The sequence below is a fragment of the Phyllobates terribilis genome, unplaced genomic scaffold (assembly GCF_046119375.1).
Source record: "Phyllobates terribilis strain yellow unplaced genomic scaffold, ASM4611937v1 Scaffold_2__4_contigs__length_985480577, whole genome shotgun sequence".
Classification (NCBI taxonomy): Eukaryota; Metazoa; Chordata; class Amphibia; order Anura; family Dendrobatidae; genus Phyllobates; species Phyllobates terribilis.
The window spans coordinates 953334040-953406128 of record NW_027362762.1 but is presented as its reverse complement, the minus strand read 5'-3'; positions in this window follow the sequence as shown (position 1 = coordinate 953406128).

The window sequence follows — 72089 nt, the reverse complement described above, 5'->3', positions numbered from 1 at the left end:
CTGAACTGAGTCCTGTCTATGTCTCCTGCCTTGCGGTATCAGTTCCCGTGTCTGAACTGAGTCCTGTCTATGTCTCCTGCCTTGCGGTATCAGTTCCCGTGTCTGAACTGAGTCCTGTCTGTGTTCTCTTGTCTGCCTATCCTGGAGGCTGTATTTCCAGTCCTGTCTGAACACGCTCCTAGCCTGTTCCTCCCGCCTTCTAGGGGCCGATTACCTAGACCCGTTCCTGTATCTTGTCTGTCCTGTCTGAACACGCTCCTAGCCTGTTCCTCCCGCCTTCTAGGGGCTGATTACCTAGACCTGTTCCTGTATCTTGTCTGTCCTGTCTGAACACGCTCCTTGCCTGTTCGTCCCGCCTCTCTGGGGGCCGTATTCCCAGACCCGCTCCTGTATCCCGCTGCAGTGTCGTTCTCCTCTGTACACTCAGTTCCAGTCTGTACTCTTTCCTATCCTTTACCTGTTTTGCCTCTATGTCCGTTCCCTTCCTTTTTCTGCAGAGTCTGAACTCGTACCTAACTACTGCTTGTTGTCTCTGTACTCCCGTTTGTGAGTTTTTGGTCCACTCGCTACTTCACTGCAAGTATCCTGTGGGTATCTGGCTCTGCCTTTCTCTTCCTGTCTGTTCCGTGTGAACAGAGCCCTGTCCCCTCTGCTCTGCCTTGCTTACCGCTCCGGCGGTTCTTGCCTGCTCCTACTCCTTTGTTCACCGCTCCGGCGGTTCTAGCCTGCTCTGACTCCTTTGCTCACCGCTCCGGCGGTTCTAGCCTGCTCTGACTCCTTTGCTCACCGCTCCGGCGGTTCTAGCCTGCTCTGACTCCTTTGCTCACCGCTCCGGCGGTTCTAGCCTGCTCTGACTCCTTTGCTCACCGCTCCGGCGGTTCTAGCCTGCTCTGACTCCTTTTCTCGCTGCTCCAGCAGCCTTGCTCCGCTCTGACCTTTTTGCTCGCTGCTCCGGCAGTCTCGCTCCGCTCTTATCCTTTTGCTCACTGCTCCGGCAGTCTTGCTCCACTCTTGCTCACCGCTCCAGACGGCCTCGTCCTGCTTTACTCTTGCTCACTGCTTCGGCAGTCTCGCTCAGCTCTGACCCTTTGTTCACCGCTCCTGGCGGCCTTGTCCTGCTCTACTCTTGCTCACCGCTCCAGGCGGCCTTGTCCTGCCCTGTTCTCGCTCACCTCTCTGGGAGGTCTCACTCTGCTGTGTTTGTCCGCCACATCTGTGGTTCTGTTCCTGAGTCCCAGTGTGTACTGGGTCCTATCCCGCCTGTGTTCCTACCTGCTAGTGCCTCCCTGTCTGCACTCTAGCTGTGCTTGCCTGTACCCCCCTGCCTGCATACCCGCCTGCCTGCATACCAGTCGTGCCTGCCTATACCCACCAGTCTGTGTGCCAGCCTACCAGTCTGTTCCTGTATTCCCCTGTGTGGGTCAACAGCCGTGTCCGGGGTCTGTCCTGGAGTAGCACCTGGTCCCTCTGCTCGGTTCCTCCTTGGTGCACTGGCGTCGTATGCCGTCGTGCGACCCTGGTCGGATTGGGTGAATACCTAGTTACGCCCCTCCAGGCATTCACTCTCCGGCACGGTCCAGTGGAATCACTACAATCACACGCACATGCTGCTCAGCCCGGGCGTGTGCATTACAGCATGCTCAGGCCATGGTTCCCGTTGAGCCCCACGGCCTTCGCTCTCTGAGAAGTTTTCCAGCGAATACATGCATTAAAATAAATAAATAATTTTTTTTTTTTTCCTTAGCTGAGTTCCAGGCGAATTACGCACCGTCCAGATGGATTTATCAGCTCTCGTTCCTGCGGATCCGCCACGTTACTATGGGGATCCAAGACAGTGTCGTGCATTTGTGGAGCAATGCATGCTACACTTTAAGGCCTACCCTCTCTATTTTCCTTCCGATTGGGCTAAAGTGGCCTTTATGATTGACTACCTAGCGGGTGATGCCTTGAAATGGGTCACCCCCCTATGGGAAGCATGGGATCCTGTCGTCCTTGACCTACAGGCCTTCCTGGTGGCCTTTCGTATGGTCTTCGAGGACCCTAACCCTGAAGCCCCTGCTGAAGCTTCACTTCCCAATATCCCGGAGCAGCCCCGACAGGTAATGTGTGTGGGTAGCGCAATAGTCCTCCAGCCCAATGAGACTACTGCCCACCCAGAATCCTCACAGGGTGACTACGCTTTCCGGAATACTTCTCCCAACCTCAAGAGGCAGTCCAGACGTGCTAGACGTAGAGGCAAGCCGTCACGCCAGGGTCTGTCCTCCCTGAGACCTCCTGACCCCAACCTTGAAGTCCCTACTGAAGCTTCATCTCCCTGTATCCCGGAGAAGCCCCAACGGGTAATGTGCGTGGGTAGTGCACTAGTTCTCCTGCCCGAAGAGACTTCTGCCCATCCAGACTCCACACAGGAGAACTTCCTGCACCCGGCATCAGATGCTTCACCCACTTTAACCGGTGTGCATGTCCAAGGATGCTCCAAAGCTGTGGTTACCTCAGAGTCTGTGCACCTCTACTACCTGGTGGAGGACCCCCTGTTGCCTCCTGAATCCTCCGGGATACCACTCGATGACAAATGGAGAGAGACTTCTCTACACCCGGTACTCGATACTTTGTCCGCTTCGTCCTGTGAGCCTGACAATGGGTACCCCAAAGTGGTAGTTAACCCCGAGTCTCTACACCCCTCCGACCAGGCGGAGGACCTCCAGTTGTCTCCTGAACCCTTCGGGGTGCTACCTGGTAGCGAAAGGACAGAGACTCTCCTATACTCTGTACCTGATACCTCGCTCGCTTCGTCCAGTGAGTCCAACCTAGTGTACTCCGAAGCAGAGGTTACTCCCGAGTCTCTACACCCCTCCGACCAGGCGGAGGACCTCCAGTTGTCTCCAGAACCCTTCGGGGTGCTACCTGGTAGCGAAAGGACAGAGACTCTCCTATACTCTGTACCTGATACCTCGCTCGCTTCGTCCACTGAGTCCAACCTAGTGTACTCCGAAGCAGTGGTTAACCATGAGTCTCTACACCCCTCTGACCAGGCGGAGGACCTCCAGTTGTCTCCAGAACCCTTCGGGGTGCCACCTGGTGGTGAATGGACAGAGACTTTCCTATATCCTGGATCTGATACCTCGCTTGCTTCGTCCAGTGAGTCCGACCTAGTGTACTCTGAAGCAGAGGTTACCCGTGAGTCTCTACACCCCTCTGACCAGGCGGAGGACCGCCAGTTGTCTCCAGAACCCTTCGGGGTGCCACCTGATGGTGAATGGACAGAGACTTTCCTATACTCGGTACCCGATACCTCGCCTGCTTCGTCCAGTGAGTCCGACCTAGTGTTCTCTGAAGCAGATGTTTTCTCTGAGCCTCTGCACTCTTCTGACCCGGCGGAGGACCTCCAGTTGTTTCCTGAATCCTCCGGGGTACCACCAGATAACAAAGAGACAGTGACTTTTCCTCATTATGTACCTGATAACCCGTCTATTTCTTCCTGTGAGCTTGACAAGATGTACCTCGAAGCAGAGATTACCCCCAAGTCTCTGTCCCCCTCCAACCCGGTGGAGGACTTCCAGTTGTCTCCTGTACCCTCTGGGGTGCCACCTGAAAATATGTGGAGAGAGACTTGTGTGCTGTTCCTGGTACTCCACCCGTTTCGTCTGTTGCTAAGGGTGGCTGGATGGGAGGTAGCATCCTAGCTACCCAGAGGAGACCAGTTTATCCGGTGGACAGTGGAAGTGATCTCTTCGAAGTGAAGAATTGGCCCTCGAATTCCCTGCGGAAGATTCTGGCAGGCCTGAAGAAGAGGGGGCGTAAGGGGGGAGGTACTGTAACATACCTGGCGGCGTCGTTGCATAGTGGTCCATCTCCCACTGTGCAAGAGCGCGCACTTGATCTCCTGTCCAGAATGTCTCTCTGGCTTCCCTCCATGCTGTCTGTTTGTGTCTGTTTCTGCTGCTTAAGGGCGGCGCCCGATCACTTCCTGCTTTTTGTACCTGCTGTGGGTCACACCCCTTGTGCGTCCTCAGCCTACTGCTGTCTGTCACCTGGTATATAACCCAGCTGCGGCAATCAATCCCTGCCTGAGCATAGTGTTTCATTCAGTGTGTGCTTGCACTCTGTAGGTGCCAGGTCCCGTTCTTTGTCTCCTGCCTTGCGGTATCAGTTCCCGTGTCTGAACTGAGTCTTGTCTATGTCTCCTGCCTTGCGGTATCAGTTCCCGTGTCTGAACTGAGTCCTGTCTATGTCTCCTGCCTTGCGGTATCAGTTCCCGTGTCTGAACTGAGTCCTGTCTGTGTTCTCTTGTCTGCCTATCCTGGAGGCTGTATTTCCAGGCCTGTCTGAACACGCTCCTAGCCTGTTCCTCCCGCCTTCTAGGGGCCGATTACCTAGACCCGTTCCTGTATCTTGTCTGTCCTGTCTGAACACGCTCCTAGCCTGTTCCTCCCGCCTTCTAGGGGCCGATTACCTAGACCTGTTCCTGTATCTTGTCTGTCCTGTCTGAACACGCTCCTTGCCTGTTCGTCCCGCCTCTCTGGGGGCCGTATTCCCAGACCCGCTCCTGTATCCCGCTGCAGTGTCGGTCTCCTCTGTACACTCAGTTCCAGTCTGTACTCTTTCCTATCCTTTACCTGTTTTGCCTCTATGTCCGTTCCCTTCCTTTTTCTGCAGAGTCTGAACTCGTACCTAACTCCTGCTTGTTGTCTCTGTACTCCCGTTTGTGAGTTTTTGGTCCACTCGCTACTTCACTGCAAGTATCCTGTGGGTATCTGGCTCTGCCTTTCTCTTCCTGTCTGTTCCGTGTGAACAGAGCCCTGTCCCCTCTGCTCTGCCTTGCTTACCGCTCCGGCGGTTCTTGCCTGCTCCTACTCCTTTGTTCACCGCTCCGGCGGTTCTAGCCTGCTCTGACTCCTTTGCTCACCGCTCCGGCGGTTCTAGCCTGCTCTGACTCCTTTGCTCACCGCTCCGGCGGTTCTAGCCTGCTCTGACTCCTTTGCTCACCGCTCCGGCGGTTCTAGCCTGCTCTGACTCCTTTGCTCACCGCTCCGGCGGTTCTAGCCTGCTCTGACTCCTTTTCTCGCTGCTCCGGCAGCCTTGCTCCGCTCTGACCCTTTTGCTCGCTGCTCCGGCAGTCTCGCTCCGCTCTTATCCTTTTGCTCACTGCTCCGGCAGTCTTGCTCCACTCTTGCTCACCGCTCCAGATGGCCTCGTCCTGCTTTACTCTTGCTCACTGCTCCGGCAGTCTCGCTCAGCTCTGACCCTTTGTTCACCGCTCCTGGCGGCCTTGTCCTGCTCTACTCTTGCTCACCGCTCCAGGCGGCCTTGTCCTGCCCTGTTCTCGCTCACCTCTCTGGGAGGTCTCACTCTGCTGTGTTTGTCCGCCACATCTGTGGTTCTGTTCCTGAGTCCCAGTGTGTACTGGGTCCTATCCCGCCTGTGTTCCTACCTGCTAGTGCCTCCCTGTCTGCACTCTAGCTGTGCTTGCCTGTACCCCCCTGCCTGCATACCCGCCTGCCTGCATACCAGTCTGTGTGCCAGCCTACCAGTCTGTTCCTGTATTCCCCTGTGTGGGTCAACAGCCGTGTCCGGGGTATGTCCTGGAGTAGCACCTGGTCCCTCTGCTCGGTTCCTCCTTGGTGCACTGGCGTCGTATGCCGTCGTGCGACCCTGGTCGGATCGGGTGAATACCTAGTTACGCCCCTCCAGGCATTCACTCTCCGGCACGGTCCAGTGGAATCACTACAATCACACACACACGCCGCTCAGCCCGGGCGTGTGCATTACATGTACAAGAATATAACTACTATAATACTGCCCCTATGTACAAGAATATAACTACTATAATACTGCTCCTATGTACAAGAATATAACTACTATAATACTGCCCCTATGTACAAGAATATAACTACTATAATACTGCTCCTATGTACAATAATATAACTACTATAATACTGCTCCTATGTACAATAATATAACTACTATAATACTGCCCCTATGTACAAGAATATAACTACTATAATACTACTCCTATGTACAAGAATATAACTACTATAATACTGCCCCTATGTACAAGAATATAACTACTATAATACTGCTCCTATGTACAAGAATATATCTACTATAATACTGCCCCTATGTACAAGAATATAACTATTATAATACTGCTCCTATGTACAAGAATATAACTACTATAATACTGCCCACTATTTACAAGAAAATAACTACTATAATACTGCTCCCTATGTACAAGAATATAACTACTATAATACTGCCCCTATGTACAAGAATATAACTACTATAATACTGCTCCTATGTACAAGAATATATCTGCTATAATACTGCCCCTATGTACAAGAATATAACTACTATAATACTGCTCCTATATACAAGAATAGAACTACTATAATACTGCTCCTATGTACAAGAATATAACTACTATAACACTGCTCCTATGTACAAGAATATAACTACTATAATACTGCCCCTATGTACAAGAATATAACTACTATAATTCTGCTCCTATGTACAAGAATATATCTACTATAGTACTGCCCCTATGTACAAGAATATAACTACTATAATACTGCTCCTATGTACAAGAATATAACTTCTATAATACTGCCCCCTATTTACAAGAATATAACTACTATAATACTGCTCCCTATGTACAAGAATATAACTACTATAATACTGCCCCTATGTACAAGAATATAACTACTATAATATTGCTCCTATGTACAAGAATATAACTACTATAATACTGCTCCTATGTACAAGAATATAACTACTATAATACTGCTCCTATGTACAAGAATATAACTATTATAATACTGCCCCCTATGTACAATAATATAACTACTATAATACTGCCCATATGTACAAGAATATAACTACTATAATACTGCTCCTATGTACAAGAATATATCTACTATAATACTGCCCCTATGTACAAGAATATAACTACTATAATACTGCTCCTATGTACAAGAATATAACTACTATAATGCTGCCCCATATTTACAAGAATGTAGCTACTATAATACTGCTCCCTATGTACAAGAATATAACTACTATAATACTGCCCCCTATGTAAAATAATATAACTACTATAATACTGCTCCTATGTACAAGAATATAACAACTATAATACTCCTCCTATGTACAAGAATATAACTACTATAATACTGATCCTATGTACAAGAATATAACTACTATAATACTGCCCCTATGTACAAGAATATAACTACTATAATACTGCTCCTATGTACAAGAATATAACTACTTTAATACTGCCCCCTATGTGCAAGAATATAACTACTATAATACTGCTCCTATGTACAAGAATATAACTACTATAATACTGCCCCTATGTACAAGAATATAACTACTATAATACTGCTCCTATGTATAAGAATAGAACTACTATAATACTGCTCCTATGTACAAGAATATAACTACTATAACACTGCTCCTATGTACAAGAATATAACTACTATAATACTGCCCCTATGTACAAGAATATAACTACTATAATTCTGCTCCTATGTACAAGAATATATCTACTATAGTACTGGCCCTATGTACAAGAATATAACTACTATAATACTGCTGCTATGTACAAGAATATAACTTCTATAATACTGCCCCCTATTTACAAGAATATAACTACTATAATACTGCTCATTATGTACAAGAATATAACTACTATAATACTGCCCCTATGTACAAGAATATAACTACTATAATATTGCTCCCATGTACAAGAATATAACTACTATAATACTGCTCCTATGTACAAGAATATAACTACTATAATACTGCTCCTATGTACAAGAATATAACTATTATAATACTGCCCCCTATGTACAATAATATAACTACTATAATACTGCCCATATGTACAAGAATATAACTACTATAATACTGCTCCTATGTACAAGAATATATCTACTATAATACTGCCCCTATGTACAAGAATATAACTACTATAATACTGCTCCTATGTACAAGAATATAACTACTATAATGCTGCCCCCTATTTACAAGAATATAGCTACTATAATACTGCTCCCTATGTACAAGAATATAACTACTATAATACTGCCCCCTATGTAAAATAATATAACTACTATAATACTGCTCCTATGTACAAGAATATAACTATAATACTGCCCCTATGTACAAGAATATAACTACTATAATACTGCTCCTATGTACAAGAATATAACTACTATAATACTGCTCCTATGTACAAGAATATAACTACTTTAATACTGCCCCCTATGTGCAAGAATATAACTACTATAATTCTGCTCCTATGTACAAGAATATATCTACTATAGTACTGCCCCTATGTACAAGAATATAACTACTATAATACTGCTCCTATGTACAAGAATATAACTTCTATAATACTGCCCCCTATTTACAAGAATATAACTACTATAATACTGCTCCCTATCTACAAGAATATAACTACTATAATACTGCCCCTATGTACAAGAATATATCTACTATAATACTGCCCCTATGTACAAGAATATAACTACTATAATGCTGCCCCCTATTTACAAGAATATAGCTACTATAATACTGCTCCCTATGTACAAGAATGTAACTACTATAATACTGCCCCCTATGTAAAATAATATAACTACTATAATACTGCTCCTATGTACAAGAATATAACAACTATAATACTGCCCCTATGTACAAGAATATAACTACTATAATACTGCTCCTATGTACAAGAATATAACTACTATAATACTGCCCCTATGTACAAGAATATAACTACTATAATACTGCTCCTATGTACAAGAATATAACTACTTTAATACTGCCCCCTATGTGCAAGAATATAACTACTATAATTCTGCTCTTATGTACAAGAATATATCTACTATAGTATTGCCCCTATGTACAAGAATATAACTACTATAATACTGCTCCTATGTACAAGAATATAACTTCTATAATACTGCCCCCTATTTACAAGAATATAACTACTATAATACTGCCCCTATGTACAAGAATATATCTACTATAATACTGCCCCTATGTACAAGAATATAACTACTATAATACTGCTCCTATGTACAAGAATATAACTACTATAATGCTGCCCCCTATTTACAAGAATATAGCTCCTATAATACTGCTCCCTATGTACAAGAAAATAACTACTATAATACTGCCCCCTATGTAAAATAATATAACTACTATAATACTGCTCCTATGTACAAGAATATAACAACTATAATACTCCTCCTATGTACAAGAATATAACTACTATAATACTGATCCTATGTACAAGAATATAACTACTATAATACTGCTCCTATGTACAAGAATATAACTACTATAATACTGCTCCTATGTACAAGAATATAACTACTTTAATACTGCCCCCTATGTGCAAGAATATAACTACTATAATACTGCTCCTATGTACAAGAATATAACTACTATAATACTGCCCCTATGTACAAGAATATAACTACTATAATACTGCTCCTATGTACAAGAATATAACAACTATAATACTGCCCCTATGTACAAGAATATAACTACTATAATACTGCTCCTATGTACAAGAATATAACTACTATAATACTGCCCCTATGTACAAGAATATAACTACTATAATACTGCTCCTATGTATAAGAATAGAACTACTATAATACTGCTCCTATGTACAAGAATATAACTACTATAACACTGCTCCTATGTACAAGAATATAACTACTATAATACTGCCCCTATGTACAAGAATATAACTACTATAATTCTGCTCCTATGTACAAGAATATATCTACTATAGTACTGGCCCTATGTACAAGAATATAACTACTATAATACTGCTGCTATGTACAAGAATATAACTTCTATAATACTGCCCCCTATTTACAAGAATATAACTACTTTAATACTGCTCCCTATGTACAAGAATATAACTACTATAATACTGCCCCTATGTACAAGAATATAACTACTATAATATTGCTCCTATGTACAAGAATATAACTACTATAATACTGCTCCTATGTACAAGAATATAACTACTATAATACTGCTCCTATGTACAAGAATATAACTATTATAATACTGCCCCCTATGTACAATAATATAACTACTATAATACTGCCCATATGTACAAGAATATAACTACTATAATACTGCTCCTATGTACAAGAATATATCTACTATAATACTGCCCCTATGTACAAGAATATAACTACTATAATACTGCTCCTATGTACAAGAATATAACTACTATAATGCTGCCCCCTATTTACAAGAATATAGCTACTATAATACTGCTCCCTATGTACAAGAATATAACTACTATAATACTGCCCCCTATGTAAAATAATATAACTACTATAATACTGCTCCTATGTACAAGAATATAACTACTATAATACTGCCCCTATGTACAAGAATATAACTACTATAATTCTGCTCCTATGTACAAGAATATATCTACTATAGTACTGGCCCTATGTACAAGAATATAACCACTATAATACTGCTGCTATGTACAAGAATATAACTACTATAATACTGCCCCCTATTTACAAGAATATAACTACTATAATACTGCTCCCTATGTACAAGAATATAACTACTATAATACTGCCCCTATGTACAAGAATATAACTACTATAATATTGCTCCTATGTACAAGTATATAACTACTATAATACTGCTCCTATGTACAAGAATATAACTACTATAATACTGCTCCTATGTACAAGAATATAACTATTATAATACTGCCCCCTATGTACAATAATATAACTACTATAATACTGCCCATATGTACAAGAATATAACTACTATAATACTGCTCCTATGTACAAGAATATAACTACTATAATGCTGCCCCCTATTTACAAGAATATAGCTACTATAATACTGCTCCCTATGTACAAGAATATAACTACTATAATACTGCCCCCTATGTAAAATAATATAACTACTATAATACTGCTCCTATGTACAAGAATATAACAACTATAATACTGCTCCTATGTACAAGAATATAACTACTTTAATACTGCCCCCTATGTGCAAGAATATAACTACTATAATTCTGCTCCTATGTACAAGAATATATCTACTATAGTACTGCCCCTATGTACAAGAATATAACTACTATAATACTGCTCCTATGTACAAGAATATAACTTCTCTAATACTGCCCCCTATTTACAAGAATATAACTACTATAATACTGCTCACTATGTACAAGAATATAACTACTATAATACTGCCCCTATGTACAAGAATATAACTACTATAATATTGCTCCTATGTACAAGAATATAACTACTATAATACTGCTCCTATGTACAAGAATATAACTACTATAATACTGCTCCTATGTACAAGAATATAACTATTATAATACTGCTCCCTATGTACAATAATATAACTACTATAATACTGCCCCTATGCACAAGAATATAACTACTATAATACTGCTCCTATGTACAAGAATATAACTTCTATAATACTGCCCCCTATTTACAAGAATATAACTACTATAATACTGCTCCCTATCTACAAGAATATAACTACTATAATACTGCCCCTATGTACAAGAATATATCTACTATAATACTGCCCCTATGTACAAGAATATAACTACTATAATGCTGCCCCCTATTTACAAGAATATAGCTACTATAATACTGCTCCCTATGTACAAGAATATAACTACTATAATACTGCCCCCTATGTAAAATAATATAACTACTATAATACTGCTCCTATGTACAAGAATATAACAACTATAATACTGCCCCTATGTACAAGAATATAACTACTATAATACTGCTCCTATGTACAAGAATATAACTACTATAATACTGCCCCTATGTACAAGAATATAACTACTATAATACTGCTCCTATGTACAAGAATATAACTACTTTAATACTGCCCCCTATGTGCAAGAATATAACTACTATAATTCTGCTCCTATGTACAAGAATATATCTACTATAGTACTGCCCCTATGTACAAGAATATAACTACTATAATACTGCTCCTATGTACAAGAATATAACTTCTATAATACTGCCCCCTATTTACAAGAATATAACTACTATAATGCTGCTCCCTATCTACAAGAATATAACTACTATAATACTGCCCCTATGTACAAGAATATATCTACTATAATACTGCCCCTATGTACAAGAATATAACTACTATAATACTGCTCCTATGTACAAGAATATAACTACTATAATGCTGCCCCCTATTTACAAGAATGTAGCTCCTATAATACTGCTCCCTATGTACAAGAATATAACTACTATAATACTGCCCCCTATGTAAAATAATATAACTACTATAATACTGCTCCTATGTACAAGAATATAACAACTATTATACTCCTCCTATGTACAAGAATATAACTACTATAATACTGATCCTATGTACAAGAATATAACTACTATAATACTGCCCCTATGTACAAGAATATAACTACTATAATACTGCTCCTATGTACAAGAATATAACTACTTTAATACTGCCCCCTATGTGCAAGAATATAACTACTATAATACTGCTCCTATGTACAAGAATATAACTACTATAATACTGCCCCTATGTACAAGAATATAACTACTATAATACTGCTCCTATGTACAAGAATATAACAACTATAATACTGCCCCTATGTACAAGAATATAACTACTATAATACTGCTCCTATGTACAAGAATATAACTACTATAATACTGCCCCTATGTACAAGAATATTACTACTATAATACTGCTCCTATGTATAAGAATAGAACTACTATAATACTGCTCCTATGTACAAGAATATAACTACTATAACACTGCTCCTATGTACAAGAATATAACTACTATAATACTGCCCCTATGTACAAGAATATAACTACTATAATTCTGCTCCTATGTACAAGAATATATCTACTATAGTACTGGCCCTATGTACAAGAATATAACTACTATAATACTGCTGCTATGTACAAGAATATAACTTCTATAATACTGCCCCCTATTTACAAGAATATAACTACTATAATACTGCTCCCTATGTACAAGAATATAACTACTATAATACTGCCCCTATGTACAAGAATATAACTACTATAATACTGCTCCTATGTCCAAGAATATAACTACTATAATACTGCTCCTATGTACAAGAATATAACTATTATAATACTGCCCCCTATGTACAATAATATAACTACTATAATACTGCCCATATGTACAAGAATATAACTACTATAATACTGCTCCTATGTACAAGAATATATCTACTATAATACTGCCCCTATGTACAAGAATATAACTACTATAATACTGCTCCTATGTACAAGAATATAACTACTACAATGCTGCCCCCTATTTACAAGAATATAGCTACTATAATACTGCTCCCTATGTACAAGAATATAACTACTATAATACTGCCCCCTATGTAAAATAATATAACTACTATAATACTGCTCCTATGTACAAGAATATAACTACTATAATACTGCCCCTATGTACAAGAATATAACTACTATAATTCTGCTCCTATGTACAAGAATATATCTACTATAGTACTGGCCCTATGTACAAGAATATAACCACTATAATACTGCTGCTATGTACAAGAATATAACTTCTATAATACTGCCCCCTATTTACAAGAATATAACTACTATAATACTGCTCCCTATGTACAAGAATATAACTACTATAATACTGCCCCTATGTACAAGAATATAACTACTATAATATTGCTCCTATGTACAAGAATATAACTACTATAATACTGCTCCTATGTACAAGAATATAACTACTATAATACTGCTCCTATGTACAAGAATATAACTATTATAATACTGCCCCCTATGTACAATAATATAACTACTATAATACTGCCCATATGTACAAGAATATAACTACTATAATACTGCTCCTATGTACAAGAATATATCTACTATAATACTGCCCCTATGTACAAGAATATAACTACTATAATACTGCTCCTATGTACAAGAATATAACTACTATAATGCTGCCCCCTATTTACAAGAATATAGCTACTATAATACTGCTCCCTATGTACAAGAATATAACTACTATAATAGTGCCCCCTATGTAAAATAATATAACTACTATAATACTGCTCCTATGTACAAGAATATAACAACTATAATACTGCCCCTATGTACAAGAATATAACTATTATAATACTGCTCCCTATGTACAATAATATAACTACTATAATACTGCCCCTATGCACAAGAATATAACTACTATAATACTGCTCCTATGTACAAGAATATAACAACTATAATACTGCCCCTATGTACAAGAATATAACTACTATAATACTGCTCCTATGTACAAGAATATAACTACTATAATACTGCCCCTATGTACAAGAATATAACTACTATAATACTGCTCCCTATGTACAAGAATATAACTACTATAATACTGCCCCTATGTACAAGAATATAACTACTATAATACTGCTCCTATGTACAAGAATATAACTACTATAATACTGCCCCTATGTACAAGAATATAACTACTATAATACTGCTCCTATGTACAAGAATATAACTACTATAATACTGCCCCTATGTACAAGAATATAACTACTATAATACTGCTCCTATGTACAAGAATATAACTACTATAATACTGCCCCCTACGTACAAGAATATAACTACTATAATACTGCTCCTATGTACAAGAATATAAATACTATAATACTGTTCCTATTTACAAGAATATAACTACTACAATACTGCCCCTATGTACAAGAATATAGCTACTATAATACTGCTCCTATGTACAAGAATATATCTACTATAATACTGCCCCTATGTACAAGAATATATCTACTATAATACTGCTCCTATGTACAAGAATATAACTACTATAATACTGCTCCTATGTACAAGAATATAACTATTATAATACTGCCCCCTATGTACAATAATATAACTACTATAATACTGCCCCTATGCACAAGAATATAACTACTATAATACTGTTCCTATGTACAAGAATATAACTACTATAATACTGCTCCTATGTACAAGAATATAACTACTATAATACTGCCCCTATGTACATGAATGTAACTACTATAATACTGCCCCTATGTACAAGAATGTAACTACTATAATACTGCCCCTATGTTCAAGAATATAACTACTATAATACTGCCCCTATGTACAAGAATATAACTACTATAATACTGCTCCTATGTACAAGAATATAACTACTTTAATACTGCCCCCTATGTGCAAGAATATAACTACTATAATACTGCTCCTATGTACAAGAATATAACTACTATAATACTGCCCCTATGCACAAGAATATAACTACTATAATACTGCTCCCTATGTACAAGAATATAACTACTACAATACTGCCCCTATGTACAAGAATATAACTACTATAATACTGCTCCTATGTACAAGAATATAACTACTATAATACTGCCCCTATGTACAAGAATATAACTACTATAATACTGCTCCTATGTACAAGAATATAACTACTATAATACTGCCCCTATGTACAAGAATATAACTACTATAATACTGCTCCTATGTACAAGAATATAACTACTATAATACTGCCCCCTACGTACAAGAATATAACTACTATAATACTGCTCCTATGTACAAGAATATAACTACTATAATACTGCCCCTATGTACAAGAATATAACTACTATAATACTGCTCCTATTTACAAGAATATAACTACTACAATACTGCCCCTATGTACAAGAATATAGCTACTATAATACTGCCCCTATGTACAAGAATATATCTACTATAATACTGCTCCTATGTACAAGAATATAACTACTATAATACTGCTCCTATGTACAAGAATATAACTATTATAATACTGCCCCTATGTACAAGAATATAACTACTATAATACTGCCCCTATGTACAAGAATATATCTACTATAGTACTGCCCCTATGTACAAGAATATAACTACTATAATACTGCTCATATGTACAAGAATATAACTTCTATAATACTGCCCCCTATTTACAAGAATATAACTACTATAATACTGGTCCCTATCTACAAGAATATAACTACTATAATACTGCCCCTATGTACAAGAATATATCTACTATAGTACTGCCCCTATGTACAAGAATATAACTACTATAATACTGCTCCTATGTACAAGAATATAACTTCTATAATACTGCCCCCTATTTACAAGAATATAACTACTATAATACTGGTCCCTATCTACAAGAATGTAACTACTATAATACTGCCCCTATGTACAAGAATATATCTACTATAATACTGCCCCTATGTACAAGAATATAACTACTATAATGCTGCCCCCTATTTACAAGAATATAGCTACTATAATACTGCTCCCTATGTACAAGAATATAACTACTATAATACTGCCCCCTATGTAAAATAATATAACTACTATAATACTGCCCCTATGTACAAGAATATAACTACTATAATACTGCTCCTATTTACAAGAATATAACTACTACAATACTGCCCCTATGTACAAGAATATAGCTACTATAATACTGCTCCTATGTACAAGAATATATCTACTATAATTCTGCCCCTATGTACAAGAATATATCTACTATAATACTGCTCATATGTACAAGAATATAACTACTATAATACTGCTCCTATGTACAAGAATATAACTATTATAATACTGCCCCTATGTACAATAATATAACTACTATAATACTGCCCCTATGTACAAGAATATATCTACTATAGTACTGCCCCTATGTACAAGAATATAACTACTATAATACTGCTCCTATGTACAAGAATATAACTTCTATAATACTGCCCCCTATTTACAAGAATATAACTACTATAATACTGGTCCCTATCTACAAGAATATAACTACTATAATACTGCCCATATGTACAAGAATATAACTACTATAATACTGCTCCTATGTACAAGAATATATCTACTATAATACTGCCCCTATGTACAAGAATATAACTACTATAATACTGCTCCTATGTACAAGAATATAACTACTATAATGCTGCCCCCTATTTACAAGAATATAGCTACTATAATACTGCTCCCTATGTACAAGAATATAACTACTATAATACTGCCCCCTATGTAAAATAATATAACTACTATAATACTGCTCCTATGTACAAGAATATAACAACTATAATACTGCCCCTATGTACAAGAATATAACTATTATAATACTGCTCCCTATGTACAATAATATAACTACTATAATACTGCCCCTATGCACAAGAATATAACTACTATAATACTGCTCCTATGTACAAGAATATAACAACTATAATACTGCCCCTATGTACAAGAATATAACTACTATAATACTGCTCCTATGTACAAGAATATAACTACTATAATACTGCCCCTATGTACAAGAATATAACTACTATAATACTGCTCCCTATGTACAAGAATATAACTACTATAATACTGCCCCTATGTACAAGAATATAACTACTATAATACTGCTCCTATGTACAAGAATATAACTACTATAATACTGCCCCTATGTACAAGAATATAACTACTATAATACTGCTCCTATGTACAAGAATATAACTACTATAATACTGCCCCTATGTACAAGAATATAACTACTATAATACTGCTCCTATGTACAAGAATATAACTACTATAATACTGCCCCCTACGTACAAGAATATAACTACTATAATACTGCTCCTATGTACAAGAATATAAATACTATAATACTGTTCCTATTTACAAGAATATAACTACTACAATACTGCCCCTATGTACAAGAATATAGCTACTATAATACTGCTCCTATGTACAAGAATATATCTACTATAATACTGCCCCTATGTACAAGAATATATCTACTATAATACTGCTCCTATGTACAAGAATATAACTACTATAATACTGCTCCTATGTACAAGAATATAACTATTATAATACTGCCCCCTATGTACAATAATATAACTACTATAATACTGCCCCTATGTACAAGAATATAACTACTATAATACTGTTCCTATGTACAAGAATATAACTACTATAATACTGCTCCTATGTACAAGAATATAACTACTATAATACTGCCCCTATGTACATGAATGTAACTACTATAATACTGCCCCTATGTACAAGAATGTAACTACTATAATACTGCCCCTATGTTCAAGAATATAACTACTATAATACTGCCCCTATGTACAAGAATATAACTACTATAATACTGCTCCTATGTACAAGAATATAACTACTTTAATACTGCCCCCTATGTGCAAGAATATAACTACTATAATACTGCTCCTATGTACAAGAATATAACTACTATAATACTGCCCCTATGCACAAGAATATAACTACTATAATACTGCTCCCTATGTACAAGAATATAACTACTACAATACTGCCCCTATGTACAAGAATATAACTACTATAATACTGCTCCCATGTACAAGAATATAACTACTATAATACTGCCCCTATGTACAAGAATATAACTACTATAATACTGCTCCTATGTACAAGAATATAACTACTATAATACTGCCCCTATGTACAAGAATATAACTACTATAATACTGCTCCTATGTACAAGAATATAACTACTATAATACTGCCCCCTACGTACAAGAATATAACTACTATAATACTGCTCCTATGTACAAGAATATAACTACTATAATACTGCCCCTATGTACAAGAATATAACTACTATAATACTGCTCCTATTTACAAGAATATAACTACTACAATACTGCCCCTATGTACAAGAATATAGCTACTATAATACTGCCCCTATGTACAAGAATATATCTACTATAATACTGCTCCTATGTACAAGAATATAACTACTATAATACTGCTCCTATGTACAAGAATATAACTATTATAATACTGCCCCTATGTACAAGAATATAACTACTATAATACTGCCCCTATGTACAAGAATATATCTACTATAGTACTGCCCCTATGTACAAGAATATAACTACTATAATACTGCTCCTATGTACAAGAATATAACTTCTATAATACTGCCCCCTATTTACAAGAATATAACTACTAAAATACTGGTCCCTATCTACAAGAATATAACTACTATAATACTGCCCCTATGTACAAGAATATATCTACTATAGTACTGCCCCTATGTACAAGAATATAACTACTATAATACTGCTCCTATGTACAAGAATATAACTTCTATAATACTGCCCCCTATTTACAAGAATATAACTACTATAATACTGGTCCCTATCTACAAGAATATAACTACTATAATACTGCCCCTATGTACAAGAATATATCTACTATAATACTGCCCCTATGTACAAGAATATAACTACTATAATGCTGCCCCCTATTTACAAGAATATAGCTACTATAATACTGCTCCCTATGTACAAGAATATAACTACTATAATACTGCCCCCTATGTAAAATAATATAACTACTATAATACTGCCCCTATGTACAAGAATATAACTACTATAATACTGCTCCTATTTACAAGTATATAACTACTACAATACTGCCCCTATGTACAAGAATATAGCTACTATAATACTGCTCCTATGTACAAGAATATATCTACTATAATTCTGCCCCTATGTACAAGAATATATCTACTATAATACTGCTCATATGTACAAGAATATAACTACTATAATACTGTTCCTATGTACAAGAATATAACTATTATAATACTGCCCCTATGTACAATAATATAACTACTATAATACTGCCCCTATGTACAAGAATATATCTACTATAGTACTGCCCTTATGTACAAGAATATAACTACTATAATACTGCTCCTATGTACAAGAATATAACTTCTATAATACTGCCCCCTATTTACAAGAATATAACTACTATAATACTGGTCCCTATCTACAAGAATATAACTACTATAATACTGCCCCTATGTACAAGAATATATCTACTATAATACTGCCCCTATGTACAAGAATATAACTACTATAATGCTGCCCCCTATTTACAAGAATATAGCTACTATAATACTGCTCCCTATGTACAAGAATATAACTACTATAATACTGCCCCCTATGTAAAATAATATAACTACTATAATACTGCTCCTATGTACAAGAATATAACAACTATAATACTGCCCCTATGTACAAGAATATAACTACTATAATACTGCTCCTATGTAGAAGAATATAACTACTATAATACTGCCCCTATGTACAAGAATATAACTACTATAATACTGCTCCTATGTACAAGAATATAACTACTTTAATACTGCCCCCTATGTGCAAGAATATAACTACTATAATTCTGCTCCTATGTACAAGAATATATCTACTGTAGTACTGCCCCTATGTACAAGAATATAACTACTATAATACTGCTCCTATGTACAAGAATATAACTTCTATAATACTGCCCCCTATTTACAAGGATATAACTACTATAATACTGCTCCCTATCTACAAGAATATAACTACTATAATACTGCCCCTATGTACAAGAATATATCTACTATAATACTGCCCCTATGTACAAGAATATAACTACTATAATACTGCTCCTATGTACAAGAATATAACTACTATAATGCTGCCCCCTATTTACAAGAATATAGCTCCTATAATACTGCTCCCTATGTACAAGAATATAACTACTATAATACTGCCCCCTATGTAAAATAATATAACTACTATAATACTGCTCCTATGTACAAGAATATAACAACTATAATACTCCTCCTATGTACAAGAATATAACTACTATAATACTGATCCTATGTACAAGAATATAACTACTATAATACTGCCCCTATGTACAAGAATATAACTACTATAATACTGCTCCTATGTACAAGAATATAACTACTTTAATACTGCCCCCTATGTGCAAGAATATAACTACTATAATACTGCTCCTATGTACAAGAATATAACTACTATAATACTGCCCCTATGTACAAGAATATAACTACTATAATACTGCTCCTATGTACAAGAATATAACAACTATAATACTGCCCCTATGTACAAGAATATAACTACTATAATACTGCTCCTATGTACAAGAATATAACTACTATAATACTGCCCCTATGTACAAGAATATAACTACTATAATACTGCTCCTATGTATAAGAATAGAACTACTATAATACTGCTCCTATGTACAAGAATATAACTACTATAACACTGCTCCTATGTACAAGAATATAACTACTATAATACTGCCCCTATGTACAAGAATATAACTACTATAATTCTGCTCCTATGTACAAGAATAGATCTACTATAGTACTGGCCCTATGTACAAGAATATAACTACTATAATACTGCTGCTATGTACAAGAATATAACTTCTATAATACTGCCCCCTATTTACAAGAATATAACTACTATAATACTGCTCCCTATGTACAAGAATATAACTACTATAATACTGCCGCTATGTACAAGAATATAACTACTATAATATTGCTCCTATGTACAAGAATATATCTACTATAATACTGCCCCTATGTACAAGAATATAACTACTATAATACTGCTCCTATGTACAAGAATATAACTACTATAATACTGCCCCTATGTACAAGAATATATCTACTATAATACTGCCCCTATGTACAAGAATATAACTACTATAATACTGCTCCTATGTACAAGAATATAACTACTATAATGCTGCCCCCTATTTACAAGAATATAGCTCCTATAATACTGCTCCTATGTACAAGAATATAACTACTATAATACTGCTCCTATGTACAAGAATATAACTATTATAATACTGCCCCCTATGTACAATAATATAACTACTATAATACTGCCCATATGTACAAGAATATAACTACTATAATACTGCTCCTATGTACAAGAATATATCTACTATAATACTGCCCCTATGTACAAGAATATAACTACTATAATACTGCTCCTATGTACAAGAATATAACTACTATAATGCTGCCCCCTATTTACAAGAATATAGCTACTATAATACTGCTCCCTATGTACAAGAATATAACTACTATAATACTGCCCCCTATGTAAAATAATATAACTACTATAATACTGCTCCTATGTACAAGAATATAACAACTATAATACTGCCCCTATGTACAAGAATATAACTACTATAATACTGCTCCTATGTACAAGAATATAACTACTATAATACTGCCCCGATGTACAAGAATATAACTACTATAATACTGCTCCTATGTACAAGAATATAACTACTTTAATACTGCCCCCTATTGTGCAAGAATATAACTACTATAATTCTGCTCCTATGTACAAGAATATATCTACTATAGTACTGCCCCTATGTACAAGAATATAACTACTATAATACTGCTCCTATGTACAAGAATATAACTTCTATAATACTGCCCCCTATTTACAAGAATATAACTACTATAATACTGCTCCCTATGTACAAGAATATAACTACTATAATACTGCCCCTATGTACAAGAATATAACTACTATAATATTGCTCCTATGTACAAGAATATAACTACTATAATACTGCTCCTATGTACAAGAATATAACTACTATAATACTGCTCCTATGTACAAGAATATAACTATTATAATACTGCTCCCTATGTACAATAATATAACTACTATAATACTGCCCCTATGTACAAGAATATAAGTACTATAATACTGCTCCTATGTACAAGAATATAACTACTATAATACTGCTCCTATGTACAAGGATATAACTATTATAATACTGCCCGCTATGTACAATAATATAACTACTATAATACTGCCCCTATGTACAAGAATATAACTACTATAATACTGTTCCTATGTACAAGAATATAACTACTATAATACTGCTCCTATGTACAAGAATATAACTACTATAATACTGCCCCTATGTACAAGAATATAACTACTATAATACTGCTCCTATGTACAAGAATATAACTACTTTAATACTGCCCCCTATGTGCAAAAATATAACTACTATAATACTGCTCCTATGTACAAGAATATAACTACTATAATACTGCCCCCTATTTACAAGAATATAACTACTATAATACTGCTCCCTATGTACAAGAATATAACTACTATAATACTGCCCCTATGTACAAGAATATAACTACTATAATATTGCTCCTATGTACAAGAATATAACTACTATAATACTGCTCCTATGTACAAGAATATAACTACTATAATACTGCTCCTATGTACAAGAATATAACTATTATAATACTGCTCCCTATGTACAATAATATAACTACTATAATACTGCTCCTATGTACAAGAATATAAGTACTATAATACTGCTCCTATGTACAAGAATATAACTACTATAATACTGCTCCTATGTACAAGGATATAACTATTATAATACTGCCCGCTATGTACAATAATATAACTACTATAATACTGCCCCTATGTACAAGAATATAACTACTATAATACTGTTCCTATGTACAAGAATATAACTACTATAATACTGCTCCTATGTACAAGAATATAACTACTATAATACTGCCCCTATGTACAAGAATATAACTACTATAATACTGCTCCTATGTACAAGAATATAACTACTTTAATACTGCCCCCTATGTGCAAAAATATAACTACTATAATACTGCTCCTATGTACAAGAATATAACTACTATAATACTGCCCCTATGTACAGGAATATAACTACTATAATACTGCTCCTATGTACAAGAATATAACTACTATAATACTGCCCCTATGTTCAAGAATATAACTACTATAATACTGCTCCTATGTACAAGAATATAACTACTATAATACTGCCCCCTTTTTACAAGAATATAACTACTATAATACTGCCCCCATGTTCAAGAATTTAACTACTATAATACTGCTCCTATGTACAAGAATATATCTACTATAATACTGCCCCTATGTACAAGAATATAACTACTATAATACTGCTCCTATGTACAAGAATATAACTACTATAATACTGCCCCCTTTTTACAAGAATATAACTACTATAATACTGCCCCCATGTTCAAGAATTTAACTACTATAATACTGCTCCTATGTACAAGAATATAACTACTATAATACTGCTCCTATGTACAAGAATATAACTACTATAATACTGCTCCTATGTACAAGGATATAACTATTATAATACTGCCCGCTATGTACAAGAATATAACTACTATAATACTGCCCCTATGTACAAGAATATAACTACTATAATACTGCTCCTATGTACAAGAATATAACTACTATAATACTGCCCCTATGTTCAAGAATATAACTACTATAATGCTGCTCCTATGTACAAGAATATAACTACTATAATACTGCCCCCTTTTTACAAGAATATAACTACTATAATACTGCCCCCATGTTCAAGAATTTAACTACTATAATACTGCTCCTATGTACAAGAATATATCTACTATAATACTGCCCCTATGTACAAGAATATAACTACTATAATACTGCTCCTATGTACAAGAATATAACTACTATAATACTGCCCCCTTTTTACAAGAATATAACTACTATAATACTGCCCCCATGTTCAAGAATTTAACTACTATAATACTGCTCCTATGTACAAGAATATAAGTACTATAATACTGCTCCTATGTACAAGAATATAACTACTATAATACTGCTCCTATGTACAAGGATATAACTATTATAATACTGCCCGCTATGTACAATAATATAACTACTATAATACTGCCCCTATGTACAAGAATATAACTACTGTAATACTGTTCCTATGTACAAGAATATAACTACTATAATACTGCTCCTATGTACAAGAATATAACTACTATAATACTGCCCCTATGTACAAGAATATAACTACTATAATACTGCTCCTATGTACAAGAATATAACTACTTTAATACTGCCCCCTATGTGCAAAAATATAACTACTATAATACTGCTCCTATGTACAAGAATATAACTACTATAATACTGCCCCTATGTACAGGAATATAACTACTATAATACTGCTCCTATGTACAAGAATATAACTACTATAATACTGCCCCCTTTTTACAAGAATATAACTACTATAATACTGCCCCCATGTTCAAGAATTTAACTACTATAATACTGCTCCTATGTACAAGAATATATCTACTATAATACTGCCCCTATGTACAAGAATATAACTACTATAATACTGCTCCTATGTACAAGAATATAACTACTATAATACTGCCCCCTTTTTACAAGAATATAACTACTATAATACTGCCCCCATGTTCAAGAATTTAACTACTATAATACTGCTCCTATGTACAAGAATATAACTACTATAATACTGCTCCTATGTACAAGAATATAACTACTATAATACTGCTCCTATGTACAAGGATATAACTATTATAATACTGCCCGCTATGTACAATAATATAACTACTATAATACTGCCCCTATGTACAAGAATATAACTACTATAATACTGTTCCTATGTACAAGAATATAACTACTATAATACTGCTCCTATGTACAAGAATATAACTACTATAATACTGCCCCTATGTACAAGAATATAACTACTATAATACTGCCCCCTATGTACAATAATATAACTACTATAATACTGCCCCTATGTACAAGAATATAACTACTATAATACTGTTCCTATGTACAAGAATATAACTACTATAATACTGCTCCTATGTACAAGAATATAACTATTATAATACTGCCCTATATACAAGAATATAACTACTATAATACTGTCCCCTATGTACAAGAATATAACTACTATAATACTGCCCCTATGTACAAGAATATATCTACTATAATACCGTTCCTATGTACAAGAATATAACTACTATAATACTGCTCCTATGTACAAGAATATAACTATTATAATACTGCTCCTATGTATAATAATATAACTACTATAATACTGCTCCTATGTACAAGAATTTAACTACTATAATACTGTCTCCTATGTACAAGAATATAACTACTATAATACTTCCCTATGTACAAGAATATAACTACTATAATACTGTCCCCTATGTACAAGAATATAACTACTATAATACTGCTCCTATGTACAAGAATATAACTACTATAATACTGCCCCTATGTACAAGAATATAACTACTATAATACTGCCCCCTATGTACAAGAATATAACTACTATAATACTGCTCCTGTATACAAGAATATGTAATTTTTAAAATATAAAAGATGAATATATATATATTATTGTTTTGCCTAAAATACCAAGGAAATGTGTCATCTATAACTTTAAGCCTTTTAGAGATCATTTCATCTTCAACTTGCTTAACTGTTCACAATAACACATAACAAAAGGGGAGAACCCCCACTAAATAATCTTCGCCAGCAGGACCTAAAACTTAGCTTTTATTAAATATACTAGATGGTGGCCCGATTCGAACGCATCGGGTATTCTAGAATAGGTATTCGGCCGACGGGGCGCAATTAGCAGAGCGGCATTTAAATTTGGCGCCCAAATCACTGATTGGTCGCGTTAGGCAACCGCCACCAATCAGCAAAGCGGTGTTTAAATTTGGCGGCAATATCGGTGATTGGTCGCGGGCGCCGGCCGCGACCAATCTGCGAACAGTGTTAGTGAGGACTGGAGAGCGTGTTTAAATTTGGCACCAAAATCGCTGATTAGTCGCGACCAATCAGCAGAGCGGTGTTTAAATTTGGCGCCAATACTGCTGATTGGTCGCGGCCGCCGACCGCGACCAATCAGCAGAGCGATACAGATCGGGGTTTAAATTTGGCGCCAAATTTTAAACAACGCTCTGCTGATTGGTCGCGGCCATCAGACGCAACTAATCAGTGACTTTGGGGCCAAATTTAAACCCCGCTCCGCATCGCTCTGCTGATTGGTCGCGGTCGCCGGCCTCGACCAATCAGCAGAGCATTGTTTAAATTTGGCGCCAATCTCGCTGATTGGTCGCGGATGGCGGCCGCGACCAATCAGCAGAGCGGTGTTTAAATTTGGCGCCAAAATTGCTGATTGGTCGCGGGCGGCGGCCACGACCAATCAGCGAACCGTGTTAGTGAGGAATGGAGAGCGTGTTTAAATTTGGCACCAAAATCTCTGATTAGTCGCGACCGCGACCAATCAGCAAAGAGGTGTTTAAATTTGGCGACAATACTGCTGATTGGTCGCGGCCGGTGACCGCGACCAATCAGCAGAGCGGTGTTTAAATTTGGCGCCAAAATCTCTGATTGGTCGCCGGACGCGACGTATCAGCAGAGCGTTGTTTAAATTTGGCGCCAATCTTGCTGATTGGACGCGTCTGGCGTCCGCGACCAATCAGCAGAGCGTTGTTTAAATTTGGCGCCAAGCTCGCTGATTGGTCGCGGCTGGCGTCCGCGACCAATTAGCACAACAGTTTTAAATGTGGCTGCAAGATCGGTGATTGGTCGCGGCCGCTATTTAAATGTGGCGCCCAAATTGGTGATTGGTCGCGGGAAGCGGCCGCGACCAATCAGCAGAGCGGTGTTTAACTTTAGCGCCAAGATCACTGATTGGTCGCGTGCGGAGAGCGCGACCAATCAGCGAATCGTATTGGTGAGGAGCGGGGAGCGGAATTGTATTAGTGAGGACCGGGGAGCGCCGCTGCCTGTGCGACTACTTCCGCTGCGAGAACCCGGGAGATGAGCGACTGCTCGCAGCAGAAGTATCCGACCCGCAGCGCCGTTCCCCGGTCCTCCCTTCACACCCTAGCCGCTGATGTCCCCACAGTATCCGCATGGTGTTACAAAGGTCCGGACATTTGTGTTAAAAATCGCTGATTGGTCGCTGGCGCTGCCCGCGACCAATCACCGATTTGGGCGCCAAATTTAAATATCGGCCGCGACCAATCACCGATCTTGGCTCCATATTTAAACACTGCTGTGCTGATTGGTCGCCGACGCTGGGCGCGACCAATCACCGATTTTGGCGCCACATTTAAATAGCGTCCGCGACCAAACAGTACAGCGGTGTTTAAATGTGGAGCCAAGATCGGTGATTGGTCGCGGCCGATATTTAAATTTGGCGCTCAAATCGGTGATTGGTCGCGGGCAGCACCAGCGACCAATCAGCGATTTTTAACACAAATGTCCGGATCTTTGTAACACCATGCGGATACTGTGGGGACATCAGCGGCTAGCGTGTCGAGGGAGGACCGGGGAGCGGCGCTGCGGGTCGGGATACGTCTGCTGCGAGCAGTCGCTCATCTCCAGGCTTCTTGCAGCGGAAGTATCCGCACAGGCAGCAGCGCTCCCCGGTCCTCACTAATAAGATTCAGCTCCCCGCTCCTCACCAATACGATTCGCTGATTGGTCGCGCTCTCCGCACGCGACCAATCAGTGATGTTGGCGCTAAAGTTAAACACCGCTCTGCTGATTGGTCGCGGCCGCTGCCCGCGACCAATCACCGATTTGGGCGCCACATTTAAATAGCGGCCGCGACCAATCAGTAGAGCGGTGTTTAAATGTGGAACCAAGATCGGTGATTGGTCGCGGCCGATATTTAAATTTGGCGCCCAAATCGGTGATTGGTCGCGGGCAGCGCCAGCGACCAATCAGCGATTTTTAACACAAATGTCCGGACCTTTGTAACACCATGCGGATACTGTGGGGACATCAGCGGCTAGGGTGTGAAGGGAGGACCGGGGAGCAGCGCTGCGGGTCGGATACTTCTGCTGCGAGCGCCCGCTCATGTCCCGGGTTCTCGCAGCGGAAGTATCCGCACAGGCAGCGCCGCTGACATCCATGCGGCTAGGGTGTGAAGGGAGGACCGGGGAGCGGCGCTGACATCCAATTGGTCGCGGCCGCTATTTAAATGTGCCGCACAAATCGGTGATTGGTCGCGGTCTTGGCCCGCGACCAATCACTGATCTTGCGGCTAAAGTTAACCACTACTGTGCTGATTGGTCGCGAACGCTGCCCGCGACCAATCACCGATTTCGGCGCCAAATTTAAATATCAGCCGCGACCAATCACCGATCTTGGCTCCAGATTCAAACACCGCTGTGCTGATTGGTCGCGGCCGATATTTAAATGTGGCGCCCAAATCGGTGATTGGTCGCGGGCAGCGTCGGCGACCAATCAGCACAGCGGTGTTTAACTTTTGCGCTAAGATCAGTGATTGGTCGGGTCCGAAGACCGCGACCAATCATCGAATCGTCTTGGTGAGGACCGGGGAGCGCCGCTGCCTGTGCTGGTACTTCCGCTGCGAGAACCCGGGACATGAGCGGGCGCTCGCAGGAGAAGTATCCCGACCTGCAGCGCCGCTCCCCATTCCTCTCTTCCGCATGGAAGTCAGCGACGCCGGCGGTCCATCCGCTGCTACCGGCCGGGAGATGAGCGCCTCGCGCCGCTCATCTCCCGGCTGCATCTCCGTCCCGCAGATGGGTCCGGCGGTCGGGTTCCTTCTGCTGTTGCCGGCCGGGAGATGAGAGCCTCGCGGCGCTCATCTCCCGGCTGCATCGCCGCTCAGCTCCTTCCCGCAGATGAGCCGCTAACGGCCGCCATCTTTTTTCAGATATCCCGCGGCGCTGATTGGCTGCTGCCGGACCAATGAGCGACGCGGGATTTCCTGGACAGACAGACACACAGACAGACAGACGGGATAAGACGATTATATATATAGATATATAAACGCATTAGTGATTGTGTCTCTTCCCTTGATGACGCCATGTAAATGGTGAAACATATAGGGGGAACTTATTTTAATAGTTTGTCCGGTTTTGCTTATAAACTATGGCACCCGGGATGCCATTGATTTAGGAATAGCAGCAAATTTTGCTCAATATAAAGTGTGAAATTAGCAAACTGGGGGCAAAGCAATTTCAATTTTTTATTGAGGGTTATTTAGTGGGGGGTTTCCTATTTTGGTATGTATCGTAGAATCCCACCCATGACTGTTTGTACCCCACTGTTTTTTCTGTTCACAATAGCATCATTTTGACCTGGGGTGCCCAAACTTTTACATGCCACTATATATAGGAGGCTATGTGGTGGCACTTAATGTACATATAGAGGCTATGTGGGGTCTCAAGCTGTATATAAAGAGGTTGTATTGGGTCTCCTACTGTATACAGGAGGCTATATGGGGTCTAATACTATATATAGGAGGCTATGTGTGGGATATTACAGTATATAGAGAGGCTATTTGGGGTTCATACTCTATATAGGAGTCTATGTCTGAGATCTTACTGTATATAGGAGGTTATGTGGGGGTTCTTACTGTATATAGGAGGTTATGTGGAGGCTGATATTGTATAGAGAGGCTATGTGGGGGCTCATACTGTATATAGGGGGACTGTGTGATGGCTCATATTATATAAAGGAGGCTATGTGAGGGATCATATTGTATAGAGAGGCTATGTGATGGTTAATACTTTATATAAGAGGCTATGTGTTGGCTCTTATTGTATATAGAGAGGCTAAGTGAGAGCTCATACTGTATATAGGGGGACTGTGTGAGGGCTCATATTATATATAGGAGGCCATGTGAGGGCTCATTTTGTATAGAGAGGCTATGTGATGGTTAATACTTTATATAAGAGGCTATGTGTGGGCTCTTATTGTATATAGAGAGGCTAAGTGAGGGCTCGTACTGTATATAGGGGGACTGTGTGAGGGCTCATATTATATATAGGAGGCTATGTGAGGGCTCATTTTGTATAGAGAGGTTATGTGGTGGTTAATACTGTATATAGGAGGCTAAGTGGGGGCTCATACGGTATATAGGGGGATTTCAGCATTCTGCTCAATATTAAGTGATTGAATTAACATTAATATAAAATGATAATTATAATTAATATTGAGAAAAATTTATTTCAGCCTATTGGTTCGGTCTCCACATCAGTCACAGTCTCTCATGTGGCCCCTCAGGTGAATTAATTGCCCACCCCTGCTCTGTTTTGTATAGCGCTATACAGAAGGGCAACACATCTGCATGGTGCTCACATTGCACCGCTTTCTCTCTTGTTTTGCATCTACAGATGTGCACCAGAGCACCTGTGTGATAATTCTGTGACTTATCACATGATCCATCAAGGTGGGACATGTCACGTGATATATTGAGTGTGGGGGGGGGGTCCATATCTTTTAAACTGATACTCTTAATCCGCCCTTGACAATGGGGGATCGGGGAATGCTGTTAAATTATGCTCCAATTAAAGGGAAAGTGTCCGGACATCGACTTTTATTATTTAGCTATTTGCAGCACTAAGATCCAGAATAATTGACGTCTGGTGGCTTTGGTTTGCCGAGTCCTGATCATCAATAGGTAGACAGAATGGTCAAAAAAAAAAAGCGATGGCATCTTTATGTTGTGGGAGGGCCCCCGTAGGACTCATTACGCTTTACTCAGCTCAGATGTGCTTGAGTAAGGATATTTCACCTGATAAGAACATTTTGCCGCAGATTAATGGCGTCCACCGGGAAACATTTATTGCTGTAACCTAATAAGAGGTGTTTGTAGCAGAGGAGTAGAAACGGCTGATTACACAAGTTACTTCTGAAGATCTTTACCTGACATCACAAGTTATAAAGGATCAATGCAAGGGGAAGACGGAAAAATAAATGTGAATAGAGGCTTCTGATCGTTCTGGGGTGTGAGGACATTAACACTGCTGGCACTACTCTACGGCACTGTTATGTGGCCAGTCCGATTGTTCAGAAATTGCCATATGGCTGGCATTGCTGTGTAGGCTTATCTGGTTGACACTATAGACAATACTATAGGGTTGGCAGTGGCACTACTATGTTGGCACTGTTGTATAGGCACTGCTATGTGGCTATCAAAATTTTATAGCCCCTGATGTTGTGGTTACAATTGTTTAGGTACTGTAATGTTGTGGTTCTAATATGTGGACACTACAAGAGGCAGACATTGCAGCTATACTACTGGCACTATTGTATGGGGCTGTTCTGAGTATTTCCATGTGGGTGGATCTCCTGTGGCGGCACTGTCAAAAAATTTAAAACATTATATGGGCACTGCTGTATAGCTGGTCCTACGATATGGGACTATCATGGCTCTGTTAATAATGTATGGTCAATACTCTACGCATAGACGTCTTGGAGAAACACTGTCATATGGCAAAATGAAATAAACACTGTTATATAGCTGGCACTATTATGAGACTGATAATGTCATTACTCTAAAGATAGGCACTGTCATATAGCTGGCAAAATGAAATGGACACTGCTATATAGCTAGCACTATTAAAATAACATTCTGAAGTGCTTTGCTATAAAGTGGCAATGTTATATCGCTAGTTCTATTATTGATGGGCACTGATATGTGATTGGCACTGTTGTGGGGTCAAGAGTATTAAACTGCGACTACTTACAAGGCATCGTTATCAGATGGTTCTTTTATGTGGACATTTCATGACACAAACCACAGATATACATCTGGCACTATTATAAAAGCACTGTTGTATCTACTATTGTATGGGCATTGTTTTCTGGCTAACACTATTGGAATAACTGGACAATTCTATTGTGTTTTGTATGAGCACTATTATGAAGAAAAATCAATGCTCCATAGGTTGATATACTGTGCGGATAATTCTATAAAAAAGCCATCGTAAAGTGACCGGTAAAATAGCATTCACTATTGTCAAGATGTAACAGTGTGTACCCTCCTCAGTGATTACCCATCAGTCTGTACCCTCCTCAGTGATTACCCATCAGTCTGTACCCTCCTCAGTGAGTACCCATCAGTCTGTACACTCCTCAGTGAGTACCCATCAGTCTGTACCCTCCTCAGTGATTACCCATCAGTCTGTACACTCCTCAGTGAGGACCCATCAGTCTGTACCCTCCTCAGTGATTACCCATCAATCAGTACCCTCCTCAGTGATTACCCATCAGTGTATACCCTCCTCAGTGATTACCCATCAGTGTATACCCTCCTCAGAGATTACCCATCAGTCTGTATACTCCTCAGTGATTACCCATCAGTCTGTACACTCCTCAGTGAGTACCCATCAGTCTGTACCCTCCTCAGTGATTACCCATCAGTCTGTACCCTCCTCAGTGATTATCCATCAGTGTGTACCCTCCTCAGTGATTACCCATCAGTGTGTACCCTCCTCAGTGATTACCCATCAGTGTGTATCCTCCTCAGTGATTACCCATCAGTGTGTATCCTCCTCAGAGATTACCCATCAGTGTGTACCCTCCTCAGTGATTACCCAACAGTGTGTATCCTCCTCAGAGATTACCCATCAGTGTGTACCCTCCACAGTGATTACTCAACAGTGTGTATCCTCCTCAGTGATTACCCAACAGTGTGTATCCTCCTCAGTGATAACCCATCAGTATGTACTCTCCTCAATGATTACCCATCGGTTTCTACCCTCCTCAATGATTACCCATCAGTGTGTACCCTCCTCAGTGATTATCCATCAGTTTCTACCCTCCTCAGTGATTACCCATCAGAGTGTACCCTCCTCAGTGATTACCCATCAGTGTGCATCCTCTTCAGTTATTACCCATCAGTGTGTATCCTCCTCAGTGATTACCCATCAGTGTGTACCCTCCTCAGTGATTACCCATCAGTGTGTACCCTCCTCAGTTATTACCCATCAGTGTATACCCTCCTCAGCAATTACCCATCAGTGTGTACCTTCCTCAGTGGTTACCCATCAGTGTGTATCCTCCTCAGTGATTACCCATCAGTGTGTATCCTCCTCAGAGATTACCCATCAGTGTGTACCCTCCTCAGTGATTACCCAACAGTGTGTATCCTCCTCAGAGATTACCCATCAGTGTGTACCCTCCACAGTGATTACTCAACAGTGTGTATCCTCCTCAGTGATTACCCAACAGTGTGTATCCTCCTCAGTGATAACCCATCAGTATGTACTCTCCTCAGTGATTACCCATTAGTCTGTACCCTCCTCAGTGATTACCCATCAGTTTCTACCCTCCTCAGTGATTACCCATCAGTGTGTACCCTCTTCAGTGATTACCCATCAGAGTGTATCCTCCGAGTCCTCAGTGATAACCCAACAGTATGTACTCTCCTCAGTGATTACCCATCAGTCTGTACCTTCCTCGGTGATTACACATCCGTTTCTACCCTCCTCAGTGATTACCCATCAGTGTGTACCCTCCTCAGTGATTACCCATCAGTCTGTACCCTCCTCAGTGATTACCCATCAGGGTGTACCCTCCTCAGTGATTACCCATCAGGGTGTACCCTCCTCAGTGATTACCCATCAGTCTGTACCCTCCTCAGTGATTACCCATCAGTCTGTACCCTCCTCAGTGATTACCCATCAGTCTGTACCCTCCTCAGTGATTACCCATCAGTCTGTAGCCTCCTCAGTGATTACCCATCAGTCTGTACCCTCCTCAGTGATTACCCATCAGTCTGTACACTCCTCAGTGATTACCCATCAGTCTGTACCCTCCTCAGTGATTACCCATCAGTCTGTACCCTCCTCAGTGATTACCCATCAGTGTATACCCTCCTCAGTGATTACCCATCAGTGTATACCCTCCTCAGAGATAACCCATCAGTCTGTATACTCCTCAGTGATTACCCATCAGTCTGTACACTCCTCAGTGAGTACCCATCAGTCTGTACCCTCCTCAGTGATTACCCATCAGTCTGTACCCTCCTCAGTGATTATCCATCAGTGTGTACCCTCCTCAGTGATTACCCATCAGTGTGTACCCTCCTCAGTGATTACCCATCAGTGTGTATCCTCCTCAGTGATTACCCATCAGTGTGTATCCTCCTCAGAGATTACCCATCAGTGTGTACCCTCCTCAGTGATTACCCAACAGTGTGTATCCTCCTCAGAGATTACCCATCAGTGTGTACCCTCCACAGTGATTACTCAACAGTGTGTATCCTCCTCAGTGATTACCCAACAGTGTGTATCCTCCTCAGTGATAACCCATCAGTATGTACTCTCCTCAATGATTACCCATCGGTTTCTACCCTCCTCAATGATTACCCATCAGTGTGTACCCTCCTCAGTGATTATCCATCAGTTTCTACCCTCCTCAGTGATTACCCATCAGAGTGTACCCTCCTCAGTGATTACCCATCAGTGTGTATCCTCTTCAGTTATTACCCATCAGTGTGTATCCTCCTCAGTGATTACCCATCAGTGTGTACCCTCCTCAGTGATTACCCATCAGTGTGTATCCTCCTCAGTTATTACCCATCAGTGTATACCCTCCTCAGCAATTACCCATCAGTGTGTACCTTCCTCAGTGGTTACCCATCAGTGTGTATCCTCCTCAGTGATTACCCATCAGTGTGTATCCTCCTCAGAGATTACCCATCAGTGTGTACCCTCCTCAGTGATTACCCAACAGTGTGTATCCTCCTCAGAGATTACCCATCAGTGTGTACCCTCCACAGTGATTACTCAACAGTGTGTATCCTCCTCAGTGATTACCCAACAGTGTGTATTCTCCTCAGTGATAACCCATCAGTATGTACTCTCCTCAGTGATTACCCATTAGTCTGTACCCTCCTCAGTGATTACCCATCAGTTTCTACCCTCCTCAGTGATTACCCATCAGTGTGTACCCTCTTCAGTGATTACCCATCAGAGTGTATCCTCCGAGTCCTCAGTGATAACTCAACAGTATGTACTCTCCTCAGTGATTACCCATCAGTCTGTACCTTCCTCGGTGATTACACATCCGTTTCTACCCTCCTCAGTGATTACCCATCAGTGTGTACCCTCCTCAGTGATTACCCATCAGTCTGTACCCTCCTCAGTGATTACCCATCAGGGTGTACCCTCCTCAGTGATTACCCATCAGGGTGTACCCTTCTCAGTGATTACCCATCAGTCTGTACCCTCCTCAGTGATTACCCATCAGTCTGTACCCTCCTCAGTGATTACCCATCAGTCTGTACCCTCCTCAGTGATTACCCATCAGTCTGTAGCCTCCTCAGTGATTACCCATCAGGGTGTACCCTCCTCAGTGATTACCCATCAGTCTGTACCCTCCTCAGTGATTACCCATCAGTCTGTACCCTCCTCAGTGATTACCCATCAGTCTGTACCCTCCTCAGTGATTACCCATCAGTCTGTACCCTCCTCAGTGATTACCCATCAGGGTGTACCCTCCTCAGTGATTACCCATCAGGGTGTACCCTTCTCAGTGATTACCCATCAGTCTGTACCCTCCTCAGTGATTACCCATCAGTCTGTACCCTCCTCAGTGATTACCCATCAGTCTGTACCCTCCTCAGTGATTACCCATCAGTCTGTAGCCTCCTCAGTGATTACCCATCAGGGTGTACCCTCCTCAGTGATTACCCATCAGTCTGTACCCTCCTCAGTGATTACCCATCAGTCTGTACCCTCCTCAGTGATTACCCATCAGTCTGTACCCTCCTCAGTGATTACCCATCAGTCTGTACCCTCCTCAGTGAGTACCCATCAGTCTGTACACTCCTCAGTGAGTACCCATCAGTCTGTACCCTCCTCAGTGATTACCCATCAGTCTGTACACTCCTCAGTGAGTACCCATCAGTCTGTACCCTCCTCAGTGATCACCCATCAATCAGTACCCTCCTCAGTGATTGCCCATCAGTGTATACCCTCCTCAGTGATTACCCATCAGTGTATACCCTCCTCAGAGATTACCCATCAGTCTGTACCCTTCTCAGTGATTACCCATCAGTCTGTACACTCCTCAGTGAGTACCCATCAGTCTGTACCCTCCTCAGTGAGTACCCATCAGTGTGTACCCTCCTCAGTGATTACCCATGAATCAGTTCCCTCCTCAGTGATTACCCATCAGTGTATACCCTCCTCAGTGATTACCCATCAGTGTATACCCTCCTCAGAGATTACCCATCAGTCTGTACCCTCCTCAGTGATTACCCTTCAGGGTGTACCCTCCTCAGTGATTACCCATCAGGGTGTACCCTCCTCAGTGATTACCCATCAGTCTGTACCCTCCCAAGTGATTACCCATCAGGGTGTACCCTCCTCAGTGATTACCCATCAGTCTGTACCCTCCTCAGTGATTACCCATCAGTCTGTACCTTCCTCAGTGATTACACATCAGTTTCTACCCTCCTCAGTGATTACCCATCAGTGTGTACCCTCCTCAGTGATTACCCATCAGTCTGTACCCTCCTCAGTGATAACCCATCAGGGTGTACCCTCCTCAGTGATTACCCATCAGGGTGTACCCTCCTCAGTGATTACCCATCAGGGTGTACCCTCCTCAGTGATTACCCATCAGTCTGTACCCTCCTCAGTGATTACCCATCAGGGTGTACCCTCCTCAGTGATTACCCATCAGTCTGTACCCTCCTCAGTGATTACCTATCAGTCTGTACCCTCCTCAGTGATTACCCATCAGTCTGTACCCTCCTCAGTGATTACCCATCAGGGTGTACCCTCCTCAGTGATTACCCATCAGGGTGTACCCTCCTCAGTGATTACCCATCAGTCTGTACCCTCCTCAGTGATTACCCATCAGTCTGTATGCTCCTCAGTGATTATCCATCAGTCTGTATCCTCATCAGTGATTACCCATCAGTCTGTATCCTCCTCAGTGATTACCCATCAGGGTGTACCCTCCTCGGTCATTACCCATCAGGGTGTACCCTCCTCAATGATTACCCATCAGTCAGTACCCTCCTCAGTGATTACCCATCAGGGTGTACCCTCCTCAGTGATTACCCATCACGGTGTACCCTCCTCAGTGATTACCCATCAGTCTGTACCCTCCTCAGTGACTACGCATCAGTCTGTACCCTCCTCAGTGATTATCCATCAGTGTGTACCCTCCTCAGTGATTACCCATCAGTGTGTACCCTCCTCAGTGATTACCCATCAGTGTGTATCCTCCTCAGTGATTACCCATCAGTGTGTATCCTCCTCAGAGATTACCCATCAGTGTGTACCCTCCTCAGTGATTACCCAACAGTGTGTATCCTCCTCAGTGATTACCCATCAGTGTGTACCCTCCACAGTGATTACTCAACAGTGTGTACCCTCCTCAGTGATTACCCATCAGTCTGTACCCTCCTCAGTGATTACCCATCAGGGTGTCCCCTCCTCAGTGATTACCCATCAGGGTGTACCCTCCTAAGTGATTACCCATCAGTCTGTACCCTCCTCAGTGATTACCCATCAGTCTGTACCTTCCTCGGTGATTACACATCCGTTTCTACCCTCCTCGGTGATTACCCATCAGTGTGTACCCTCCTCAGTGATTGCCCATCAGTCTGTACCCTCCTCAATGATTACCCATCAGGGTGTACCCTCCTCAGTGATTACCCATCAGGGTGTACCCTCCTCAGTGATTACCCATCAGTCTGTACCCTCCTCAGTGATTACCCATCAGTCTGTACCCTCCTCAGTGATTACCCATCAGTCTGTACCCTCCTCAGTGATTACCCATCAGGGTGTACCCTCCTCAGTGATTACCCATCAGGGTGTACCCTCCTCAGTGATTACCCATCAGTCTGTACCCTCCTCAGTGATTACCCATCAGTCTGTACCCTCCTCAGTGATTACCCATCAGTCTGTACCCTCCTGAGTGATTACCCATCAGTCTGTACCCTCCTGAGTGATTACCCATCAGTCTGTATCCTCCTCAGTGATTACCCATCAGTCTTTATCATCCTCAGTGATTACCCATCAGTCTGTACCCTCCTCAGTGATTACCCATCAGCGTATACCCTCCTCAGTGATTACCCATCAGGGTGTACCCTCCTCAGTGATTACCTGTCAGTCTGTACCCTCCTCAGTGATTACCCATCAGGGTGTCCCCTCCTCAGTGATTACCCATCAGGGTGTACCCTCCTCAGTGATTACGCATCAGGGTGTCCCCTCCTCACTGATTACCCATCAGTCTGTACCTTCCTCAGTGATAACCCATCAGGGAGTACCCTCCTCAGTGATTACCCATCAGTCTGTACCCTCCTCAGTGATTACCCATCAGTCTGTACCCTCCTCAGTGATTACCTATCAGTCTATACCCTCCTCAGTGATTACCCATCAGGGTGTCCCCTCCTCAGTGATTACCCATCAGGGTGTACCCTCCTAAGTGATTACCCATCAGTCTGTACCCTCCTCAGTGATTACCCATCAGTCTGTACCTTCCTCGATGATTACACATCCGTTTCTACCCTCCTCAGTGATTACCCATCAGTGTGTACCCTCCTCAGTGATTGCCCATCAGTCTGTACCCTCCTCAGTGATTACCCATCAGGGTGTACCCTCCTTAGTGATTACCCATCAGGGTGTACCCTCCTCAGTGATTACCTATCAGTCTATACCCTCCTCAGTGATTACCCATCAGGGTGTACCCTCCTTAGTGATTACCCATCAGAGTGTACCCTCCTCAGTGATTACCCATCAGTCTGTACCCTCCTCAGTGATTACCCATCAGTCTGTACCCTCCTCAGTGATTACCCATCAGTCTGTACCCTCCTCAGTGATTACCCATCAGTCTGTACCCTCCTCAGTGATTACCCATCAGGGTGTACCCTCCTCAGTGATTACCCATCAGGGTGTACCCTCCTCAGTGATTACCCACCAGTCTGTACCCTCCTCAGTGATTACCCATCAGTCTGTACCCTCCTCAGTGATTACCCATCAGTCTGTACCCTCCTCAGTGATTACCCATCAGTCTGTACCCTCCTCAGTGATTACCCATCAGTCTGTACCCTCCTCAGTGATTACCCATCAGTCTGTACCCTCCTGAGTGATTACCCATCAGTCTGTACCCTCCTCAGTGGATTACCCATCAGTCTGTACCCTCCTCAGTGGATTACCCATCAGTCTGTACCCTCCTCAGTGATTACCCATCAGTCTGTATCCTCCTCAGTGATTACCCATCAGTCTTTATCATCCTCAGTGATTACCCATCAGTCTTTATCATCCTCAGTGATTACCCATCAGTCTGTACCCTCCTCAGTGATTACCCATCAGCGTATACCCTCCTCAGTGATTACCCATCAGGGTGTACCCTCCTCATTGATTACCTATCAGGGTGTCCCCTCCTCAGTGATTACCCATCAGGGTGTACCCTCCTAAGTGATTACCCATCAGTCTGTACCCTCCTCAGTGATTACCCATCAGGGTGTCCCCTCCTCACTGATTACCCATCAGTCTGTACCTTCCTCAGTGATTACCTATCAGGGTGTACCCTCCTCAGTGATTACCCATCAGTCTGTACCCTCCTCAGTGATTACCCATCAGTCTGTACCCTCCTCAGTGATTACCCATCAGTCTGTACCTTCCTCAGTGATTACCCATCAGTCTGTACCCTCCTCAGTGATTACCCATCAGTCTGTACCCTCCTCAGTGATTACCCATCAGTCTGTACCCTCCTCAGTGATTACCCATCAGTGTGTATCCTCCTCAGTGATTATACATCAGTGTGTATCCTACTCAGAGATTACCCATCAGTGTATACCCTCCTCAGTGATTACCCAACAGTGTGTATCCTCCTCATAGATTACCCATCAGTGTGTACCCTCCACAGTGATTACTCAACAGTGTGTATCCTCCTCAGTGATTACCCAACATTGTGTATCCTCCTCAGTGATAACCCATCAGTATGTACTCTCCTCAGTGATTACCCATTAGTCTGTACCCTCCTCAGTGATTATCCATCAGTTTATACCCTCCTCAGTGATTACCCATCAGTGTGTACCCTCCTCAGTGATTACCCATCAGTGTGTATCCTTCGAGTTCTCAGTGGTAACCCATCAGTATGTACTCTACTCAGTGATTACCCATCAGTGTGTACCCTCCTCAGTGATTACCCATCAGTATGTACTCTCCTCAGTGATTACCCATCAGTCTGTACCCTCCTCAGTGATTACCCATCAGGGTGTACCCTCCTCAGTGATTACCCATCAGTTTCTACCCTCCTCAGTGATTACCCATCAGTGTGTACCCTCCTCAATGATTACCCATCAGTGTGTATCCTCCTCAGTGATTACCCATCAGTGTGTATCCTCCTCAGTGATTACCCATCAGTGTGTATCCTCCTCAGAGATTACCCATCAGTGTGTACCCTCCTCAGTTATTACCCATCAGTGTGTACCCTCCTCAGTGATTACCCATTCGTGTTTACCCTCCTCAGTTATTACCCATCAGTGTATACCCTCCTCAGCAATTACCCATCAGTGTGTACCTTCCTCAGTGATTACCCATCAGTGTGTATCCTCCTCAGTGATTATCCATCAGTGTGTACCCTCCTCAGTGATTACCCATCAGTGTGTACCCTCCTCAGTGATTACCCATGAGTGTGTACCCTCCTCAATGATTACCCATCGGTTTCTACCCTCCTCAATGATTACCCATCAGTGTGTACCCTCCTCAGTGATTATCCATCAGTTTCTACCCTCCTCAGTGATTACCCATCAGAGTGTACCCTCCTCAGTGATTACCCATCAGTGTGTATCCTCTTCAGTTATTACCCATCAGTGTGTATCCTCCTCAGTGATTACCCATCAGTGTGTACCCTCCTCAGTGATTACCCATCAGTGTGTACCCTCCTCAGTTATTACCCATCAGTGTATACCCTCCTCAACAATTACCCATCAGTGTGTACCTTCCTCAGTGGTTACCCATCAGTGTGTATCCTCCTCAGTGATTACCCATCAGTGTGTATCCTCCTCAGAGATTACCCATCAGTGTGTACCCTCCTCAGTGATTACCCAACAGTGTGTATCCTCCTCAGAGATTACCCATCAGTGTGTACCCTCCACAGTGATTACTCAACAGTGTGTATCCTCCTCAGTGATTACCCAACAGTGTGTATCCTCCTCAGTGATAACCCATCAGTATGTACTCTCCTAAGTGATTACCCATTAGTCTGTACCCTCCTCAGTGATTACCCATCAGTTTCTACCCTCCTCAGTGATTACCCATCAGTGTGTACCCTCTTCAGTGATTACCCATCAGAGTGTATCCTCCGAGTCCTCAGTGATAACCCAACAGTATGTACTCTCCTCAGTGATTACCCATCAGTCTGTACCTTCCTCGGTGATTACACATCCGTTTCTACCCTCCTCAGTGATTACCCATCAGTGTGTACCCTCCTCAGTGATTACCCATCAGTCTGTACCCTCCTCAGTGATTACCCATCAGGGTGTACCCTCCTCAGTGATTACTCATCAGGGTGTACCCTCCTCAGTGATTACCCATCACTCTGTACCCTCCTCAGTGATTACCCATCAGGGTGTAGCCTCCTCAGTGATTACCCATCAGTGTATACCCTCCTCAGTGATTACCCATCAGGGTGTACCCTCCTCAGTGATTACCCATCAGGGTGTACCCTCCTCAGTGATTACCCATCAGTCTGTACCCTCCTCAGTGATTACCCATCAGTGTGTACCCTCCTCAGTGATTACCCATCAATCTGTACCCTCCTCAGTGATTACCCATCAGGGTGTACCCTCCTCAGTGATTACCCATCAGCCTGTACCCTCCTCAGTGATTACCCATCAGTCTGTACCCTCCTCAGTGATTACCCATCAGTCTGTACCCTCCTCAGTGATTACCCATCAGTCTGTACCCTCCTCAGTGATTAAACATCAGTCTGTATCCTCCTCAGTGATTACCCATCAGTCTTTATCATCCTCAGTGATTACCCATCAGTCTGTACCCTCCTCAGTGATTACCCATCAGCGTATACCCTCCTCAGTGATTACCCATCAGGGTTTTCCCTCCTCAGTGATTACCTATCAGTCTGTACCCTCCTCAGTGATTACCCATCAGGGTGTCCCCTCCTCAGTGATTATCCATCAGGGTGTACCCTCCTAAGTGATTACCCATCAGTCTGTACCCTCCTCAGTGATTACCCATCAGGGTGTCCCCTCCTCACTGATTACCCATCAGTCTGTACCTTCCTCAGTGATTACCCATCAGGGTGTACCCTCCTCAGTGATTACCCATCAGTCTGTACCCTCCTCAGTGATTACCCATCAGGGTGTACCCTCCTCAGTGATTACCCATCAGTCAGTACCCTCCTCAGTGATTACCCATCCGTTTGTACCCTCCTCAGTGATTACCCATCAGTCTGTACCCTCCTCAGTGATTACCCATCAGTCTGTACCCTCCTCAGTGATTACCCATCAGTCTGTACCCTCCTCAGTGATTACCCATCAGTGTGTATCCTCCTCAGTGATTACCCATCAGTGTGTATCCTCCTCAGAGATTACCCATCAGTGTGTACCCTCCTCAGTGATTACCCAACAGTGTGTATCCTCCTCAGAGATTACCCATCAGTGTGTACCCTCCTCAGTGATTACCCATCAGTATGTACTCTCCTCAGTGATTACCCATCAGTCTGTACCCTCCTCAGTGTTTACCCATCAGGTTGTACCCTCCTCAGTGATTACCCATCAGTTTCTACCCTCCTCAGTGATTACCCATCAGTGTGTACCCTCCTCAATGATTACCCATCAGTGTGTATCCTCCTCAGTGATTACCCATCAGTGTGTATCCTCCTTAGAGATTACCCATCAGTGTGTGCCCTCCTCAGTGATTACCCAACAGTGTGTATACTCCTCAGAGATTACCCATCAGTGTGTACCCTCCACAGTGATTACTCAACAGTGTGTATCCTCCTCAGTGATTACCCAACAGTGTGTATCCTCCTCAGTGATAACCCATCAGTATGTACTCTCCTCAGTGATTACCCATTAGTCTGTACCCTCCTCAGTGATTATCCATCAGTTTATACCCTCCTCAGTGATTACCCATCAGTGTGTATCCTCCGAGTCCTCAGTGGTAACCCATCAGTATGTACTCTCCTCAGTGATTACCCATCAGTGTGTACCCTCCTCAGTGATTACCCATCAGTATGTACTCTCCTCAGTGATTACCCATCAGTCTGTACCCTCCTCAGTGATTACCCATCAGGGTGTACCCTCCTCAGTGATTACCCATCAGTCTGTACCCTCCTCAGTGATTACCCATCAGGGTGTACCCTCCTCAGTGATTACCCATCAGTTTCTACCCTCCTCAGTGATTACCCATCAGTGTGTACCCTCCTCAATGATTACCCATCAGTGTGTATCCTCCTCAGTGATTACCCATCAGTGTGTATCCTCCTCAGAGATTATCCATCAGTGTGTACCCTCCTCAGTGATTACCCAACAGTGTGTATCCTCCTCAGTGATTACCCATCAGTGTGTACCCTCCTCAATGATTACCCATTCGTGTTTACCCTCCTCAGTTATTACCCATCAGTGTATACCCTCCTCAGCAATTACCCATCAGTGTGTACCTTCCTCAGTGATTACCCATCAGTGTGTATCCTCCTCAGTGATTATCCATCAGTGTGTACCCTCCTCTGTGATTACCCATCAGTGTGTACCCTCCTCAGTGATTACCCATGAGTGTGTACCCTCCTCAATGATTACCCATCGGTTTCTACCCTCCTCAATGATTACCCATCAGTGTGTACCCTCCTCAGTGATTATCCATCAGTTTCTACCCTCCTTAGTGATTACCCATCAGAGTGTACCCTCCTCAGTGATTACCCATCAGTGTGTATCCTCTTCAGTTATTACCCATCAGTGTGTATCCTCCTCAGTGATTACCCATCAGTGTGTACCCTCCTCAGTGATTACCCATCAGTGTGTACCCTCCTCAGTTATTACCAATCAGTGTATACCCTCCTCAGCAATTACCCATCAGTGTGTATCCTCCTCAGTGATTACCCATCAGTGTGTAGTCTCCTCAGTGATTACCTATCAGTGTGTACCCTCCTCAGTGATTACGCATCAGTGTGTACCCTCCTCAGTGATTACCCATCAGTGTGTACCCTCCTCAGTGATTACCGATGAGTGTGTACCCTCCTCAATGATTATCCATCAGTTTCTACCCTCCTCAGTGATTACCTATCAGTGTGTACCCTCCTCAGTGATTACGCATCAGTGTGTACCCTCCTCAGTGATTACCCATCAGTGTGTACCCTCCTCAATGATTATCCATCAGTTTCTACCCTCCTCAGTGATTACCTATCAGTGTGTACCCTCCTTAGTGATTACACATCAGTGTGTAACCTCCTCAGTGATTACCCATCAGTTTCTACCCTCCTCAGTGATTACCCATCACTTTCTACCCTCCTCAGTGATTACCCATCAGTGTGTACTCTCTTCAGTGACTACCCATAAGTGTGCACTCTCCTCATTGATTACCCATCATTGTGTACCCTCCTCAGTGATTAACCTTCAGTGTGTACCCTCCTCACTGATTACCCATCAGTGTGTACCCTCCTCAGTGATAAACCATCAGAGTGTACTCTCCTCAGTGATTACCCATCAGTGTGTACCCTCCTCAGTGATTACCAATCAGTGTGTACCCTCCTCAGTAATCACCCATCAGTGTGTACCCTCCTCAGTGATTACCCAACAGTGTGTATCCTCCTCAGTGATTACCCTTGAGTGTGTACCCACCTCAGTGATTAACCATCAGTGTGTATCCTCCTCAGTGATTACCTATCAGTGTGTACCCTCCTCAGTGATTACCCAACAGTGTGTATCCTCCTCAGTGATTACCCATGAGTGTGTACCCTCCTCAGTGATTAATTATCAGTGTGTATCCTCCTCAGTGATTACCCATCAGTGTGTACCCTCCTCAGTGATTACCCAACAGTGTGTATCCTCCTCAATGATTACCCATGAGTGTGTACCCTCCTCAGTGATTACCCATCAGTGTGTATCCTCCTTAGTGATTACTCATCAGTGTGTACTCTCCTCAGTGATTACCCAACAGTGTGTATCCTCCTCAATGATTACCCATGAGTGTGTACCCTTCTCAGTGATCACCCTTCAGTGTGTACCCTCCTCAGTGATTACCCATCAGTGATTACCCATCAGTGTGTACCCTCCTCAGTGATTACCCATGAGCGTGTACCCTCCTCAATGATTACCCATCAGTTTCTATCCTCCTCAGTGATTACCCATCAGTGTGTACCCTCCTCAGTAATTACACATCAGTGTGAACCTCCTCAGTGATTACCCATCAGTGTGTACCCTCCTCAGTGATTACCCATCAGTGTGTACCCTCCTCAATGATTACCCATCAGTTTCTACCCTCCTCAGTGATTACCCATCAGTGTGTACCCTCCTCAGTGATTACCCATCAGTGTGTACCCTCCTCAGTGATTACCCATCAGGGTGTATCCTCCTCAGTGATTGCCCATCAGTGTGTATCCTCCTCAGTTATTACTCATCAGTGTGTACCCTCCTCAGTGATTACCCGTCAGTGTGTACCCTCCTCAGTGATTACCCATCAGTTTCTACCCTCCTCAGTGATTACCCATCTTTGTGTACCCTCTTCCGTGATTACCCATCAGTGTGTACCCTTCCCAGTGATTACCCATCAGTGTGTACCCTCCTCAGTGATTACCCATCAGTGTGTATCCTCCTCAGTGATTACCCATCTTTGTGTACCCTCCTCCGTGATTACCCATCAGTGTGTACCCTTCCCAGTGATTACCCATCAGTGTGTACCCTCCCCAGTGATTACCCATCAGTGTGTACCTTCCTCGGTGATTACCCATCGGTGTGTACTCTCCTCAGTGATTACCCATCAGTGTGTACCCTTGCCAGCGATTACCCATCAGTGTGTACCCTCCCCAGTGATTACCCATCAGTGTGTACACTCCTCCGTGATTACCCATCAGTGTGTACCCTCCTCAATGATTATCCATCAGTGTGTACCCTCCCCAGTGATTACCCATCAGTTTCTACCTTCCTCGGTGATTACCCATCAGTGTGTACCCTCCTCAGTGATTTCCCATCTTTGTGTACTTTCCTCAGTGATTACCCATCAGTGTGTACCCTCCTCAGTGATTACCCATCAGTGTGTACCCTCCTCAGTGATTACCCATGAGTGTGTGCACTCCTCAGTGATTACCCATCAGTGTGTACCCTCCTTTGTAATTACCCATCGGTGTGTACCCTCCTCCGTGATTACCCATCAGTGTGTACCCTCCTCAGTGATTATCCATCAGTGTGTACCCTCCTCTCTGATTACCCATCAGTGTGTATCCTCCTCAGTGATTACCCATCAGTGTGTACCCTCCTCCTTGATTACCCATCGGTGTGTACCCTCCTCCGTGATTACCCATCAGTGTGTACACTCCTCCGTGATTACCCATCAGTGTGTACCCTCCTCATTGATTACCCCTTTAGGGTATAAAGATGTAATGTCCACACATTCTTATATTTCTAGTCATTTCTAGTCACTGTATGTGGCTTTATGACTGCATTCCAGGATTTTAATAAATGCTTCTTTCTTCTGTCTTCAGCTTCCTTCTGGAAGTATTTCCTTTGAGGATTTGAGCTGCGCTGCTTGAATGATTACAGTCCCTGAGTTAAAAATCTCAATATAAAGTAAAGTAATATCTAGCAAATAACCAAAGGGATAAATGCAGACCATGGGACCTTTACAGACTAGTCCTCCCCAGGCCATATTAGTTGTTCAGAAGCTTCTACAATGTAGAATCTATTCTGTAAATGTAATGAATACAGACAATCTTTAAAATGTGTGAAGATCACATTGATGGCTTCAAAGATGGGGTACACTATGGGTCTCATTAAGACCATATCAGATAATTAATCTTATAATATATTGGCTTATTAACTCCATGCTGTGCAGTTCTTGAGTTATATATATTAAAGTAAGCATTAAGCTCCTTAGCTCCCCCTAGTGGTAGCTGCAGATAGAATCTGATCATGTATCTCTGTATACTGGGAGCTCCCCCTAGTGGTGGTTGCAGACAGAATCTTATCATCTATCTCTGTATACAGGGAGCTCCCCCTAGTGGTGGCTGCAGATAGAATCTTATCATGTATCTCTGTATACAGGGAGCTCCCCCTAGTGGTAGCTGCAGATAGAATCTTATCACATATCTCAGTATACAGGGAGCTCCCCCTAGTGGTGGCTGCAGACAGAATCTTATCATGTATCTCAGTATACAGGGAGCTCCCCCTAGTGTTGGCTGCAGACAGAATCTTATCATGTATGTCTGTATACAGGGAGCTCCCCCTAGTGGTAGCTGAAGATAGAATCTTATCATGTATCTCTGTATACAGGGAGCTCCCCCTAGTGGTGACTGCAGACAGAATCATATGTATCTGTGTATACAGGAAGCTCCCCCCTAGTGGTGAATGGAGACAGAATCATATGTATCTGTGTATACAGGGAGCTCCCCCCTAGTGGTAAATGCAGACAGAATCATATGTATCTGTGTATACAGGGAGCTCCCCCCTAGTGGTGACTGCAGACAGAATCATATGTATCTGTGTATACAGGGTGCTCCCCCGTAGTGGTGGCTGCAGACAGGATCTTATCATGTATCTCTGTATACAGGGAGCTCCCCCTAGTGGTGGCTGCAGACAGGATCTTATGTATCTCTGTATACAGGGAGCTCCCCCTAATGATGGCTGCAGACACAATGTTATGTACCTCTGTATACAGGGAGCTCCTCCTAGTGGTGGCTGCGAACAGAATCTTATCTCTTATCTCTGTATACAGGGAGCTCCCACTACTGGTGACTGCTGGCAGAATCTTATGTATCTCTGTATACAGAGAGCTTTCCAGGGTGGTCGCTGCAGGAGGGCAGAATTTTATAAATTATCAAAAATGTTTATGGGGGCACCCAGTTGTCTGTATTGTTAGAGGGGTATCTCGTTTCCTTATTTGGGGGCATTTTGCTGACATTGTTTATGTAGGGCACACTAATAAATGAATTATTAGAGTGATAATTCTGCTGGGACTATTTATTAGGGGTGGAGGGCATTCAGCAGATAGTATTGTTATAGGTGAAACTCAAACCACTGCTTGGGGTGCACACTGTCTGTAGATGGTTCTATACTAGCTTTCTGTATGAGGCAATCTACTAGCACTGTGTTTAGGTGGCACTCTGTTAAGCTGATTATGGGTGGCACCCTGTTAGGCTGCTTATGGGGGTCACTCTGTTAGGCTGCTTATGGGAGTCACTCTATTAGGCTGATTATGGGGGGCACTCTGTTAGACTGTTTATGGGGGGCACTCTGTTAGACTGTTTATGGGGGGCACTCTGTAAGACTGTTTATGGGGGCACTCTGTAAGACTGTTTATGGGGGGCACTCTGTTAGACTGCTTATTGGGGGCACTCTGTTAGGCTGATTATGGGGGGCACTCTGTTAGGCTGATTATGGGGGGCACTCTGTTAGACTGTTTATGGGGGGCACTCTGTTAGACGGCTTATGGGGGAACTCTGTTTGGCTGATTATGGGGGGAACTCTGTTAGACTGTTTATGGGGGCACTCTGTTAGACTGTTTATGGGTGTACTGTGTTAGACTGATTATGGGGGGCACTGTTATACTGTGTATGGGGGCTCTCTGTTAGACTGTTTATGGGGGCACTCTGTTAGACGGTTTATGGATGTACTCTGTTAGACTGATTAGGGGCTCTCTGTTAAACTATTTATGGGGGACACTCTGTTAGACTGGTTATGGGGGGCACTCTGTTAGACTGTTTACAGGGGCACTCTCTTAGAATGTTTATGGGGGTTCTCTGTTAGACTGTTTATGGGGGCACTCTGTTAGACGGTTTATGGGTGTACTCTGTTAGACTGATTAGGGGCTCTCTGTTAGACTGTTTATGGGGGACACTCTGTTAGACTGGTTATGGGGGGCACTCTGTTAGACTGTTTATGGGGGCTCTCGGTTGTCCTTGTGCGTGTGGAGGGGAGCCGTTGCCCAGCACTTTGTACGGATGGCACTGTCTGTATAGTCATTGTGGTCGTGTTGGTAAAGGGGGTACTGTATTGTTATGGGGTTATGGGCTATATTTATGATTGGGGTTAACATAGAGAAACTTTTTGGGGTGCAGGATGTGTGCCACATCGTTAGTCACTAGTGTGGACATTACTTTTTGTACCCAGCCTCTGTTGACCGGACAGGAGACCGAGTTAACTATCTGTGCCCTGGACAGGGCAGAACTAGTGAGCTGGACTTTGTCTCTACTCCTCCCCACTACCGCTATTGTGGCAGGGATGTAGATATAGGGGGTGCAGGGGCGGCTGTCACTCCCGGGCCCAGGAGTCTGCGGTGGTCCAGAGCTCGCTCTATCACATAAGAAGACCCCAGTATTATGAATGGGGGGATTTTACAGATTTTGCACTGGGGCCATAGGCTTTAGTTCACTCTGGATACAGATGTAGAATTTTCGTTATCTGAGATCCTTTTATGCAGCAAGAAGCTGAATATATATTAAGCTGCAAATTCCTCTACCCAGGACTGAGCTGCTGCGATCATCGCCCCCTCATAAAGGGCCCGTAGAATGGATGCATTAGGCTGGCACGGGGGGTTACGCAGATAGAAGATTACCTGGAGAAACATCCGGCTATAAAGCTTTATATCTTCACTAAAAAGGAAAAATTCCCTTCTGTGTTTACTGCACCACGGCCGCTATAAAGACCGACAGCAAACACAACTATAATAATCCCATCATCTGTACTGCAGCCGAGCAAGAAAAAGCAGGAGGATGGATGTGAGATAGATAACAGATAGATAGATAGATAATAGATAGATAGATAGATAATAGATGATGGATAGATAGATAATGGATAGATAATAGATAGATGATAGATAGATAATAGATAGATAGATAATAGATAGATGATAGATAATAGATAGATGATAGATAATAGATAGATAATAGATAATAGATAGATGATAGATAATAGATATATAATAGATAGATGATAGATAGATAATAGATAGATGATAGATAATAGATAGATAGATGATAGATAGATAGATGATAGATAGATAGATGATAGATAGATAGATAATAGATAGATAGATAGATAGATGATAGATGATAGATAGATAGATAGATAGATAGATAATAGATGATAGATAGATAGCTAATGGATAGATAATAGATAGATGATAGATAGATAATAGATAGATGATAGATAGATGATAGATATATAATAGATAGATAGATAATAGATAGATGATAGATAGATAATAGATATATAATAGATAATAGATATATAATAGATAATAGATAGATGATAGATAATAGATAGATAGATAATAGATAGATGATAGATAGATAGATAATAGATGATAGATAATAGATAGATAATAGATAGATAATAGATAGATGATAGATAATAGATAGATAATAAATGGATAGAATATAATAGATAGATAATAGATAGATAATAGATAGATGATAGATAGATGATAGATAGATAGATAATAGATAGATAAATAATAGATAATAAATAGATAGATAATAGATAGATAGATAAATGATAGATGGATAGGTAATAGATAGATAGATAGATAAATGATAGATAATAGATAGATGATAGATAGATAAATAGATAGTAAATAGATAATAAATAGATAGATAATAGATAGATAATAGATAAATATATGATAGACAATAGATAGATAGATACAGTTATATGAAAAAGTTTGGGCACCCCTATTAATCTTAAGCTTAATGTTTTATAAAAATTGGTGTTTTTGCAACAGCTATTTCAGTTTGATATATGTAATAACTGTTGGACACAGTAATGTTTCTGCCTTGAAATGAGGTTTATTGTACTAACAGAAAATGTGCAATCTGCATTCAAACAAAATTTGACAGGTGCATAAGTATGGGCACCTCACCAGAAAAGTGACATTAATATTTAGTAGATCCTCCTTTTGCAAAAATATCAGCCTCTAGTCGCTTCCTGTAGCTTTTAATGATTTCCTGGATCCTGGATGAAGGTATTTTTGACCATTCCTCTTTACAAAACAATTCCAGTTCAGTTAAGTTTGATGGTCGCCGAGCATGGACAGCCCTCTTCAAATGATCCCACAGATGTTCAATGATATTCAGGTCTGGGGACTGGGATGGCCATTCCAGAACATTGTAATTGTTCCTCTGCATGAATGCCTGAGTAGATTTGGAGCGGTGTTTTGGATCATTGTTTCCTGAAAGATCCATCCCCTGCGTAACTTCAACTTTGTCACTGATTCTTGAACATTATTGTCAAGAATCTGCTGATACTGAATGGAATCCATGCGTCCCTCAACTTTAACAAGATTCCCGGTGCCGGCATTGGCCACACAGCCCAAAAGCATGATGGAACCTCCACCAAATTTTACTGTGGGTAGCAAGTGTTTTTCTTGGAATGCTGTGTTTTTTTGCCGCCATGCATAACGCCTTTTTGTATGACCAAACAACTCAATCTTGGTTTCATTAGTCCACAGGACCTTCTTCCAAGAAGAAATTCGCTTCTCCAAATGTGCTTTTGCATACCTCAGCCGACTCTATTTGTGGCGTGCTTGCAGAAACGGCTTCTTTCGCATCACTCTCCCATACAGCTTCTCCTTGTGCAAAGTGCGTTGTATAGTTGACCGATGCACAGTGACACCATCTGCAGCAAGTTGATGCTGAAGCTCTCTGGAGGTGGTCTGAGGATAGTCCTTGACTGATCTCACCATTCTTCTTCTCAGCCTTTCTGATGTTTTTCTTGGCCTGCCACTTCTGGCCTTAACAAGAACTGTCCCTGTGTTCTTCCATTTCCTTACTATGTTCCTCACAGTGGAAACTGACAGGTTAAATCTCTGAGACAGCTTTTTGTATCCTTCCCTTGAACAACTATGTTGAATAATCTTTGTTATCAGATCATTTGACAGTTGTTTTGAGGAGCCCATGATGCCACTCTTCAGAGGAGATTCAAACAGGAGAACAACTTGCAAGTGGCCACTTTAAGCAGCTTTTCTCATGATTGCATACACCTGGCTATGAAGTTCAAAGCTCAATGAGGTTACAAAACCAAAAAAAGTGCTTTAGTAAGTCAGTAAAAAGTAGGTAGGAGTATTTAAAACAAGAAAATGATAAGGGTGCCCATACTTATGCACCTGTCAAATTTTGTTTGAATGCAGATTGCACATTTTCTGTTAGTACAATAAACCTCATTTCAAGGCAGAAACATTACTGTGTCCAACAGTTATTACATATATCAACCTGAAATAGCTGTTGCAAAAACACCAATTTTTATAAAACATTAAGCTTAAGATTAATAGGGGTGCCCAAACTTTTTCATATAACTGTAGATAGATAGATAGATAGATAGATAGATAGAAAATAGATACTGTATTTTTCGGACCATAAGACGCACCTATGTTTTGAGGAGGAAAATAGAAAAAAAATGTAAGCAAAAAATATGGTCATGATGCCCTGTTAAGGGGGAGGGGGTTTGCTGCTGACACTGTTATTGGGGTAATGTCCCTCAATTTTGTTAATATCCCCCATCCTGGAATATATATGGCCCTCATCCCCATCCTGATATGCATGGCACGCCTCATCCCCATGCTGGTATGCATGGCCCCCCTCATTCCCATCCTGGTATGTTTGGCACCCTTCATCCCTCATCCTGGTATGTATGGCACCCTTCATCCTTCATCCTGGTATGTATGGCACCCTTCATCCCTCATCCTGTTATGCATGGCAACCTTCGTACCTCATCCTGGTATGTATTCCCCCCTCATCCCTCTTCCTGGTATGCTTGGCACCCCTCATGCTGGTATGCTTGGCACCCCTGATCCCCATCAGGCTGCATACAAACAAATAAACAATTATACCCACCTCCTCTCTCCTACAGCGCTGCATCCTGCTCGGCTGTCCACTGGGATCTCACCGTGTGAGCCGCGCATGGCGTAACTGCCATGCGCCTTCACACTGTGAGACGCTGTGCTAGAATAGTCACTGCTCCCCACGCCTGGACTATGTGCGTGGGGAGCAGTGACCATTCTCTCACCTTAAGGCTATGTACACACAAAGTGTTTTTGATGCATTTTCACGGCGTTTGTTCCGCCGCGGAAACGCTTGTTAATAGGTCTGCCAGGTATCGCAATGATAATCCCGATGTGCTGTGCACATGATGCGGAAATTTCCGCTCAGGTTTACCATTGCAGTAAAAACCGCAACATGACCATTGTGGGGGCGTTTCCGCCGCAAATTTGAGCCCATTGGCTTTAATTGAACCACATCAAATCAGCAGGTATAATATTTATACCTGCAGATTTCATGCATTTCAATTAAAGCCAATGGCCGCGAATTCATGGTGGAAACACGCTGCGGGTGGTACCCGGGTCGGGAGTGGAGGGCTACTACTCCTCTCATCCGACCGCCACTCCCACTGATAACAGTGAGGAGCGGCGCGGCACGGCTGGGAGGAGCAGTAGTCTTTCCAGCCAAGCCGGCTACCACGCGGTGTAAAAATTAAAGTAAAAATTAAAAAAAAAATTATACTCAACTGTCTGCCACCCCTCGGTGTCCTCCTGGTCCCCGGCAATGCTCTCTCCCCGGCGGCTGGCGGTATACTGCTGGAAGTGTGCTATCTCCCAGCAGTATACTGTGCTTCCAGGACCTGCGGTCACGTGAGCGATCAGCTGATCGCTTACCTGACCTTACCCTGGGAACACTCTGAAGAATGTTCCCAGGGTGATGGTAGTGAGCTCACCGGGGCTGATCAGCTGATCTTCAGCTGACTTCTACAGCAGTGACATCATTGATTGCTGATGTCACTGCTATAGAAGTGACCCGGATCGCCATGGGACAATCCTTGGCTTTACATGACGGCGGACAAGTGAGGAATATGGTTGTTTGTTTTTTTATGTTTTTTCAGGAGATCGATGGCTTTGCGGACCCAGTACAATAAAAAAATTTGTAAAAACCGTGTGTTTTTTATTTCCTTAAAATACTTTATTCTGGCCGTGTATTTATTGAAAAAGCGGCGACCATTTTACTACGCAGTTAGTAATGGGGGCGTCTTATAGACACCCTCCATTACTAACCTGGGCTTCATGTCAGCCGCCAATACAAGGCTGACGTGAACCCCAACCCCATTACCCCACTGCCACCGTTACAGGGCAGTGGGAAGAGCGAGGTTAAGCGCCAGATTTGATGCATCTTATGGATGCACCATTTCTGGGACTGCTGAGGGGTGATATTAATAGCCGCAGAGGAGGCTAGTATTCATGGCCCCTTCCCTGGCTATTAATATCAGCCCGCAGTTGTCTGTTTAGCCTTTTCTGGTTAGATTTTATAGGGGGACCCCACGTCAATTTTTTTTCTGGGGTCCCCCTGTAATCTAGCCAGTAAAAGTTAAACAAACAGCTGTGAGCTGATGTTAATAGCCAGGGAACATTTTTGGCTAATGGCCCCTTCCCCGGCTACTAATATCAGCCCCAAGCAGTCGGCTTTCCCTCTGCTGGTTATAAAAATAACGCGGGAGCCCACGCCATTTTTTTAAAAATTTTTAGGCTGTGTGCTCACAATTCAGACTTAGCAGCGCTTTGGACACATATTTTTGCTGCGTCCAAAATGCTGCGTTCTGTAGAACGCAGGTAAATCCACATGTGTTCACTGAACCATGCGTATTTACCGCATTCTAGTGGTCAAATTTCTGGTGCCGAGACTAGCGACTCAGCAAGAGAATTTGACATGATGCGGTCCTGAAAGACGTGCCGCATATCAGTGTCCGCTGGTGATTCACAGCCATTGATGCACGCATAGTGGACATGGGATTTCTAGAAATCCTATCCACTATGCTGTGACATCTGGATGATGCCGGTTTGACGCTGTATAAACATGTAGCGTCAAACCTGCAGCGGCTCCCGACCGTGGCGACGTACCCAAACTCACCCGCAGCATGTCAATTTCTGGAGCGGACACGCTAGTCTCTGCTGCAGATTTTGACCGATTGAAGTGTCATTATATGCGGTGGATTGACATTTACTGACAATAAAAGTGCAGCATTAGAACACCACGTTTTGGACACAACAAAAATACGCTGCGTCCAAAGCGCTGCTGAGTGCTGATTGGGGGGACGTAGCGGCTAACGAACCAGCTGTGAGCTGTTAATTATAGCCAGGGATCATGATTTCAAATGGCACCTTCCCAGGCTAAAAATAACAGCTCACAGCTGCCGTGCAAATTACATGAATAGAAATGCAAATGAAAATTGGGTGTATGGGACTAGCTGACACCCAGCTCTTTTGTTTCGTGATGACAAGGTGTCAATCAGACCTTTTCATGACCAAACATAATTAAAGTAAAGTAAAGAGTTAAATAAACACACAGACACAGAGTAAACACTTTATTTGAAATACAACAGACACATTATTTAATCATTTAAATTAACCAATATACTCACCCCAGTTCTGACGGTAATCCAAGGGCTTAAGCAATGTCCCACCAAATAACTTTATTTAGCTCCAAAAAGCATTCATTGATGTACAAAAACGCTTAAAAAAAGCATCAAAAAACGCATCAAAAACGTGCGGAATTTCTGCAGCGTTTTCCTGCCAAGGAGATGCAGAAACACTCAGGAAATTTCTACTTCAAATCCTGATCGTGCGCACATAGCCTAATAGCGTGCACACTGTCCCCGCAGCGCGGCTCCTGCTGCCGCTCTGGGTCTGTGTGCCCACTATTAAAGACCATCAATATTCACTACAACCCATGGGAGTGGATTGTAGTGAATATTCATGCTCTTTAAGGTGAGTGAATGGTCACTGCTCCTCACGCACACAGTCCAGGCGTGGGGAGCAGTGACTATTACGGAACAGCATCTCACAGTTTGAGGGTGCATGGCAGTTATGCCATGCGCGGCTCACACGGTGAGATCCCTGTGGGCAGCAGAGCAGGACGCAGCGCTGGAGGAGAGAGGAGGTGAGCATAATTGTTTATTTTTTTGTGTGTAGCATGATGGGGATCAGAGGGTGCCAATCATACCAGGATGAGGAGTGCCAAGTGTGGCGCCCCTGCAGGTTCAGTCGCCACAGAGTACTGCATCTCACCCAGAGATGTAGTATCTCACTCTCAGGTAAGGAAGGAGTACTGCCGGGACCCTAACACCTGCATCCAACACTACACTACTCCAGACCAGCAGGAGGGGCAAGATGCGTCGCTTCCTGCTGAGCCCTGTCCCTGGTTGGAGTGGGGGGAACCAAAGTAGGGGGAACCATGTAGTGGGTGTGGGTGGAGGAAGTAAATCAGGGGAGCACTTGTTAGGAATAGTATAAAGAGAGAAGCCATCTTGAGAAGTCAGTTCAGTCAGGGGAAGACAGTCTGAGAGGAGAAGTAGAGGGAGCAGGAGCTCTGTAGGAGCTCTGCTCAGGAGGAGGGCCTAGCCAGAGAGGCCCAAGACTGAAGAGAGAGAGAGGAGCAGGAAAGGCTCCAGGAACGTGGAAGGGATCCCAGGGGTACGGGTAGTGCTGAAGGCCACCCGTACGCCCGAATCTACCTGGAGGTGGAGGGGTCAGGTTGCACAGAGGGGACCAGTCCCTAAACTAGCAGAGTTCTTTAAGCCTCAACTAGGAAACCGGAGGCTGCAGTATTTCAGGTACTGCAGCCACAAGCCACAGAGAAGACGTCGCCCGGCAAGGTCCGCGTTCACTAGATTGGGACACTAGGTGTGAGGTGCAGGGAGACGGCCAGAAGGGGCTCCCGTTACCTATTCCGGGGAGACCTGGGAGTTTGCTGAACCCCTCCCTGAGTAAGCACAGGACGCCGTGGGAAGTTACTCTAGTACTGGTAACTGGAAGTCTAAGAAACCGTGAGTAAACCCTGAGGACTGCACTTTACTGTCTCTGTGATCATTATCTGCGCCATCCTCTGCACTACACCATAACAGCAACATCTACACTGCCCTGGAGCTAAGCTCTACCTGTGGAGAGCTAAACCAACTCTGCTGCATTCACACCAGCTCCAGAGGACCTGCTCCGCAGCGGTCGCTCCCTTTAGCCGCATACCACAGGTGGCGTCATGAACTGTATATAAAAACTATAAATCCCCTGTAAATAGCCCCCTTTTTACTTTCCGCCCTGGGTCACGGACCGGGTCACCGCCACTGTGACATCTCCCCTAGCAACGACCGGCCCGGCAACGAGTGCCCCATGGCCCAGGGGGCGCGTCACCAAGCATACTACGAAGAGGGATGAGTGGGACCATACATACCAGGATGAGGGATGAAGGGTGCTATACATACCAGGAAGAGGGACAATAAAAAAAAATCTTTATTTTTATACGAGCGCTAACATATTCCACAGCTCTTTACAGACATTATCATCGCTGTCCCCATCGGGGCTCACAATCTACATTCCCTATCAGTATGTCTTTGGATTGTGGGGGGAAACCGGAGAACCCAGAGGAAACCCACGCAAACAAAGGGAGAACACACAAACTCCTTGCAGATGTTATCCTTGGTGGGATTTGAACCCAGGACCTCAGCGCTGAAAGGCTACAGTGCTAACCACTGAGCCACCGTGCTGCCCATAATGAGGGGATGAGGGGATGAGGGGTGCCATACATACCAGGATGAGGGATGAAGGGTGCCATACAAACCAGGAGCTGCGCAGCAGGTACAGTGTGTGCGCTATTAAGGAAAATAAATATTCACTGCTCCCCACACCCATGGGCGTGGGGAGCAGTGAATATTCATATTCTTTTGTAGCAGGTGTAATGCAGGTGCCGGAGTGCAACGCACAGAGACACAAGGCGAGAACAGTCAGAGATGTTTGTAAACAGTTTTATACAACAGGTATTCTGAAACAAGGGATTAGCAACAAGGGTAATGAACAGTGGTTTGAAATATCAGCAAAATACGAAATTTCTCAAAGTAAGGCGCAGTCTCTCAAAGTAAGGTGATGCCCTCAATCATGGGAGACACCACGCAAGTTCTTTAACTGTGCATTTGGCCCTAGTGGGGGTCACCGGTTATTCCCGCTAGGCCGTGAGTCTCTTCCGGATAAATTCAATTAGATCACGTTGTGCTACTTTAGCCTCAACCGTTCCCCTCCCAACCTGAGTACATAAACCCAATTGTCTCCAGTACCGTGGGTGAACAGTGGAAGTGACGGCCCTGCTCACGTATGCAGCTCCTCTGCTTCCGCTGGCGTGACTTTCCTGGGGCAACCGTCTCTCAACTCCTCTCTGCTTGGCCATTGGAGGCAGTCTCTCGAGCCTTGGATAGGGGGGTCCAGGCCTCGTCTGTCGGCGGGCGACGTCGGGTTCCGCGAACTCACTCAGCACCGCGATCAGGTTCCTAGTCCCCTCAGCAGGCACAGCACTCGGGTCACAACTGTGAGGGATCCAGAGCTCTTTTACCGGTGCCCGGCTGGAGCACCTCTCAGGCCTCTGGATTTGGCCTGTCACGCGGGGTTTCTCAGGACGCAGGGAGCATGTCTGCTCCTTCCTGCTGCTTGGCGCCAAAGACCCCTCAGGTTTGGCGTGCTGGCCTCTTATCTCCTGGAACTCCTTCCTGGAAGTCACCTGATCGGGTTCAGCGTCTGAACCTGCCCTCCCTGCAACTTCCCTTGCATATTTTGGTTCCGCTTGACTGTATCTGGCCAGTAGATGGCAGTCTCGCTCCATCCTTGAAACGTCATGTTGAAGTCCTTATACAAGCTTTCTTGCCTGTTCTACATTGCTCCCTCCTTTTTGCTCGCCAGTCCTCGGGTGAGTGGACTTCTCGCAGAATTGATGTCTCCTTCCAGGCAGTGCAAGCTCAGACAGGAGTTGGGCACACTCCTGCGTTTTCTGTTGGATTCGAGACCAGATAAACTCTTCCTGAGCATACCGGTTAGGAGGAATTCCGGCATTAGCCTGCTCAGTTCTGCAGGGCTCTTCTTGCGGAGGAGACTCCGGGAGATCCGAGGAATCAACTACTGGGGATTGCAAATCATTTCCGACTCATTCTGAGTTCCACTCGGGAGTGGCACCAACGGTTCTGATGGGCCCAACTGCATTGTGGCCCATCCTTCTTCAACCCCCAAGGTTCCTGTATGTGGCACTTCAGCCAACACGTCTGAGGGCCCAACTCCGTTACAGACTTCTGCTTCAGAGGAGCAAGGTCGCAACATATTACGGTGCAACACCCTGGATGTTGCGGCGTCATCCCCTTCGGGCCTAACCTCGTAGACGGGGTTGTCTGGGTGAACCTTCCTCACCACCCAATATGGTATTGCCTCCCAACGATGGTCCAGCTTACTCCCAAATAGTTTAGCCCTCACCAGCACTCGGTCTCTTGGCTGAAGCGATCCACCTGTGGTCGGGGGCAGAACTGCTTGCTCTACTTCCTGAAACTTCTGAGCAACCAGTCTTCTCACAGTATGGAGTCAACGCTGGTGTTCTCGAATCCAGGTACTTGGGCTACTGCCCGGGCCGGGGTCTTCTGAGTCTAGCTCCAGTTCGGTGATCTCTCGGCCACTTCTTCCAAACAGCAACATGTAGGGGGTGTAGCCGGTGGTTGCATGAACTCGATTATTATACACCCACACCAGCTCGGACACAAATTGGGGCCACTTCATCTTTTTCTCTGCTTCCAGTGTTCGCAACATTTGCAACAGGGTTCGGTTAAAGCACTCGCATGCACCGTTCCCTTGCGGGTGGTAGGGCGTTGTCCGGGAACGGTCGATCCCATAGATGCGGTATAGCTCATCCATCACTCGTCCTTGGAAGCAGGCTCCCTGGTCAGAATGTATTCGCTTCGGGCACCCATAAATCCGGATGAAATCTTGACAGATGGCCTTGGCTGCGGCTTCTGCCGTCTGGTCTTTAGTGGGTGTCACTACTGCGAACTTGGTGAAGTGATCAGTCATGACTAAACAATGTCCATAACCGTTGTATGAAGTTCCTACCATCTGTCACGCTGTCTCTGTATACTGGAGGTAGGGGGCCTAAGCTGACCCTAAGCTGGGGCCCTGACTAATCCCTCAACCTGGAGGTACTGTTAAAGGTACAGAGGTCCAGGCCGCCAGCGTAACCCCTACCTCCTGAGGATCCCTGCACCTAAGTAATCTAGTCCTGAGAAGGACCCCGATCACAACAAAAGGGGACAAGTAATAATATGCCCACACACAGTACTTAGACGAACGAGACAGTACAAGGGAAAAACCAAAACCACCTTGCATACAACAACTACACAACTACAACAGAGGGAACACCAACGGGAAAGGAGATAAATGATAAAGCGAGGAAGGGAAAAGACACTCCAAATACACTTATCTCAGAAACTCCAAACACCACGATCCGCTCTGTAAGTCTGAATGAAATGCTTTCACCGACACTTCCCAAACAGACCAGCAGGCATTTGAAGGAGTCTCACTACAGAAGTATTGATTGCAGCTGGGCGAGGCTGGACCTCGTCTAGCACAGAGAGAGAGAGAATTAACTCCCTCACTGCCGAAAAACACAAAGCACCAACAAGTCAGCTGCGAGAAGTCAGGCTGTGTACTCGTGACGATCTTCGTGGCGACACACCCGTGACAGTACCCCCCCTTCTACGAGGGGCCTCCGGACCCTCAGGGCCAGGTTTATCCGGGTGAGTCGTGTGGAAGGCCCGAACTAATCGGTCTGCGTTAATATCCGACGCAGGAACCCACATCCTCTCCTCAGGACTAGAGATGAGCGGTGTTCGACTAGAACTGTTCGCCAATCTCAAATTCAAGCTGTTTTGGGCGGTGTTCGAGTTGTTCGACGAACCCGAACGATTTGCAAAAAATTCGGCTGTTCGAGGTTATGTTCGATAACTGTTCGTGCACCAAAAGCGTGTCCTGCATGTCTGGCGCTATTTAGAGCACCAATCATGCAGGGATTGTCTGCCACTCACTGTAATGCCACAGCCATGGTGGTTGTGGCATTACAGTGATTGCCCAAATCGATGGGAACAGTGCCAACAGTGAAACATGAAAAGCCGGCAATTCATCAGCGGCATACACCTGTACCCGACAATTTAGAACCGAAAGAATAGAGCTTCACACATAGATTAGATAGATATAAACATGTCAGCCACATATATACGAAGTACAGTGAAAGTGCTGCTTACTGTACTTGTCATTTAGCGTAAAGGATTTATCAAAAAAAATAATAGTGTTTTCATGCACCGTCTCTTTAAAAAAGCCGGCCGGCAATTCAGCAGCGGTACCCGACAATTTATAACAGACAGAATAGAGCTTCACACATAGATTAGATAGATAGAAACATGTCAGTCACATATATATGAAGTACAGTGATAGTGTTGGTTACTGTACTTGTCATTTAGTATTAAAATAAAGGATTTATTATTAAAAAAATTGGCGTGGGGTTCCCCTTAATTTTAGGCTCTAGCGGAGGTTAAGCAGACGGCTGGGGCAGATGTTTGAAGCCTGGGAAGGGGGTAATACCCACGGAGCTTCCCAGGCTACTAATATCAGCCCCCAGCTGAATACATAGCCTTTACTAGCTATTAAAATGGGGGACCCCAGAAAAAAAATGACGTGGGGTCCCCCCTAATTTAATAGCTAGCAAAGGCTAGGCAGACAGCTGGGGGCTGATATTAATAGCCCAGGAAGGGAGCCATGAATATTGGCCCCCTCCCAGGCTAGAAACACCAGCCGTCAGCCGCCCCAGAAATGGCGCATTCATAGGATGCGCCAATTCTGGCACTTAGCCTCGCTCTTCCACGCTGCCCTGGTGCGGTGGCAGGGGGTAATAGGGTTGGGGTTGATGTCAGCTTATAATGCCAGCTGACATCAAGCCCAGGTTAGTAATGGAGAGGCGTCTATAAGACACCCCCATTACTAACCCCATAGTCAAAGTTAAAAAAAACACAAACACCCAGAATAAAGTCCTTTAATTGAAATAAAGACACAATCCTTTATTGTTCTAAATTAAACCATACTTACCATCACGCCCATTCCAGCTGAAGCCAACGATCTCCTGCAATAAAAGAAAAATAATAAAGCAACCTCATCCTTACCTTTCCATGGTTCCCACGACAGCTTCAGCTCTGCTACATCGAGATGACAGGCTGGACCGCAGCAGAACGCTGCCATCCAGCCTGTCATCCCGCAGACACTGAGAAGCGCAAGCTTGCTTGCGCTGCTCAGCGTCTCTCTGTGACGACATCCAGATGAGCCGAGTTCATGTCCAATGAACTCGGCTCACCTCATGCACGTCACTGACAGCGTGGGAAAATTCTCACGCTGAAGCGGTGAGTGCAGGAGAATTCTCCCACGCTGTCAGTGACGTGCATAAGGTGAGCTCATGTCCAATGAACTCAGCTCACCTCCTGCACGTCACTGACAGCGTGGGAGAATTCTCCTGCACTCAGCGCTTCAGCGTGAGAATTCTCCCACGCTGAAGCGCTGAGTGCAGGAGAATTTTCCCACGCTGTCAGTGACGTGCATAAGGTGAGCTCATGTCCAATGAACTCAGCTCACCTCCTGCACGTCACTGACAGCGTGGGAGAATTCTCCTGCACTCAGCGCTTCAGTGTGAGAATTCTCCCACGCTGAAGCGCTGAGTGCAGGAGAATTTTCCCACGCTGTCAGTGACGTGCATGAGGTGAGCCGAGTTCATTGGACATTAACTCGGCTCATCTGGATGCCCTCACAGAGAGACACTGTGGAGCGCAAGCAAGCCTGCGCTTCTCAGTGTCTGCGGGATGACAGGCTGGATGGCAGCGTTCTGCTGCGGTCCAGCCTGTCATCTCGATGTAGCAGAGCTGAAGCTGTCATGGGAACCATGGAAAGGTAAGGATGATGTTGCTTTATTATTTTTCTTTTATTTCAGGAGATCGTTGGCTTCAGCTGGAATGGGCGTGATGGTAAGTATGGTTTAATTTAGAACAATAAAGAATTGTGTGTTTATTTCAATTAAAGGACTTTTTTCTGGGTGTTGTGTTTTTTTTAAATACTTTACTAGAAATTCATGGTGGTCATGTCTAATATTGGCGTGACCCCATGAATTTCGGGCTTAGGGCCAGCTGATAATGCCAAGCTGGCCCTAACCCCTTTATTACCCAGTGAGCCACCGCATCAGGGCCCTGGATGAGTTGGGTACAGCGCCAGAAGATGGCGCTTCTATGAACGCGCCATTTTCCGGGGTGGCTGCGGACTGCAATTTGCAGCGGGGGTGGCCCAGAAAGCTTGGGCCTCCCTGCGCTGCGGATTCCAGCCCCCAGCTGCCTAGTTGTACCTGGCTGGACACAAAAACAGGGCGAAGCCCCACGTCAATTTTCTTTAAATTATTTCATGAAATAATTAAGAAAAAAAGGGCTTCCCTATATTGTTGTGTCCGGCCAGGTACAAATAGGCAGCTGGTGGTTGGGGGCAGCCCGTTCCTGCCTGCTGTACCTGGCTGGACACAAATATAGTGCGAAGCCCCACGTCAATTTTTTTTAAATTATTTCATGAATTTCCTGAAATAATTTAAAAAAATTGAAGTGGGGCTTCGCACTATATTTGTGTACAGCCAGGTACAGCAGGCAGGAACGGGCTGCCCCCAACCACCAGCTGCCTATTTGTACCTGGCCGGACACAACAATATAGGGAAGGCCTTTTTTTCTTAATTATTTCATGAATTTCATGAAATAATTAAAAAAAAAGTACGTGGGGCTTCGCCCTATTTTTGTGTCCAGCCAGGTACAACTAGGCAGCTGGGGGCTGGAATCTGCAGCGCAGGGAGGCCCAAGCTTTCTGGCCCCCCCCCCGCTACAAATTGCAGTCCGCAGCCACCCCGGAAAATGGCGCGTTCATAGAAGCGCCATCTTCTGGCGCTGTACCCAACTCATCCAGGGCCCTGGTGCGGTGGCTCACTGGGTAATAAAGGGGTTAGGGCCAGCTTGGTATTATCAGCTAGCCCCAAGCCCAAAATTCATGGGGTCACGCCAGTATTAGACATGACCGCCATGAATTTCTAGTAAAGTATTTAAAAAAAACACAACACCCAGAATAAAGTCCTTTAATTGAAATAAAGACACAATTCTTTATTGTTCTAAATTAAACCATACTTACCATCACGCCCATTCCAGCTGAAGCCAACGATCTCCTGCAATAAAAGAAAAATAATAAACCAACCTCATCCTTACCTTTCCATGGTTCCCACGACAGCTTCAGCTCTGCTACATCGAGATGACTGGCTGGACCGCAGCAGAACGCTGCCATCCAGTCTGTCATCCCGCAGACACTGAGAAGCGCAGGCATGCTTGCGCTCCTCACTGTCTCGCTGTGACGGCATCCAGATGAGCCGAGGTCATGTCCAATGAACTCGGCTCACCTCATGCACGTCACTGACAGCGTGGGAAAATTCTCACGCTGAAGTGCTGAGTGCAGGAGAATTCTCCCACGCTGTCAGTGATGTGCATGAGGTGAGCTCATGTCCAATGAACTCAGCTCACCTCCTGCACGTCACTGACAGCGTGGGAGAATTCTCCTGCACTCAGCGCTTCAGCGTGAGAATTCTCCCACGCTGAAGCGCTGAGTGCAGGAGAATTTTCCCACGCTGTCAGTGACGTGCATAAGGTGAGCTCATGTCCAATGAACTCAGCTCACCTCCTGCACGTCACTGACAGCGTGGGAGAATTCTCCTGCACTCAGCGCTTCAGTGTGAGAATTCTCCCACGCTGAAGCGCTGAGTGCAGGAGAATTTTCCCACGCTGTCAGTGACGTGCATGAGGTGAGCCGAGTTCATTGGACATGAACTCGGCTCATCTGGATGTCGTCACAGAGAGACGCTGAGCAGCGCAAGCAAGCCTGCGCTTCTCAGTATCTGCGGGATGACAGGCTGGATGGCAGCGTTCTGCTGCGGTCCAGCCTGTCATCTCGATGTAGCAGAGCTGAAGCTGTCGTGGGAACCATGGAAAGGTAAGGATGAGGTTGCTTTATTATTTTTCTTTTATTGCAGGAGATCGTTGGCTTCAGCTGGAATGGGCGTGATGGTAAGTATGGTTTAATTTAGAACAATAAAGGATTGTGTCTTTATTTCAATTAAAGGACTTTATTCTGGGTGTTTGTGTTTTTTTTAACTTTGACTATGGGGTTAGTAATGGGGGTGTCTTATAGACGCCTCTCCATTACTAACCTGGGCTTGATGTCAGCTGGCATTATAAGCTGACATCAACCCCAACCCTATTACCCCCTGCCACCGCACCAGGGCAGCGTGGAAGAGCGAGGCTAAGTGCCAGAATTGGCGCATCCTATGAATGCGCCATTTCTGGGGCTGCTGACGGCTGGTGTTTCTAGCCTGGGAGGGGGCCAATATTCATGGCTCCCTTCCTGGGCTATTAATATCAGCCCCCAGCTGTCTGCCTAGCCTTTGCTAGCTATTAAATTAGGGGGGACCCCACGTCATTTTTTTTGGGGGGTCCCCCATTTTAATAGCTAGTAAAGGCTATGTATTCAGCTGGGGGCTGATATTAGTAGCCTGGGAAGCTCCGTGGGTATTACCCCCTTCCCAGGCTTCAAACATCTGCCCCAGCCGTCTGCTTAACCTCCGCTAGAGCCTAAAATTAAGGGGAACCCCACGCCAATTTTTTTAATAATAAATCCTTTATTTTAATACTAAATGACAAGTACAGTAACCAACACACTATCACTGTACTTCATATATATGTGACTGACATGTTTCTATCTATCTAATCTATGTGTGATGCTCTATCTTTCTGTTCTAAATTGTCGGGTACCGCTGCTGAATTGTCGGCCGGCTTTTTTAAAGAGACAGTGCATGAAAACACTATTATTTTTTTAAATAAATCCTTTACACTAAATGACAAGTACAGTAAGCAACACTATCACTGTACTTATTATATATGTGACTGACATGTTTCTATCTATCTAATCTATGTGTGAAGCTCTATTCTTTCTGTTCTAAATTGTCGGGTACAGATGCTGAATTGCCGGCCGGCTTTTTTAAAGAGACGGTGCATGAAAACACTATTATTTTTTTAAATAAATCCTTTACACTAAATGACAAGTGCAGTAACCAACACTGTCACTGTGCTTCTTATATGTGTGACTGACATGTTTCTATCTATCTAATCTATGTGTGATGCTCTATTCCTTCTTGTCTAAATTGTCGGGTACCGGTGTATGCCGCTGCTGAATTTGCCGGCCGGCTTTTTTAAAGAGAGTGTCTTCTGAGCAGTTTGTCAGCTTTTGGACACCTTTGCAGGTGTTTTCTATGTGTTTCTATGTGTTTTTGTTTGCCTGCCATTGGTTTTAACGGTGTTCGACGGTGTTCTAAGGTGTTCGACGAACAGTTCGACGAACAGTTCCTCGAACATCCCGGTGTTTGACGAACCGAACCGAACCCGAACACTACGGGGGTGGCTCAACACTACTCAGGACCATACCCTTTCCAATGAACCAAGTACTGAAGGGACCGGCGATTAAAGCGTGAATCGATGACCCTCGATACCTGGAACTCCAAGTTACCATTGACCACCACTGGAGGGGGAGGTAAAGGTGACGGTACCACCGGCGCCACATACCTCTTAAGCAATGATCTGTGGAACACGTTGTGAATTTTAAACGTAGGGGGGAGGTCAAGACGGAATGCCACCGGATTAATAATAGAACTGATTCTGTACGGCCCGATGAACCTGGGACCCAGTTTCCAGGAGGGAACCTTAAGTTTAATATTCCTGGTAGACAACCATACCCGATCGTTCACACCTAGGTCCGGACCAGACACTCTCCTCCTATCAGCCATACGTTTGTATCGGTTCCCCATAGTATTCAGATTCTTCAGCACCCCTCTCCATACTGAAGCGAGTGATGAGGAAAATCGTTCCTCCTCAGGAACCCCCGAAGAGCCCCCCCTACTGAAAGTACAAAACTGGGGGTGAAAACCATATGCCCCAAAAAACGGGGACTTACCAGTGGACTCGCTCCGCCTATTATTAAGAGCAAACTCTGCCAGAGGTAAGAAAGAAGCCCAGTCCTCCTGGTTCTCTGACACAAAACACCGGAGATATGTCTCCAAGCTCTGGTTCATACGTTCCGTCTGACTATTGGTCTGAGGATGAAAAGCCGATGAGAATGACAAATGCATCCCCCGCCGTGCACAAAACGCCTTCCAGAACTTGGACACAAACTGAGACCCCCGATCAGACACCACCTCGGAGGGTACCCCGTGAAGCCTCACAATCTCCCCAATGAACACCTGCGCAAGAGTTTTAGCATTAGGGAGAGCCGGAAGAGCGATAAAATGTGCCATCTTGCTGAACCTGTCCACTACAACGAGTATGACCGTTTTACCCGAAGATGGAGGGAGGTCCGTAATAAAGTCCATAGACAGATGAGTCCAAGGACGCTCCGGGATCTTCAAAGGTAAGAGGGCCCCAGACGGACGGGTATGTGAGGTCTTAGAGCGCGCACAAACCCCACAGGACGCGACAAAAGTTACCACCTCCTTATGTAAGTTAGGCCACCAAAACCGACGCGAGAGGAGATCCACAGTTGCTTTACTCCCCGGGTGTCCTGCAAAAACTGAGTTATGGTGTGCCTCGATCACCTTTTGTCGCAACTGATCTGGAACAAACAGTCTCCCCGGAGGTCCAACAGGGGCGTCCCCCTGAGCCTCCAATACCTCCTCCTCCAGCTCAGAGCATACTGCCGAAACCACCACCCCCTCCTGAAGGATAGGAATCGGGTCGTCCGTATTCCCGGCCCCAGGGAAACTACGAGATAAGGCATCCGCCTTTACATTTTTTGACCAAGGACGATATGTAACGACAAAATTAAACCTGGTAAAAAACAATGACCACCTAGCTTGTCTGGAATTCAGACGTTTCGCGGACTCCAGATATAGCAGGTTCTTGTGATCGGTGATGACGGTGACCGGATGGACTGCCCCCTCCAAAAAATGGCGCCACTCCTCAAAAGCTAACTTAATGGCCAAGAGTTCCCTATTGCCGACATCGTAATTCCTCTCAGCGGACGACAATTTTTTAGAGAAAAAGGCGCACGGATGCCACTTACCAGGGGACGAACCCTGTGACAATACTGCTCCCACCCCTACCTCGGAAGCGTCTACCTCTACAATGAATGGCTGTGACGCATCAGGTTGAATGAGTATGGGTGCCGAGGCAAAACATTTTTTCAAGGAGGAGAATGCTTGACAAGCCTTGTCAGACCACCTAGAAAAATCCGTCCCCTTTTTAGTCATGTCTGTGAGAGGCTTAACCATGGACGAGAAATTACGAATGAACCTCCGGTAATAATTAGCAAACCCCAGGAAACGTTGTAGTGCCTTAAGATTCTCTGGCCGATCCCACTCAAGAACTGCCCGCACTTTCCCAGGGTCCATACGAAAACCGGACGCTGAAACCAGGAAGCCTAAAAACTGGAGTTCCTGTACGGCGAACACACACTTTTCCCATTTGGCATACAGTTTATTATCCCGAAAGATCTGTAACACCTGCCTAACGTGCTCCTGATGAGACACCAGATCCGGCAAGTAAATTAAGATATCATCCAGATATATGACAACAAACTGTCCCACCAGGCGGTGAAAAATGTCATTAACAAAGTGTTGGAACACCGCCGGGGCATTAGTCAGACCGAATGGCATGACAAGGTTCTCATAATGCCCCTCCGGAGTGTTAAACGCCGTCTTCCACTCATCCCCCTCCTTCATCCTAATCAGATTGTACGCCCCCCTGAGATCCAACTTAGAGAACCATTTGGCGCCCACGATCTGATTAAAGAGATCGGGAATAAGTGGGAGCGGATACGGATCTCGGACCGTAATCCGATTAAGTTCACGGAAATCCAGGCAAGGGCGTAGGCCTCCATCTTTCTTCTTAACAAAGAAGAACCCCGCAGCCACCGGTGAAGATGAAGGTTTAATATGCCCCTTAGCCAGACTTTCTGAAATATAATCCTTCATGGCCTGCCTCTCAGGACCAGAAAGGTTATACAACCTAGCTTTAGGTAACTTGGCCTCAGGGAGCAGTTTTACAGAACAGTCATACTCGCGATGAGGAGGTAGTTCCTGACACCCTTTCTCCGAGAATACATCCTCAAAGTCCGCCAGAAATGGAGGTAAGACCCAAGGAGTAACCGCACCGATGACCGTGTTCATGCAGTTTTTATTACAGAATTTACTCCATTGGCTTATCTCTCTGGTTTGCCAATTAATAACCGGGTTATGCTTAGCTAACCAAGGAAGACCCTCCAACACGTAGCAAGACAACAGTTCTTTATGTATCGTCCCCACTTGAAGTTTTACGTCATGCACAGCTTGCAAAAAACTTCCCTGACCGAGAGGCCTGGCATCGATCGAGAATATGGGGATGGGTTTAGCCAACTCACTCAATCGCATACCTTGAACCCGGGCAAACCGAGCATCAACCAGATTAGCCCCGGCCCCACTATCCAGAAGAACAGATATCCTCTCAGTTCTCGTACCCACCACCACCTCCGCCGGTACGAGAAACTGAGACGAACCTAGGGACGAAATACCTACTCCCAGATTGCCGTCCACCACACAACCTGGGATCAACAGTTTTCCAACGACTCTTCACTCTGCAAGGGACGGGATGGACACCCCCCAATAAAATGTCCCTTTCTCCCGCAGAAGAAACACCTTCCTGTCTTATGGCGCACCACCGGTCCCCTCCCCCGAAATGATGTCCCTCCTAATTGCATAGGCTCCTCTGGACTGACCAGGGGAACCACCATATGAGGGGACCTTGTAGGAGGTGGAGTCATCACAGGGGGTAGAGTTATCCCGCACCTCTCCCGAAGCCGTCTGTCAACGCGAATAGCAAGGGACATAGCGGCTTCCAGTGACGCGGGAGAGTCATACTGTGCCAACACATCCTGTAATTTGTCGGATAAACCATGACAAAACTGGCTCCTAAGAGCCGGGTCATTCCACTGGGTGTCCGTGGCCCACCTACGGAACTCCGAACAGAATTCCTCCGCCGGACGATCTCCCTGCTGGATCCTACGTAACTTAGACTCAGCAAGGGAGATCCGATCTGGGTCATCATATACGAGTCCCAGAGCAGCGAAAAACCTATCCACTGACTGGAGAGCCGGGGAGCCCGGGGGAAGAGAGAACGCCCAAGATTGTGGGTCCCCTTGTAGGAGCGAGATGACAATTCCCACCCTTTGTTCTTCACTCCCCGATGACCGAGGTCGCAGCCGAAAGTACAACTTGCATGCCTCCCGGAAAACAAAAAACTTGTCCCGCCCCCCAGTGAACCTGTCAGGGAGAGCTACTTTAGGTTCTGGTCCGGCTTGCTCCTGAGGATGCAAAACCTTGGACCTAACGTCCGCCAGCTCCATGGACAAACTCTGCAACTGCCGAGCTAGACCGGCTACTGGATCCATGGTAGCTGGAGAAAAACTAAGTGGGTCGGTGAAAATGTCACGCTGTCTCTGTATACTGGAGGTAGGGGGCCTAAGCTGACCCTAGCTGGGGCCCTGACTAATCCCTCAACCTGGAGGTACTGTTAAAGGTACAGAGGTCCAGGCCGCCAGCGTAACCCCTACCTCCTGAGGATCCCTGCACCTAAGTAATCTAGTCCTGAGAAGGACCCCGATCACAACAAAAGGGGACAAGTAATAATATGCCCACACACAGTACTTAGACGAACGAGACAGTACAAGGGAAAAACCAAAACCACCTTGCATACAACAACTACACAACTACAACAGAGGGAACACCAACGGGAAAGGAGATAAATGATAAAGCGAGGAAGGGAAAAGACACTCCAAATACACTTATCTCAGAAACTCCAAACACCACGATCCGCTCTGTAAGTCTGAATGAAATGCTTTCACCGACACTTCCCAAACAGACCAGCAGGCATTTGAAGGAGTCTCACTACAGAAGTATTGATTGCAGCTGGGCGAGGCTGGACCTCGTCTAGCACAGAGAGAGAGAGAATTAACTCCCTCACTGCCGAAAAACACAAAGCACCAACAAGTCAGCTGCGAGAAGTCAGGCTGTGTACTCGTGACGATCTTCGTGGCGACACACCCGTGACACCATCAGGTAGTCAATCATCAAGACTTCCAAGGGGGCAGAAGTTCGGATGGTCTGAATGGGAGGTCTTTGCTCCGGGGGCTTGTTCAACTCACACTGGCGACATGTTCGGCAGACCCCCTCGACTTCTTGCCGCAGTTGAGGCCAATACACCAGCCGTTGCAACCACCGGAAGGTCTTTTCTACTCCGAAGTGAGCACCTCTTCTATGAGCTTCTTGGGCTAGCTGTATTACTAGC